The following is a 72,089-nucleotide window of genomic DNA, read 5'->3' on the forward strand; positions in this document are numbered from 1 at the left end:
CTGTGAGAGTTCTCTTTTTGGTCTTTCTGGGAACCCACAAGCTGTTTTCTATAATGGCTGTAGCAATTTGTATTATCACCAACAGTGTTAAGATTTACCCTTTCTTCACATCCTCATCAGCATTTGTGATTTCAGCCTTTTTGCATTTTCATAAAAGCCTTTCTAACTTGGTTTAAATGATGTCTCACTGTGGTTTTGGTTTGCCTTTCCCTGATGACTTAGTATATTGAGCATTTTCACAGGCTGACCATTCATGATTCATTGAGAAGTCTGTTCAGGTTTTCACTCATTTTATCAAGAGTGACATGATTCATATCCTGCCTCTCAGCAGTGGAAACCAAGGCTTAGCCTCCAATACAGACCCATTCACTGAAGCAATGAGCAGCTGCAGTGGAGGCAGGCTCACTGGGACTCTTCCATGCTGTGGAGGATGTCGGCTTGTTCTCCAACAGATGGGCACACGTGTTTGACAGCATATGGCCTTTGTGTTTGACAGCATATGCAACTGCCTTAGTGGACAGTATCACAGAGCGAGAATCTGCACTGCCATTCTTGGACATACATGCCCTTATCCATGGAATCCTCTAGTGTGTGATCTCTGGCCAGCAGGCAGATTTTGGTGAAACCAAGAGGGCAGTGGACCCATTCCTATAGAAGCTACTGTTCTTCTCACTTTCACCATCAGCCAGGCGTATCTATCTTAATATAAAATTAGAAAGACTTGGCAAAATTCTCATATGATATCAGCTGTGGAAAGCACAAAGTGTTCCTTGAAGCTGCAATGTAGGAGTTAAATCTATGATAATAGGTAGTAATGGTGTGGGTTTTTTCCTTCCTGGTCCCATTACCAGACAATAAACACAGAAGTGTTTTACAAAGTTGGCCACTTAATATATTTTTGTCCCTGTCCTGTGACGTTTCATATTATGGTTTGAATATAAGTTTTCTCCCCAAAGCTCCTAATGTAGAAGTGTTCAGATTGGACAGATTTCCATAGCTGTAACCTAGTGGATCCCGCTTAGTTTGAGTGGACCTACTGGGTGGTAACTGTAGACAGGTGGGGTGTGGTTAGAGAAGATGTGTCACTGTGGGCGTGCCCTGAAGGGTGTGACTTCCCTGAAGACTCCTATAAAGGAGGGGGAATCAGGTAAAGAAGTCTCTGCTACAACGAGGTGAGCAGCTTCCCCCCGCCTCACCCTTCTGCCATGATGCTCTGCTTCACCATGGGCTCAGAATGGTGGAGTCATCTGCCCATCTACGATGAGCTAAAATAATTTTTTCTCCTCTAAGTTATTATTTTCAAGTATTTTGGTCACAGCAAGAAAAATCTGAGTAACATACATTGGTACTGAGAAATGGGGACATTGCTGTGACTAACCTGAACATGTGTTTCAGAAGGCTTTGAAGCTGGTTTGTGGGAAGACTGCCGCAGTCCGGCTGCAGCAAAATAACGGGGGGGGGGGGGTGATGAACAACTTGTGTAGATTGATACAGTAGGAGTGGGAGCCATTTATTATAGGACAGGAGGGGTATATATACATTATACACAGCTTATCTTAATTAACATAAACTAGATACAGCAGTCAACCAATAAGGAATCTCCACACTTAATGGCTCGCTGGTGTTACTTCACAAACCACTCCCTCTGGCAAAATGCCAGGTGCCATCTTGACTTGTTTACAGACCCTAACAGAAGACTTTGGAACAGTTTGAAGATTCAGGCTGGAGATAATTTGAATGAGTTCAATGAGACGTTCCTGTGGAAGCTCAGAAGTCCAGAAGGCAGTCAATAAGACTGTTCATGAGGTTTCAGAGGAGAATGGGTCCGAACTGAAGTTGGATTAGAGAACATTCCCATTATGTTTTGTCCATGTCTTGAGACAGCATGTGAGACTTAACTTAATGAGGGTGGGCTAATTAATCTAGTGGTGAAAATGTCAAGACAGCATGGTTTTCAGGCAGTGTAATGGATTTTGCTCACAGCTTTGATAAAGTTTTACTGAGAATCAGAACAGAAGGCAGAGAAGGAGGATTATGAAAACTTGAAGTGTGGCCATAAAATTGCAGGTAAATTGGTGCCAGAGGAGGTGGTGTGGTTGGAGAAATTCCATCTAAGTGCTTTTCACAGAAACAGTGGGAAAGATGGTTGAAGGCATCTCAGGGATTTGCATGATCACCCTATCCCTGGCTCAAAGGTGTAAGCTTGAAAAAATGCCTTGGAGAGGAGACCACAGGCACCTGCCTTCAGGGGTCGCCTGAGTTCTGTCACTGTGCTCAGCTCCCCAGGCACATAGACCTGCAGCCATGATCTCATAGATCCCAGCCACTATTTGAGCTGACGGCAGACCTTGGCATCAACCACCTGGAGCTGATTAGACAGAAATATAAAATGCTAGAGTTAATGGGGTCTTGGAGGCTTCCACCAAGATTTTGGTTTTACCAGGCAAAATGTGGCAGGGTAAGAATCTCTTTGGCTTGCCCATGAGAGGGTGGTACATGAAGCTGAGGCAAGGAAACCAAAACTTATGGGGGGCACCCCAGATTTTTTTAAATTTAGCTTTGTTTTAATTAGTTATACATGACAGTAGGATGCATTCATGCACTTTGATAGATCGTACATACATGGATATAATTTCTCATTTTTCTGAGTGTTCATGTTGCAGAATCACATTGGTCCTGCAGTCACATAAACACATACAGTAATAATGTCTGTTTCACTCTACTATCTTTCCTATCCCCACATGCCCTCCCCTCCTTTCCCCTCCCTTTTCTTCCCTCTACCTAATCTAAGGTAACACTATTCTTCTTTAGTGCCCCCCACCTTATTGTGAATTAGCAATCCCATATTAGAGAAAACATTAGGCCTTAGGTTTTGGAGGATTGGCATATTTCACTTAGCATGATGTTATCCAACTCCATCCATTTACTGGCAAGTGCCATAATTTTATTCTTCTTTAATACTGAGTAATATTCCATTGAATATACATACCACACTTTCTTTATGCATTCAACTACTCATAGACACCTAGGTTGGTTCCATAGTCTAGCTATTGTGAATTGAGCTGCTATAACATTGATGTGGCTGCATCACTGTAGTATGCTGATTTTAAGTCCTTGGGTATAAATCAAGGAGTGGGATAGCTGGGTCAAATGGTGGTTCCATTCTGAGTTTTCCGAGGAATCTCCATGCTGCTTTCCAGAGTGGTTGTACCAATTTGCAGTCCCACCACCAATGTATGAGTGCATCTTTCCCCCCACATCCTCACCAACATTTATTGTTGCCTGTATTCTTGATAATTGCCATTTTGACAGGAGTGAGATGGAATCTTAGTGTAGTTTTAATTAGCATTTCTCTAATTGTTAGAAATGTTGAACACTTTTTAATATATTTGTTGAGTGATTGTATTTTTTCTCTTGTGAAGGGTCTATTCAGTTCCTTATCACATTTATTGATTGGATTATTTGGGGGTTTTGTTTGTTTGTTTTTTGTTTTTTGTTTAGTTTTTTTATTGTTAAGTTTTTTGAGTTCTTTATATATCTTAGAAATTAATGCTTTATTGGAAGTGCATGAGGTAAAGATTTTCTTCCAATCTATAGGTTCTCTGCTCACATTATTGTTTCCTTTGCTAAAAAGAAGCTTTTTAATTTGAATCCGTTCCATTTATTGATTCTTGATTTTACTTCTTGCACTTTAGGAGTCTGGTTAAGGAAGTCAGATGTTAGGCCAAAGTGATAAAGATTTGGGCCACTCTGGGTCACTTTTTCTTCTATTAGGCGCAGGTTCTCTGTTCTAGTGACTAAGTCTTTGATCTACTCTGAGTTGATTTTTGTGCAGGGTGAGGGATAGAAGTTTAATTTCATTTGGCTACTTATGGACTTTCAGTTCTGCCAGCACCATTTGTTGAATAGGCTATATTTTCTCCAGTGAATATTTGTGGCACTTTGTCTAATATGATATCACCATACTTATGTGGGTTTGTCTCTGTGTCCTCTATTCTATATCATTGGTCTATCAGTCTATTTTGGTACCAATATCATGTCATTTTGGTTGCTGTAGCTTTCTAGTATAGTTTAAGGTCTAGTATTGTGATGCCTCCAGCTTTACTTTTCTTGCTAAGGATTGCTTTAGCTATTCTGGGTCTCTTAGTTTTTCAAATAAATTTCATAATTTATTTTCTATTTCTATGAAGAATATTATTGGGATTTGAAGAGGAATTATATTAAATCTGTATAATACTTTTGATAGTGTATCCATTTTGACAATATTAATTTTGCCTATCCAGGAGCATGGGAGATCTTTCCATCTTCTGAGGTTTTCTTCAATTTCTTTATTTAGTGTTCTGAATTTTGCATTGTAGAGATATTTTGTTTGTCAGATTGAGTACCAGGTATTTTATTTTATTTGAGGCTATTGTGAATGGGGTAGTATCTCTAATTTCTCTTTCAGTGGATTCATCACTGATGTATAGGAATGCATTTGATCTGTGGGTGTTGATTTTATACCCTGCTAATTTGCTGAATGCATTTATTAATTCTAGAAGCTTTCTAGTGAAATTTTTGAACCTTAAAAATATAGAACTGTGTCATCAGCAAATAGTTTTAGTTTGAGCTCTTCTTTACCTATTTGTATCCCTTTAATTTCTTTCTTCTAATTGCTCTGGTTAGAGTTTCAAGGATGATGTTGAATGGAAGTGGTGAAAGAAGACAGCTTTGTCTTGTTGCAGGTTTTGGTGGGAATTCTTTCAGTTTTTCTCCATTTAGAATGTTGCTGGGCTTGGCTTCATCACATATAGCTTTCACAATGTTGACATATGTTCCTACATCCCTAGTTTTTGTAGTGTTTTGAACATGAAGGGGTGCTGTATTTTGTCAAATGCCTTTTCTGCATCTATTGAGATGATCATATGATTCTTATTTTTATGTCTATCAACATGATGAATTACATTTATTGATTTATCTATGTTGAACCAACCCCGCATACCTGGGATGAATTCCACTTGATTGTGGTGCACTATCTTTTAAAATGTTTTTATGTGATTTGTGATAATTTTATTGAGCATTTTTGCATTCATGTTCATCAGGGATATTAGTCTGAAGTTATCTTCTTTTGTTGTGTCTTTGTTTGGTATCAGGGTGATATTAGCCTCATAGAATGAGTTTGGATGATAATGATGATCCATATGATGATAATTTATTCCCCCGCTTTCACCTTCAGCCCATGGATGTCTTTGCCTAAGAGGTGGGTCTCTTGAAGACAGCATATTGTTGGGTCTTGCATTAATCCAATCTGCCACTCTATGTTTTCTTTTGCTTGATGAGTTTAGGCTGTTAACATTTTAGAGAAGGAGCCCTCCTTTTCTATGTCATAGAATACTTTGAGGAGTATTAGTGTTAATTCTTCTTTGAAAGTCTTATAGACCTCAGGTGAGAATATATCTGGTCCTGGGCTTATCTTGGATGGTAGGCTTTTGGCAACATTATGTATTTCATCACTTGAAATCAATCTGTTTAAATTGTGTATGACCTCCTCACTCAGTTTGGGTAGGTCATATGCCTCTACAAATTTGTAAATGTCTTTGATATTTTCTATTTTATTGGAGTATAAATTTTCAAAGTGGTTTCTAATTATCTTCTATGAAATTTTAGACGTGTCTGTTGTGATATTTCTAATCTACTTCTTCACATTGTATTTTATTAATTTGAGTTTTCGCTCTCCTTCTCTTTGTTAGCATGGCCAGGGATTTATCTATTTTATTTATTTTTTCAAAGAAGCAACTTTTCTTTTTGTCAACTTTTATTCAATTGTTTCTTTTGTCTCAGTTTCATTGATTTCAGCTCTGATTTTAATTATTTCCTATCTTCTACTGGTTTTGCTGTTGATTTGCTCTTTTTCTGGGACTTTGAGATGTAGTGTTAGATCATTTATTTGTTAACTTTTTATTCTTTTAATGGATGAGCTCAATGCAATACACTTTACTCTTAGTACTGCCTTCATAGTCTCCCCAAGATTTTGTTATTTTGTATCAGTGTTCTCATTTACCTCTAAGATTTTTTAAATTTCATCCTTGATTTTTTCTACTATTAATTCATCATTAAATAGTGTATAATTTAGTCTCCATTTGTTACAGTAACTTCTATTTTTTATTTTATCATTGATTTATAATTTCAGTCCATTGTGGTCTGATAGAATGCAGGGTATTATCTCTGTTTTTTATTTCTTTTTATATTTATTAAGAGTTCCTTTGTGGCATAAGACATGCTGTATTTTAGAGAAGGAGCCATGTGCTGCTGAGAATAAAATATATTCACTTTTTGATGAAAGAAATATTCTATATATGTCTGTTAAGTTTAAATTATTGCTTGTATTATTTAGTTCTATAATTTTCTTATTTATTTTGTTTGGAGATCTGTTCAGTAGTGACAGAGGTGTGTTAAAGTTACCCAGTGTTATTGTACTGTGGTCTAATTGACTCTTGAAATTGAGAAGGGTTTGTTTGATGTACATAGATGTTCCATTGTTTGGGGATAAATATTTATAATCGTTATGTCTTGCTGATATACACTTCCTTTAACAAATATGAAATATTCTTTTTTTTCTGTCTAACTTTGGTTTGAAGTCTACTTTATCTGGGATGAGAATGGAAACCCCTGCTTGTATACAAAATCCATATGATGATAAGTTTCTCCCACCCTTTCCCCTTCAGCCTGTGGATGTCTTTGCCTAAGAGGTGAGTCTCTTGAAGACAGCATATTGCTGGGTCTTACTTTAATCCAATCTGCCACTCTATGTTTTTTGCTTGATGAGTTTAGGCTGTTAACATTCAAGGTTATTATTGAGATATGATTTGTATTCCCTGTCATTTTGATTTATTTCTGGTTTTTAATTTGACTTAATTTCTCCTTAAGATGAATATTCCTTTAGTATAGACCCTCCATTTGCTGGTTTTCATTTTTCCCCCTTCATGCTCATGGAATATATTGTTCAGAATGTTCTGTAGTGTAGGCTTTCTAGTTGTGAATGCTTTTAATTTTTTTTGTCTTGGAAGATTTTAATTTCATCTTCAAATCTGAAACTTTATTTTGCTGGATATAAAGTTCTTGGTTGACATTTGTTTTCTTTCAGGGCTTGAAATATATTATTCCAGGAACCCTTAGTTTTGAGGGTCTGGGTTGAGAAATCAGTTGAGATCCAAATTGGTTTCCCCCCTATAGGTAATTTAATTTTTTTCTCTAGTGGCCTTTAAGAGTTTATCTTTATTCTGTGTGTAAGGCATTCTCATTATAGTGTGTCTTTGTGTGGGTATGCTGTAATTTTGTACATATGGGGTCCTGTAAGCCTCTTGTGTTTGATTTGCCATTCCATTCTTTAGGTTTGGGAAATTTTCTGCTACTATATCATTGAAAAGAGTGTGCATTCCTTTTGGTTTGTATCTGTGCTCCTTCTTCTATTCTGATAACTCTTAAATCTGGTCTTTCCATGTTATCCCATAATTCCTGGATGTCCTGTTCATGGTTTCTTACCATCTTCTCTGCATGTTTAACTCTACTTTCAAGATTATATATTTTGTCTTCATTGCCTTGGGTTCTGTCTTCCAAGTGGTCTAGTCTGTTGGTGATGCTTTCTATTGAATTTATAGTTTGACTTACTGATTCCTTCATTTTGAGGATTTCTCCTTATTTTTTTTTCACAATCTCTAACTCTTTATTGAAGTGGTCTTTTACTTCATGTATTTTTCCTTGTTTTCGCTCCTTATACTATACTTCACACATCAATTTAACTATAAACACTCTGAAATCATTTCGGACATTTCTTCTACTGTGTTACCCGTGGCTTCTTTTGTTAGAGCATCTTGGTTTGTTTGGGGTATTTTATTCCCTTGTTTTTCATGTTGTTTGGGTGTTTTCTCATCTAGCAGTATGGATCTAAAGCAGTATAAATTCTACTCTGTAGACCTATAGTGTCCCTGAAGGTTTCCTTGCCTCACCTTTAATGATGGGATCAATATCAGCAGCACCCAATGTAAACATATATAACCTTAAACCTATTGCTCCCACTAAGGTGTCTACTGCTTTCCCACATTAAACCAAAATGATGAGTTCAATAACTATCTATGGTATAAACAGAAAATTTGCTAAAACAGCTTACAACTTCAAATGGTGGATGAGAGAACTGAGGTAGCATAGTGCCCAATGTTCACGAGGGAGGAGGAGAAAAGCTAGAGGTAAAAATTCACAGGAAGAGTGGAAGAGGAGCTGACAGAGATTGGCTATTCATTGGAGAAAAGTTGGAAAGAAAATGGAAGAAAACAGACAAGTGAGAGGAAGAATACAAACAAAAAGAAAATATTAAAAATATAGGAATACAACTAAAATGCAAAACACCATTCATATACCATTGTCCTCCACACATTGATGCATAAAAAGCACCCTGTTCCAATATTAGCAAATAAAAAAATAAAATAAAATAAATCTCAATGGAAAGTCAAACTGTCTCCATCTTCATTCAACAGTTTCTCAGCCCTGTCTCTGACACCTCTCAGGATCACCAAACCAGATCAGCCCTCACAAACCCAGTCTCTGTCCCACCAACCTGGGCTTGCGACACCTCAGGCTCAGCCATGATGCAGTCCTTCCTGCAGCTCCTGGGTGGAGCTATGCTCACCTGTTTCTTTGTAATATTACCCCTTGCCCTGTTCACACTCATGGGAACTAGCAGCCCCAAGAAGCAGCAGCAAGACAAGGGACAAGGGCCACCAGCACTCCCAGCAGGAAGACCCCAGACACCTCCAAACCCTTAGGCACCCCCACATTGGACCTGCAGGTCCCGGCAGCAGTCCCCAGGCAGAGGCTCTTGTGGTGGTCAACCTGCTGGCACCCAGGCCCCAGGCTCTGGCTGGTGTCCCAAAGTGGGTGCAGCCATGTGCAACCCAACCTGGAGTCTCCCCCGCAGCAGTGCTCTAGGCCGTGGTGGCAGCAGTAGTGGCAGTGGTTGGTGGCAGCAGGCAGCAGGTCAGCAGGCGCAGTATTGAAACATCGACAACAGCGGCTGCAACTGCAGCTATGGGGGCAGCAGCAGTGTTGGGTCAGTTGCATCAGGGGCAGCGGTGTCTTTGGTGGCAGCAGCAGTTGGCTTCAGCTGCAAGAGCAGCAGCACCTAGAAATAAGACCTCCAGTTGACCTCAGAGTGGCAGCAGCGGTGTCAGATACCTTAGCCGTGTAGGCAGCAGCCAGTTGGAGAAGCTCTCCAGGCATGGCACCAGCATCTGCGGCAATGTCCCCTAGATTATTATTTTTTTAAGAGATGTCAATAATGTGTACTGTGTGCTAAGAAAAGCTGCTGGCTACAGAGACAGCCAAGCAGAAAGAGAAGCCGTGTGGGCTGAAACTGGCCAGGCCACAGGGGCAGGAACATCCAGGGTCTCTGCACAGCATTTCTCACCACCACGTGTCCTAGGTTCTGTAAGTGCAGTCCTTGGACCTGTTTGCGGCTGGTTTGGTGTTGTTTTAGTCCCATCCCATCTCTGTATGTCCCCATTCCTCCCTTTTGGAATGAGACTGTTCACTCTGTGCCACTGCATATTGAATATGTATAACTTCGTCCCTTCCTCCACTGCAGTTCTGCAGTGTCCCCTGTGCCTTGTGACGCTGTTGTTCAGGGCCCCTCTCGCTATCCCTGGCTTCACCCCTGACAATAGGGGGTCCTGGGAGCCTCTAACTTGCATCCAGGAGGCAGAAAGTGCGGAGCCCGGACCTGATCACAGTGGCTGGTTTCAGAAGTGAGACGTTGCTGAGGACCATGCGCCAGCACCAGGTGGTCAGCGTCGGGCTGAGTTGTGCTGCAGAATGGCCACTAGTGCTGGGCGTCCAGCGCGCTGCTGGAGGAGGAGCCACCCACTTGGCGGCAGGAGAACAAGCCTTCCCACTGCTGTTTGAGTTCCTCTTAGGGTAAGGTTAGCAGTATGCTGCCTGGCTTGGACAGAAATTATTTGCTTTTGTACTTGATGCAGATATGCGTGTCTGTTTGGTAGAAGTGTACATATGTAATGCAGATAAATATAGAGAGATTGTTTTTCTGCTTGACACAAATACACATACACCTTTTCCAAATACACATGCAACTTCAGAGGGCAGGGGCTCTAATTAATAGTAAATGGTAAAATCAAATACAGGTACTTTCACGCAACAGACTAAATAATATTTGACTGGAAGTGTTAATGCTCTGGCATAACATTGATGGAAAAAGCTCTATTAATATTACATTATTTTCTGATCACGTGTCAGATCAATTTTCACAATATTTAGTCCAGAATCAATAAAAAATTTGTATTAGATTTTTTTTTCATTTAAACAATCAGAATGAGAACAATGAACGTCAATGGCAAAGCTCATACATTCCTTTAAGGAATTTATAAGCATTTTACTTAGTTTACTTTCTATTAATGCTCTAACATAAGCAACTTCAATGTGTCTGCACATTTTACAGAAGAGGAACTTGAAGTCCATATATAATGGTTATCCAGGATTATAAAAATGGGTAAGAAATATAAATAGGATTAAATGCAAAGCAAAACAAAACAAAACAAAGAAACTATCAGGCAAAATTGGGATTAGTTTGTAGGCTGTCAAAGCATCAAAATCTAGTTTAGAATGGTACCAAAAATCACATTTAAACAGCAGAATAAAGCATAGCTTGTTTAAGTGCAATTATCAGGCCCATATAGTGACTCGGGTTCTTCCTCAGTTTTGAGAATCACAAATTTAAAGTTATTTAAGCACCAGAATTCTTCCACTCAGGTACGTCCATCATGTTGGTTAAATAAAAGCTTTTTAAAATCATTAATGTTGCTCACATTTCTGCAAAAAGTACAAACTACTTGATCAAAAGCTGTTTGCTAGGTTAAATAAAATGCATATAAAATACTGAGCATTTTGCTAGCATTTAGAGATGCCTAGTGAATAAGATACACCTGTATGGGCACCTACACCTGCAGAAGCTTAGTCTCTTTACTTCAGACAGGTAAGTCATACTTGTTGAGGTCGATGATCATCCCTGAGCAGATTCTAGCTATGCCCCTCACAGTTCATGGTATTTGCTGCTCTTTACAGAGTAAAGTACTACTTCTACCTTCCCATCCATGGGGTTTCAGGCTGCAGCCAATCCAGGGAGCTCATTAGGGCCTCGAATTCCTTCACCCCCTCCCAGACAGAGGTGTTGTGCTCCAGGGAAGGTGTTCCTAAGTGGAGACTTCCAATGATCACATGGGACTCCTAATGAATGTGGCACAAGGCCAGAAGTCCAGGTGAGAGCCCTCAAGGCTGACGAAGGCAGACGTTTGTTATCACCTGTCAGAGGAGACACCAGGACATATATGGGACCCATCAAGAATGATCCTCTGCTAAGAAGGTGAGTCTACTTTGGTTGAGATTCATATTTCTAGTATTTTAGAAAGTCATTCTAAATGTTTTATATAGGTATGTGTCTGGTGATAGTTTACATGTGAATTTGGAATTGCAAAGTCATCTTTTTAAAACTGCATCACAATTGATGCAGAATAAGTCTCCTAACTGTCCACATGATGTTTTGAAAATGTAAGATGCAGTTTGTGTTCATCCAGAGCCATCAAGTCCAAAACTCTTCTTGAAAGAGCCATCAATTTGGTTAAATGAGTAAGTTCCTGTTAGGGATTTTTTTTTCCACAGAATCATGTGGTTGCTTCTAGATGAAGAATTGTATTTATTTTTATTTTTTGCGGAGATTGTTGAATGTAATGCCAATATCTAGAACAATGATCTGTGTTCTCATGTGTAAATAGCGAGAAGGAGACTCATCAGTTTACCTACCAGCATGAGACAGAATGTGGTCTTGAGGTAAATAGACACAAAATCCCTCATATCACTTATAAATAAAGAGCTTAAAATGGAAAATTTTAAAATGAAGGCAAGGAATACTGTTAATTTTAAAACAATAGAAAAGAGTCTTTATTGGGGGGAGGGGAGTACTAGAGATTGAGCGGGAGCTCAAGCTTCCCACTGAGCTTCATGCCCAGTCTTCTGCATTTTTTATTTTGATTTTGAGACAGGGTCTTGCTAAGTTATTCAGGGCCTTGCTGAGTTGCTAAGGCTGGTCTCAAACTTATGATCCTCCTGCTTTAGCCTCCAGAATCTTTGTGATTACAGGTGTGTGCCACCACAGGTGACTCCCTTTCTTTCTGTAAAGGATGCATAATAATTAGGAGTATTTGTCCCTTATTCCTGGAGGTGAAAATTTTCCCCACTTTAAGCTATCTACATACAGCTTTAAATTAATTTAGTCCACAAATTGACTTAAAGAAGAACTACTCATAAGCACCCGTCAACATTCTCATAATTTTCAGTTACCCTTGCCTTTTAATTAGGGAACACAGACTTCAGTTATCAAGTAAATGCAGCCATTTATACATAATGCCAAAAATTCTTTTATTTAAAAATGATTTTAATAAAGCATAGTGAAGATTACCAAGCTGCAAAAATTTTATTTATTTTTATTCAGAATTGAATAGTAATTGAAAGAAGATTAATACATTCAAATTCATTTTCTATTAATTTATCTGACTGCTATACCATTCTGGAAATCTTAATTTATTGGATACGATTCATTATAATTTTTCACAGTTTAGGAGGAGAATGAAGATTTATTTACTTGTTACAATTTCTCCTAGACGTGGATTGGTGTGTCTATATTAAGCATGTTTCTCTTTTCCTCTTTTTTTTCCCCTCACATATAAATACATTTATCTCTACTTTTTCTCTACTTCTATCTCTAAGACTGTTTATTCTGAAAAGTATAACACTTTAGAATGATGTTTATTATTTCAAATCTTAGAATTTTGGCTTCAGGTTGCAATAGCATTTGGTCAAATGTCAAACTGACATTTTTGCATATGACTTTCAAGCTTCAAGCTTCTTGAACATGTAGGAAAAATGATAACATGATCTAGACTAAAAGCTAAAACTAAAACTAAAATATGTGTTTGAATGTACAAAATAACTTGGGGAACGAATTCTAAATCATCTTATTCATTAAACACTTAATTCATTGAGTGATAATGTTTAGATTTATGATTTAAAACTTAAGAAATAGAATTTAAGTAACTTGCCCTCATAAATATAAAATCATAGTTAAAACTGTTTTTTAAACTACAATTTCAGGTTCCTATTTAGCACATATTAAAATTCATATATACCTGCCCAGAGAGAAAATATGATTCCTAAAATCATATTACAACCCCCGGCAGCATCCCTGCGGATCCTGGAAAGCTGACCAGGCAGAGGTCCCAGAGTGCAGGACTGCGATTCCCAAGTCCGGGGTCCTCCAGCTGTTCGTCCTGCAGCCACAGGACCACTGGGCTGTAGCTTGCAGTTGCAGGGCAGGCTATGCAGCCCAGGAGCCAACAGACAGTGGCTCGGTAGGTGGCAGGCACAAAAAGGGGCCACGCACACTGAGCCACAAGCCAACCCTCTTGCAGAGACCTGGTCCACAAAGTCTTTTCCTGTTTTGCCCAATTTTCACATACAGTATTTATTTCCCTGACATCCAGTGCTTGTCAAGCCTTCTAGAGATGCAGGTTCTACCGTGTGTTGTGTCCACTCATCTGAATGCTTCTATGGTGGGTGTGGCACTGCCCTTTTGTGGGTCCCTGACACAAACCACCTGTGTGTGAGGTCACTGTTCTGCTTGCCCCCTTAGCATCAGAGTGCTGACAATATCAGACCCCCCAGATCAAAGAGCACCGTCACCCTTTCTGTGTGCGCAGTAACCAAGGACCAGGCAATTTCTACAGAATGGGCTCAGTCATTTTCATGAATTTAAAGCTTCAGATGAAATCAGTTTGAGCTGTGCTCACCAGAGAGAGGTCTCGGATCCTGGGTGGGTAAAAAGCAGTGCACTTGTGCATTTTTCTTCTAATAAAGAATGGATTGGCTCCTTAGAGCTATTTTTTCTTTTGGTCTTTATGAGTTTATAAGCTTTGTTTTTAGTAGAGAGTTTAAAAAAATTGTAAAAAGTCAACACATATTTCTTTTGCTCAATGTGTAACAACTTTCTACTGCAAAACCTTCCAAAGGAAGCTGTTCTCATTTTTGTGGACTTAGTAAGTTTGACTGTATCTATAAAGAAAGTGAATTTATCTATTCAATTTTAAAATCAGGTACTGTAATGCCTTTATTTTTATTTTTATTTTATTTTATTACTTTTTTCCTCATATTTTTGTGGTTCTTCGGGGTCCTTTGTGAATCCATACAGATTTTAGGGTAGTTTTTCTACGAGCCCATCCTTGGTATTTGGAAGGGGACTACATTGAACCTAAGGGCCACTTTGGGTAGTGTGGACATTTTGACCATATTATTTCTTTAGTCTAAAATCATGGGGGAATCTTTCTTTTTTGTTTGTTTGTTCATTTCTTCATCAATTTCTTTTATAGGTGTTTCATGGTTTCACTGTAGATGTCTTTCCCTTACTTGGCTGAGCTCATTTCCAGCTGTTTCTTTTCTCAAAGCTGTTCTGAACAGGCCTGCTTCCATTACCTTCCCATCACATCCACTCTCCATGGACTGGAAAGGTATGGATATTTGTATACTGACCCTGGATCCTGCTTGTTTACTGAAATCTTTTATCAGTTTTAATAAGTAGATTTGCAATATGAATTTAGGTATTTAAACCATGTGGGATTTTTCTTTTTGAATCTATTTGATTCTTTGTGACTAATAGTGATCCTCATCCCTATTACCTGCCCTCCTCAGTACAGTGGAACACTGATCAATGTCAGAGCTGCCCAGGTGGCTATCTCTCCAGGTCTGTGGCAGTGTCTGATGCAGCAGCATGCTCTGCAGGGCAGATCACAAACCCAAACCTACCTCGGGAAGAATATTTTATCTCATAGAAGGGGTGGTGTGCAAACACTGGAGGCTCTTGAGCAGGAAGAAATAAATGAGAATATCTGGGCCAAAGATGAGGGAAGTAAAAGATCACTTAACTTGAGGAAGGAAGCAACAATCAATTACTTGAGATACTACTAATGTTCAAAAGAAGAATTTCCTTTATAAAATGTATATTCCTGTCTGTGGCCCCTTGAAATGCTCAGTAAAATAAATATAACTTCATGTTTATTTTTAAGAGGAGCCTAATTTGAAATCAGATAGGTTTCCTAAAGTTTAATACAAACCATTTACAACACCAATAAATCTAAATGGCGGACGTCTAACTGTTTCTTTCCTCAACTGACTTATTTTGGTTTCTGTATACACAGAAAAAAAATAAAAACTAGTGGTCCAAGAAATATAGAAATAGTAATACTAACTCTTGACCACTACATAATACTTAACAACTTTGGATAATTTGATCTATTTTGACATTACTATCCTGGGTGAAGCACACATACGACCTCAGTGGAGAATAGGATATAAGCTATGAAGAAGTGGAGTGACCAGCCAAGGGAAGCCAGCTCAGTGGGAGGCAGGGCTTTGCACCAGGACCCTGGATTTCATGCCTGTCCAGGTGCAGGGCTCTGCACCTGAGATTGGGTGATATGCCCTTCCTTCTCTGTTTTTCCACAGTTTACCATGGTTGAGACTATGGAGAAGAGCAACACCACCTCTGACTTCATCCTCCTAGGACTCTTCAAGCACACAGGACTCCACCTCTTTCTCTTCACAGTGGTGCTGGCAATAGCCATCAGCTCTCTGGTGGGCAATGCCCTCATGATTCTCCTGATTCAACAGGACCTCCGGCTCCACACGCCCATGTACTTCCTCCTGAGCCAACTGTCCCTCATGGACATAATGCTGGTCTCCACCACAGTGCCCAAAATGGCTACTGACTACTTGACTGGAATGAAGTCCATCTCCACTGCTGGCTGTGGCTTGCAGATCTTCTTGCTTCCAACTCTGGGCGGTGGGGAGTGCTTCCTCTTAGCAGCCATGTCCTATGACCGCTATGTGGCTGTATGCCACCCTCTGCGCTATCCCATGCTCATGAGCTGGCCACTGTGTCTGAGGATGACCGTGGGGTCCTGGTTCCTGGGAGCAGCTGACGGGCTGATGCAGGCAGTTGTTGCCCTGAGCTTCCCGTTTTGCAGTAGACGAGAGATAGACCATTTCTTCTGTGAGGCCCCCACGCTGGTGCGTTTGGCTTGTGCTAACACATCTGTCTTTGAGAATGTCATGTACATCTGCTGTGTGTTGATGCTCCTGGTGCCCTTCTGCCTCATCCTGACCTCCTACAGTCTCATCCTGGCTGCTGTCCTCCACATGCGCTCCACAGAAGCCCGCAAGAAGGCCTTTGCCACCTGCTCCTCACATGTGGCTGTGGTGGGGCTCTTTTATGGAGCTGCCATTTTTATCTACATGAGACCCAAATCCTACAGGTCAGCTCACCACGATAAGGTGGTGTCAGCCTTTTATAGCATCTTCACCCCTATGCTGAACCCCCTCATCTATAGCCTGAGGAACAGCGAGGTCAAGGGAAGCTTGAAAATGTGGCTGGGAAAATGTGAAAATATTAAACACCACCAAACTTGGTCCTTCTGTTCAAGATGAGTCTGAGTTCCTGAATTTATTGACATTTTAAATATATTGTGATATTCACTACATTACTAATGAATAAGGAGAAAGTTAAGTCTATATGTCAGCATCTTTAGTAGTTAATAATTGAGTCACTTGCATTGAGATATATAATTTTTGAGAATATGTTGTTTGCTGTGCTCCATGTGAAGCAATGTCTGTACCTGCAACAGTCTCAAATTGTAAGTGCTGTTGACATCACCACTTGCTTTCTAGATGAAGAAATGAAGAAAAGGAAAAGTAAATATTGTTCCTAATGTCACACAGAATGTAAGTTTTAGCATATGCCTTCAGAGTTTGTTTCCTAACCTAGGATATTTTATTTCTGTCCATTAATTTATTTTTGATGCTCTTTACTATATGTATGATCTGTGAATTTGCACAAAGTACTTATAGGGGCTCCAAAAAAGGCAAATAAGAACATTACTATTTAGATATAAGTTAAAATATTGGCAATTAATATCTGTAAGATGGAGAAGAAAGGTCACCACTGCTATGCCCACACAACAAGAATTCTGTACCCCTGTGGCCAAAGTGCATCTAAGGGAGCCTCAGGAGTCATGCAGGAGGTATTGAAAGCCTAGTGGAGCCCAAGACAGAAGGGTTGTTTTGAGGGTCAGGCCCACATTCCAGCAGCAGGCCCACTGATTGTGCTTCTAGGTTCCCTGGGGTTTAGGAGGAGCTATGGCTATTAGTGTCTGAGCAGAAACGCTTTTCTTCCCTCTGACATCAGTAATGCCAGTGGACATTCCTTTTGGCTTTGATCCTGGCTGATACTTGATTCCCATGCTGGGAATCTTGCTTCGTACTCGTCTCATCTTCCTCGTGCAACTGGTAAGCTACCCGTGTCTGAGCATCCACAGAAGGCTCACATCTCCATCCCATGGTGAGCCCTCGGGCGGCTCTACCTTAGGCCCACTCCCTCTCACTGCCCTGAGAGCGTGCACATGTGCAGACAACTTCTGAGAGGTGTGTGTCTTATCAATGACACAGCTCAAAAGAACCATTCCATTGTGCATTCTGGGAGTGTTCGGTCTCGAGCCCAGCCCCCTTGCTGCAGTCAGAAGAATCTCTACTTCTGCAGAATTCTCCTGAGGGACACGATCTGTTCTGGATAGATGGGCTTGCCAGCCTTGATTCTACAATGGATCTGGGGACAAGGAGAGTCTCAGCTCCAGCACATCTTCCTGCAGTTGGGAAAACATCCCACCCATGTGGGGACCTGTTGAAATACTTGTGGTGTCTGACTCAATGAGATGGCTCACCAGCTCTGTCCAGCTGTGAATCCAGAGGTGGTACAGGCATCTCTAGCTGTTCCCACTATATCTGGGAAACTATTCAGTCCATGCAGATAACTTCTGGGTAACCAGATGGGACTCCAGGCTTGGGACCTGGCTGCCTTCCCACACAGCTTGGGTGCCATCTCTGTGTCTTCCTCAGGCCATCCAGACCACAGTTCCTGCCAACAACACAGGAGAAATCACAGGACTCGGGATGCACTGGGATTAGGGGCACCTGCTAGTGATGTCAGCAGTCAGAGCTTGGGGAGTAGAGTCAGTAGCTTACTTTAAATGTTCTGAAGGTCACTTGAAGAAAAACAAGCACAAATTCACCCTAAAGCTCCTTGATCCATTTTGAGTTAACTTTTGTGCACGGCGAGAGATAGGGATTCAGATTCATTTTGATGCAAATGGATTTCCAGTTTTCCCAGCACCATTTGTTGAAGATGCTATCCTTCCTCCATTGCATGCTTTTAGCCCCTTTATCAAAAATAAGATAGTTGTAGTTTTGTGGATTGGTTACTGTGTCCTCTATTCTGTACCATTGGTCCACCCGCCTGTTTTGGTACCAGTACCATGCTGTTTTTGTTACTATTGCTCTGTAGTATAGTTTGAAGTCTGGTATCGCTATACCGCCTGATTCACACTTCCTGCTTAGTATTGTTTTTGCTATTCTGGGTCTTTTATTATTCCATATGAATTTCATGATTCTTTTATCTATTTCTACAAGATATGCTGTTGGGATTTTGATTGGCATTGCATTGAACTTATAGAGAACTTTTGGTAATATCGCCATTTTGATGATGTTAGTTCTGCCTATCCATGAGCAGGGTATGTTTTTCCATCTTCTAAGGTCTTCTTCTATGTCTTTCTTTAGGGTTCTGTAATTTTCATTGTATAAATCTTTCACCTCTTTTGTTAGGTTGATTCCCAAGTATTTTATTTTTTGGGGGGATATTGTGAATGGAGTAGTTGTCCTCATTTCCGTTTCAGAGGATTTGTCGCTGATATACAGGAATGCCTTTGATTTATGCGTGTTGATCTTATATCCTGCCACTTTGCTGAATTCATTTATTAGCTCTAATAGCTTCTTTGTAGACCCTTTTGGGTCTGCTAGGTATAGAATCATATCATCTGCAAATAGTGATAATTTAAGTTCTTCTTTTCCTATTTTTATGCCTTTAATTTCTTTTGACTGTCTAATTGCTCTGGCCAGTGTTTCGAGGACTATGTTGAACAGAAGTGGTGAGAGAGGGCATCCCTGTCTTGTACCAGATCTTAGAGGGAATGCCTTCAATTTTTCTCCATTCAGAATGATGCTGGCCTGTGGCTTATCATAGATTGCTTTTACAATGTTGAGGTACGATCCTGTTATCCCTAATTTTTCTAGCGTTTTGAACATAAAGGGATGCTGTACTTTGTCGAATGCTTTTTCTGCATCTATTGAGATGATCATATGGATCAAGGAGCTTGATATTAAATCAGAGACATGGCATCTGATAGAAGAAAAAGTTGGTTATGATCTACACGCTGTGGGATCGGGCTCCAAATTCCTCAATAGGACACCCATAGCGCTAGAGTTAACAAATAGAATCAACAAATGGGACTTACTCAAACTAAAAAGTTTTTTCTCAGCAAAAGAAACAATAAGAGAGATAAATAGGGAGCCTACATCCTGGGAACAAATCTTTACTCCACACACTTCAGATAGAGCCCTAATAACCAGAATATACAAAGAACTCAAAAAATTAGACAATAAGATAACAAATAACCCAATCAATAAATGGGCCAAGGACCTGAACAGACACTTCTCAGAGGAGGACATACAATCAATCAACAAGTACATGAAAAAATGCTCACCATCGCTAGCAGTCAGAGAAATGCAAATCAAAACTACCCTAAGATACCATCTCACTCCAGTAAGACTGGCAGCCATTAGGAAGTCAAACAACAATAAGTGCTGGAGAGGATGCGGGGAAAAGGGCACTCTTGTTCATTGCTGGTGGGACTGCAAATTGGTGCAGCCAATTTGGAAAGCAGTATGGAGATTTCTCGGAAAGCTGGGAATGGAACCACCATTTGACCCAGCTATTCCCCTTCTCGGTCTATTCCCTAAAGCCCTAACAAGAGCATGCTACAGGGACACTGCTACATCGATGTTCATAGCAGCTCAATTCACGATAGCAAGACTGTGGAACCAGCCTAGATGCCCTTCAATAGATGAATGGATAAAAAAAAATGTGGCATTTATACACTATGGAGTATTACTCTGCATTAAAAAATGACAAAATTATAGAATTTGGAGGGAAATGGTTGGCATTAGAGCAGATTATGCTAAGTGAAGCTAGTCAATCTTTAAAAAACAAATACCAAATGACTCCTTTGATATAAGGGGTGTAAACAAGGACAGGGTAGGGACGAAGAGCTTGAGAAGAATATTTACAGTAAACAGGGATGAGAGGTGGGAGGGAAAGGGAGTGAGAGGGGAAATTGCATGGAAATGGAAGGCGATCCTCAGGGTTATACAAAATGTCATATAAGAGGTAAGGAGGGGTAAGTCAAGAGAATACAAATGGAAGACATGATTTACAGTAGAAGGGGTAGAGAGAGAAAAGGGGAGGGGAGGGGAGGGGAGGGGAGGGGGGATAGTAGACAATAGGACAGACAGCAGAATACATCAGACACTAGAAAGGCAATATGTCAATCAATGGAAGGGTAACTGATGTGATACAGCAATTTGTATACGGGGTAAAAGCGGGAGTTCATAATCCACTTGAATCAAACCGTGTAATATGATGTATTAAGAACTATGTAATGTTATGAACGACCAATAAAAAAAAATTCACCCTAAAGGCTAGAATCCATACCTAATTATTTAATGCATAAACCTACAAGTGTCAGGAACATTTGAGGAATTATGACTTTATCAAATGGGCAAAATAAGACATCAACGACTGATCCAAAGATGTGTGAACTCTCAGACAATAACTCAAATAGCTGTCTTTAAACGAGTTCAGTTAACTTCAAGAAATTTATCAAGTATATTGAAATAATAAAAAGAATCAGAACAAATTCTGGAACTGAAAAAATATAACGTAGAAAGTGAAAAATGCAATGAAGAACAACCAAAGCAGAATTAATTAAGCAGAAGATAGAAAGGGAGCTAAAGAGAGGCTAATTGAAAATACCCACTCAAAGTTGAAAAAGGTCAAAAGAAAGAAGAATTTCTAAATAAAATATTTGCTTTTCAACTGTAAAACAAGTTTAAGCCAGTGAGTCAATGGGGCTCCCCTTATTTGTATTTATGTAGTGGTCAGAGACTCTGGTTAACTTTAAGGGGAACCAAAAATGCTCAATGTATAAATTAATCATATTGTTATGTATGGCTAAACAACCAGTAAAAAAAGTAAAAAGGAATATGTAGCGATATACACAATGGAATAGTACTCAAATATATAAAAGAACCAAATCTTGTCATACACAACAACATGGATGACTTCAGAATCTAAAACAGTTGTTATCAGAAGTTCATAGTGTAAAAATGATTCACCATCAGATAAATAGGTTTTAGAACATATGGAGCAGAACAATAGTATGGAGAGGCCATATAAATTTTATGAGGATAAAATATTTTAAGTAGACACAGGCTTGGTCTATAGGAAGAAATTGAGCAAGAAAACAAATAATCACAGAATGAACATTGTCTTCAAGCAAATGTAAGACATTAATAACAATTTGCCAGCTACTTAGGAAATGAGGATGCATTCACAGCAATGATATTGTAGACCAATCATCTCATTACAATAAAATGAAGTATGAAATCCAAAGTAAAACTTCAAAATAGTATTTAAAATAACATGCCTGCCTTCCTTCCTTCCTTCCTTCCTTCCTTCCTTCCTTCCTTCCTTCCTTCCTTCCTCCCTTCCTTCCTCCCATGTTTATTTTGGGGGAGTCAGTGCCCTTAATTCCTTAATAAATATCTGCATAAAAGTCCATTCAGATGCATTAGTACAACTTGTTTTCTGTGGATCCCTGGTGTTGCAGGAGAAAACCTGGCAGAGGCAGAATGCAGAGAGCACTAACAGGAGAAGATAGGTCACTGTCATTTGTGTGTGTCGTCTTTAGCTATTTCTTGGACACGCAGGGTTATTCACAACTTCTTCCATCACTTCAACACTCAAACCAATTGTGAAAGGAAAAAGTGCCCTCATTTACACTTTCCTTTTCTGGGGCTGGGGCTGGGGCTCAGGGTGCACACTTACCGGGCATGGGTGAGGCCCTGGGTTTGATTCTCAGCACCATGTATAAATAAATAAAATAAAGGTCTACCAACAACTAAAAGATATTTTTAAGAATTTAAAAAGTAAAACAAACAAACAAAAAAACTTTCCTCTTCTGAGAACTTTCCTCAAAGCCAGCACCATCCCCTCACTGGCACCCTCTTGTGGCACGTGCCCAGAGCTGGGAGAAATGTGTTTCTTCAGTCTTGAAGACAGAGGGAAGAGTGTGTGTCAGGGTTTGGATGGGAGGTGTCCCCACAAGCTTGTGTGTGGGACAAGACAGGATTTGCAGAGGTGAAATGGTTGGGTTATGAGAGCATTGATCTCATCAGTGGGTTGAGAATCCATGGTGTGGATTAACTGGTTGCTAACTGCAGGCAGGTAAGGCCTGGCTGGCGGGGTCACTGGAGTGTGTCTTCCAGTGTTTCTGTTCTTGTCTCTGGGGAGTAGCACTCTGTATCTCTGCTTCCTGGTGCCAGGTTCTGAGCTGCTTCCGTCCACCACAGCCTCCCACCAGGATGTTCTGCCTCACCTTGGACACAGAGCTGTGGCGTTGACTGAGGACTAAACCTCTGAAACCATGAGCCACAATAACGTGTCTTCCTTTAAAGTTGTTCCTGTTGGGTCTTTTCCTGACAGCAACACAAAGGCTAACCAAACCACATCTCTACACATAATCCAAAGTTTATAAATACTGGCAAATCAAGTGTAACGTTGAGTCATTTTTACCAAAATTACATGTGATAAGGATAGCGATTGCCTAAATATTGTTAAAATTATCAAGTAAAAGTAAGACATCTTTCTCACTCCGGGCCTTGCTGAGATGTTATGCACTGATGACTTACTTCTTCCTTAAACACTTTGCCATGATCCTGGGTTACTTCTCTTCCTCTTCCTCTTACATCATTGCTTTTTCTTTTGCAATCTTCTTAATGAATCCTCTTCATATAATTGGTCTTTAAATTTGAGGCAGCCAGATCATCCCTCAACCCCTTGCCCACTGACACCCCCTTGGATGTCTCCAGTTCCAAGAATGAGCTGTCACCTGCCTCTGATGACTCTCCAGTCATATCTGTGTCCCTGATTCTTTCCCTGTCTTCAATGTTATACCTAATACCTCCCTTAATAATTTCAACTGCAGTTATTATCTCAGTATAATAATAAATTAATAAACAATAATAATTTATTATTTCATGATTTTCTTCTTTAAAATTTTTACTTTTTAAGTTTATGCCAATGGCTTTAATATCTTACATCAAAATATTAATACATGAGTATATGAGTAATACAGAAAAAATTGAGAAATATATAGTATAATAATAATTAATATACAGAAATTTGAGGAATAGTATAATAAACACCAACATATTCTCCTTATAAACCTTAAACTTAATCTTTATCATATTTTAGTTAGCTTTCTTCTATATCTAAGTCTTTGACAATAGCTTGCAGGAATAGCATCACTTGATTTCTGCATACCTCATCAGGTTTCTTAAGAAAAAATACATAGTATATAGTATATATACTATATATTGTATATATAATACACTAATAATTATGATATATATCATTGCAATGATATCACATTTATGTAACATTTCATAATCAGGACGTATTCAATTTTCTCTCAGGTTTTCCTAAAATGGAATGTGTATTCATCTTTTTTGTACCAAAGCTCATCAAGTTTTATGTACATGGAAATATTATTTGCTCTTTAACAAAGAGACACCACCATATCATTGCAACAGCACAGATTACATGGGGGGCATTATGTTAATTGAGGTAAGTCAGGCTGCAAAAGACAAATATCGCATGATCTCACTCCTGTTCACTCTAAGCAAGTTGCACTCATGTGAACTGAGAGCAGAATAGTGGCTACTAAAGTCTGGGGAGCCAAATAAGGCAGGGGATATAGCAAGGTGTTAGTCAATGGCCACAATGTTGCAGTTATATAAAAGAAATAATTCTGTTACTCTAAAGCACACTAAAGCAAACATAGCTAATAAGAATGCATTTTTTATTTAAAATAATTAGAAGAGAGGATTTTGAAGTTTCTCACAATAAAGAAATGATAAGTGTTTATGATTATTGCTATGACATTAACCTGATTTGATCTTTACATAATGTATAAATACATTGAAATGTCGAATTTTACCCCATAAATTTGAGGTTATTATGTGTCAATAATAAAACACATCAGATTTACAATGGATCCCTCCTTCTCCCGAAAACTTCAGGCCAAGATGGTTTCACAGGAAAGTTTACTATGCCTGTATCAAGGCCTGCTATGTATAGACATAGTGATCCTGACATTAATGGACAGATTGATACATGGTAAAGGAACAGAACAGAGAAACTGGAAAGAGATCACAAAAGGACAATGGCTTAGAATTTTTTAAAGTGTACAACTAAGTCCTGGGATATAACACAGTGGAAGGCATTTGCTTAATATGCATAGACCATGAGTTCACCTGGGTTCAATCCCAAGCTCTTCAAGAAAAGAAGTTTAAAAAAAAGACAAAAAAGATATATCATAGTTTCTTTATATATTCATCTATTGAAGGACATCTAGGTTGGTTTCATAGTCTAGCTATTGTGAATTGTGCTGCTATAAATATTGATGTGGCTGTGTCCCTGTAGTATGCTGTTTTTTTAGTCCTTTGGGTATGAACCTAGGAGTGGGATAGCTGGGTCAAATGGTGGTTCCATTCCCAGTTTTCAAACGAATATTCATACTGCTTTCTAGATTGGTTGCACCAATTTGCAGTCCCCAGAGTATAAAATCATGGCATTTGAGATAAATGGTTGGAGCTGGAGAATACTTGCTAAGTGAAGTAAGCCAATCCCAAACAACCAAAGGCTGAATGTTTTCCTTGATAGGTGGATGCTGATTCATAATGGGGATAGCGGGGAGCATGGGAGGAATGGATAGGGCAAAGGGGAAGGAGGGGAAGGTAGGGCACATGAGGGTAAGAAAGACAGTAGGATGAGACAGACATCATTACCCTTAAGTACCTGTATAAAGACACAAATGATGTGCCTCTACTTTGTGTACAACCAAATATATGAAAAATTATACTCTATATGTGTAGTATGAATTTAAATGCATTCTGCTGTCACGTATAAAAAATAGAAAAAATAAATAATATTTTTAAAAAGATAAAAGGAAAATAAAAATGTGTGTAAGCCATCCTGTGAAGAAAGAATAGCCTTATCCTCAAGAGGAACTGGAACACTTGGGTTTTCATAGAAAAAGAATTCTAAACTTCACCATCACACCTGAGACTGTAGAGTCCAATGTGATACTTAAAATTATAAAATTTTCAGAATGGATCACCAAGACAGAAAACCAAGAAGAAGACACTGGATTTGAACTACACCTTGAACTAAATAGACCTGATAGGCATACGTTCACACACCAAAACTTATGAGATTCAGCAAAAGCAGTTTATAAAAGAAAGTAAATAGCAATAAATGAGTACATCAAAAAGAAGAAGTGATTCAAATAACAAAAAAAATGTTATACATCAAGGAATGAGGGGGAAAATTAAGTCTAGAATTGACAGGATATAAGTAATAAAGACTAGAGCAGACATAGAAATAAATGCAATAGAGAATAGAAAAATAGTGGAAGAGATTTAAAAAAACTGAATTGCTTTTTGAAAAGAAAAAAATCAAAAAATACTTAGCTAACCCCTTCCAAAAAAAACAAACAAAAGACTTACACAAATAAAATCAGAAATGAAAGATATTACAACTGCACCACCAAGAGATTACTGCAGAAAATTATATGTCTACAAAGTGGGTAAACTTGATAAAATAAATAAATCACCAGAAATATTCAACCCATCAGGATTGAATTAAGAAGAAATAGAAAATTCAAATGGACCAAAAATGAACAAGAAAAGTAAAACAGTCTTACGGTTTAGATGCGAGGTATCCCCCAAAAGCTCATGTGTGAGACAAGGCAAGAAGGTTCACAGGTGAGATGATGGGGTTAGGAGACCCTTAACCTAATCAGTGCATGAATCACCTGACAGAAACTAAGTGGCTGGTGGAGGTGGGTCTGTGGGGCGAGACTTTGGGGTTTATATTTTGTCCCTGGTGAGCAGGGTACTCTGCTTCCCAATAGCCATGTCCCAAACTGCTTTCCCCCTCTACACCCTTGTGCCATGAATTCTGCCTCGACTCAGGACCCAAAGAATGGAGTGGCCATCTGTGGACCAAGACCTGTGAAACCGTGATTCCCAAATAAACTTTTTCTCCTCCAATGGTTCTGGTCACAGCAGCAAAAAAGCTGACTAATAAAAACAGCAGTGAAACTCTCCCATTAAAGAAACGAAACGTCCCACTCCATGGCTCCATGGCTAAGTCACTTTCAGAAACCACTAAGAAATGATCCTTCTCAAACAATCCTAAAATTTGAAGTGGAGGAAACACTTGCAAACTAGTTTTATAAGGCCATTGTTAAGTTAATACCAAAGCTGAAAAATGATAATACAAGAAAAGAAAATTACATGCCAATATTTCTGAAGACAACAAATGTAAAAATTCTTGATAAAAATTTGGCCAATTGGATTGCACCAGAATATGAAAAGATCATTCATCATAATCCAGTGGGATTTCCCCTATGGTATAAGCCTTATTCATTCCATTCAACTCTAGAAATGTGACACCACACATGAAGAAACTAAAGAAAAAAAACCCATGTAATCAACTCAGTAAGTACAGAAAACCATTTGGCAAAATTCAACGTTTTTGTTTTTAATAAAAACTATCAAAAACTTAGGTTAGGAAGAGACTCGACCCTACAGAGTGAAGGTCTCACAGGAGAGCTCACAGCTAAGATCACACAGATTGCATGGGATGCTCACCTGAGGCATTTCAGTCTAGCACAGGTTTGGAAATGCCAGCAAGTCTATCTCTGGATTGGGAATAAATTATTTCCAAGCCAAACACAGGACATATTTCTGAAATACATGAAGCACTGAAACAACTCAGTAGTAAGAAAGCAAAGTGGTGGTATTCCAACTGGCATGACTCTTAGAGTCCATCCTTTTCCCAGAATGTCCTGCACCTTTGTAAAAAATCAATTGAGTATCAATGCAGGGCTTCATTGCAGCGTCTCTATTCTGTTCCACTGGTCAACGTGTCTATGTTAATGACATACCATTTTAAAACTGTAGCTTTGCAAAATAGTTTGAAGTCAGATAGGATGATGCCCCTTGACTACATTTATTTCTAAGTACTTTTTGTAGCCATTTCAGATGGGACATAAATCCATTTCCCAATTGCTCTTACTTCTCCCATCACAGGAACAGACATCTAACGCCTGAGCAGCTGACACTGATATAGGAAGAAGAAAGCCAGTGGGGTCTGGGTCATCACTTTGAGTGTGTTCTGTTAAGAAGAATATTCAAATAGAATTAGTGAGAAAATCCACAGAATTCAGCACCTGTGGGTCAACTAATGTTGTTGACCTCATAGTGACTGCTTAATAGTGCAGTCAGGGAGATTGAAGGAGAGTTATGGGAGTCATCAGCAGCCTCGTTTTCATCCATTTCTACTTCTCTTTAACAGTCAGGGGCAACACATGATTGGGAGATAGACCTAAGTGTCAGGTATCTGAAGGTCCATTACACAACCACACGCTTGTCTGTGCATTTGGAATATTTCAGAATAAACTAATATTTATTTTTATTAAATTATTCCAAGTTTCATGTGTGTGTGTGTGTGTGTGTGTGTCTTTTGTCTAATTGATAAGATGTAAAATTGAGGATAATAGTCCAGCTGGATTCTTAGTCATCTTAAAGACTATCCCCAGGAGATCTCTCTGCATGAACACATAATGATCCTTCATGGAGTGAAATGATAAAATACCTTCTCTCAGCTTATTTAAAGGAAGCAGATTTTATCATACATGCCTCATACAGATACCAAATTCATGACAACAGATGATAAAGAAATAGCATTTTGAAGTAAAAATTTATTTTTTACTTCTATATTTCTGAATTTAAATTATCCCATCTTGACACAATGCCTTTAAATTAGGCTGGGAGGAGATGGTGTTTAACACTAAAAGCTTATCATCTCACTGGTAATTGCTGAACAGAAGGCAGTGGTTAGCAACTCTTGATTAGTGGGGTGAATAGTTCAGAGAAAGGTAACCTAGTGCCACGGGATTCAGGATTTGTCTCTCTGCCAAGTGCCATGGTGGCAACCACGCAGCTCTGTCTCCCTAGTGTGCTAACAAAGAGTCCTTACTGATCTCTGATAATTTCCTTCAATTCTCTGACTCTAATTAGCTTCAAATTCCAAGGAACTAATTAGTCTTAACTTTTGCTAATTGGGAAGCTGCGGTAACAAGGTTGGAGAGTGCTCAACTTTTCCACAGTCATTAAAAGTTTTCCACCACATCCAGAAGTCCGTCCTAACAAGTCCCTGAACACTGCTCTTTTAATTAGAGCCATTCTCTCCCAAGAAGGTGCAGGGAATGTATTTTCAGTGGAGTCTTGCCCTTGCTGTCCTCAGCAATGGACGCCCCCACGCCCCCTAGTGCAGAGACCAAAAAGTGCACCCAAGCCCCTGTTCCTCTGGGCTCCCAGGCAGGCAGACGTGTGCTTTGGCTCCTGCTTGCCAACCTATTCAGGATCTCTGGAGTGATAGACTGTACAGTCTTCTCCCAATGCTTTGGAATGCATGTGAATTAAAACCTGCATAAGGAAAGGATGCTGCAGGAAGAAGAGCAAACCCCACAGGGGCTGAGAGGAGCTGACCAGCAAACTCTCGAGATGCTGTCATTCCTATTATTAATATGTGCTGTGTGAGATGCTATTGTGGTTGGTCCTTCTTTCCAATCCATGATTTAATGTACAGGCATATATCAATAGTGACCTGGTGGATAGTCATTCTGCTCAGCTGCGTTGGATGTTTATAAAAAGAAAGGAGAGTAGAATCCACCTTAATGCTGAAGTGCTCTGTCCCTCCAGTTGCTGATGTCTGACTTTCAGTGATAGGCATCAGAGTGATAAGGCCTTGCAGATGAGTCCAGGTGACAACACTGAAGCCTGAACTCAGACCCCAGCCTATGGCTCTCCACAACTCCATGCCAGGCAAAATGATGTTTTTTTTTAAAAAAAAAAAAAAAAAAAAAAACTTTTTTTTTTTCCCTCCAGTCCTCACTTTAGAGAGAGCTTGGGGATGAGCAGTCTTCTTCCCTTTGGAATTCCTGCCTGATCCACTAGAGGGCTCAGCTCCTGGTAGGCACTTCTCTGAGAGGGTGGGATGGTGGCCCCAGATGGTTCACACACAGGTGTAAAAGTGAGTCGCTGTGAAAAATGACATGTGATTTGTTTATTTTCAAAAAGTGGTGGAAATTCAACCTATCCATCCTGTCAGGATTCCACTGTTGTAGGGACAGATGAGGCAAGGCACCAAAGATAGCAGGAAACAGTTTTATTTGGCTGCAGCCAGGTTCAGAGGGCACAGCTTTAGCAGTGATCAATTAATCCCCTGAACCTTGAGTTCAGGTAGTTTCAGAGTTTTATACTAAGCATGTAAGGAGAGGGGCTCAGAAGTTCACATAAAGCAGCTTTTCTTTTGCTGTTCTGGACAAGTTAACCCTTCAAGGACAACACCTGAGAAGGAGAGAGCTGTTTCTCCCCTTTCTTTCCTCCCCCTGCCAGCTGTTACCATGGAGCCCAGTTGGTAACTTATCTTAAAAATGTAGACATCTCTGTGAAGCCCAGCTCAAGGCCAGAGGCCTTGTTAAAGGTTCTGTCTTTTTTTAAATCATATTTTGCAACTGCAAACACACTTCTACAATCTAGTATACTGAATAAATGTTTGTGAAAAACTAGTAAAGGTGTGCTCAGCACCTGGAGTGCTGATCTCTTCCAGGCCAGTGGCCAAGTGAAATAGAGAAACAGGAAAATAAGAAGTTTACCTACATTTAATTCTTTTGTAGAGACTCTTCTGCTGAGAGTCCTAAAATCAGTTATGGTGAAGATTTCTGGAGAAGCTTAGTTAAGAGTCTCTGTGGAGGAGGGGATGCCACTACACTGTCTTCCCTCAGGATGGACCCACACTCTGAGAAGCGTCCTGTTTGGGGCCCTCTCCTCAGGGCTTTGCCTGTGGGGTAGGCTTCTGTGGGGATGAGGTGAGGTAAAATGCAGTTATTTCCTCCTGGGGTCTTGGTCACAGCTTCTCCTCACCCCACACATTTTCATGAAGGAAAATGCCACGGCCTGCCTCCCATGTTGACCACTCTCACCTCTGGACGCCAGAAGCCCAAGGATTTCACCACTGCCCACCCACATCTGAAGGTCCATCTTCTGGATTCCCAGTCCACCACACAGCCCACCCCGTGTCCCTGATGCAGACAGTCCACTGCTCTTGCGTAGGTTGATGTGGCCAGTGAGGGAGAACAGCATTCCAAGCCCCCCTGAGACCAATGCTGCCCTCAGTCTGCTGTATTTACTGTGAACTGTGGAGCATCAACTCTGGGGCTGTAAACAGCAATGGCTTGATACCCTTGGGGACATCTAAAGAAAACTGGCAGCACTGTTTCCTTCTTGGTGGTCCCATAAAGTAAGTCCTGTCTCCACAGCATCCCTGGGTCCCCACAGCAACCCATAGGATTATGCTGTAGCTTATTCAGGGTTGTCTCTTTCCTTAATTTCCTGATTGGGGTTTTTATGAACAATGACCCCAGGAAGACCCTTCTACATCTCCCAGGACCCATATGCACAGAAGTCATTATGGGTTATAAACTAGAATTTAGTCTGGGGGTCATTTTATTTGTGTACTCAATTTTACAACATAACGCCTACTTGTTTTTCTAAATAAATAGGTTGTACCAATTTAGACAACTACTGTCCATGATGAGATATTTTGGTTGATTCTTAGATAACTCAAGGCATTGCAGAGCTTTAAAAAAATTAAATTGGCTGTGTTTTGAAGTACCTCATGACTTTGATTTTTATTTCTCTGGTTACTGTAGTTAAGCAACTAAATTGACAGAGTCTCCTCTCATACTTACATGATGCTCTCCACAATTCTCTGTGCTTCCTCCTTTATACTAAGACAGCAAACGCTGGGCAAGGTTCATGATCAGTTATGCAAGTGGGAAATGTACCTTCAGGAGACAAGACCCACTGATAGCTTCCTCACTCCCTCCTGCCAGGAGGAGGCTCCTCCACAGAAGGGCCCATGAGACCATTAGTGACCCCTAGTGGGTTTTAGTTGGGAATGCCCTGAGCTGCCACCCACACCTCTTCCTCTCAACTCCTAAGGGTTCTCTTCAATGCAGTTGTGGGACTTAACCCTTAAAGTCAGGCTCAAGTTTCTGAGAATCCTGGACAAAGAAGTTTCTTAGAAAGAGTTAATCTGGAAGAAAGTCCTCAAGACAGGGTAAGGATGCCATTGTTGATGGTCATTGATGTCCAAGCCATGTGGGACACGTAGCCTGTGGTTATACCACAAGAGAATTAGCTAAAATATTAGAATTTGAAATAGTTGCGGTTGTAGCAATAAGATGGGATGAAAGCAAAAAACATATCTGAATTTTGTAGTCGTCTAGTTTAAAAAATTAAATTTCAGTGATTTTAAAAATCACTGAAAATCAACTGACCATATAAACATAAATGTCCACCTGTGGGCAAGAAACACAAAGTCTCCCACAGGGCCAAGGTTAGGGGTGACAAATGAGCCATTTTTTCTGGAACTACAAATCCTCCCTTCTCAGGACACTGGACCATAACAAAACCCTGGTTCAAAAGGCTCACTGTCTTAGATGATGGCTCCCATTTCAGGGAATTGCTCTCAACTATGCTTGTTTTGCTTTTGAAAGACTCTTCTAATAGGCTTTTAGGTGTCAGTTTCTGGGTGGTTCAGCATTTGATATAGGCATTAACTATGGCATATCCACTCCCATGCCTCCTTCCCCGTGAAGGGGTCTCCAGTCTGGTATACCCATGTGCCCGCCTCCCCATGAACAGAGCATGCCACACTGTACTTGGAGTCTTGGCTCTTTTGAGAAGGAATCTAGCTCAGCCACGGCTGATAAAGTCTGATGTGTTGAACTCATCTTCATGGTGGCCGGTCAGCCCCTCTAAAGGGTGGTACCATACCAGAAGCCATCGTGGTTCCCGACGCCGACAGGCCATCTTCCTGGGCATCCATGTATCAACATGGAAGGGCTGGAGTTGTGCTCTTGGCCACCCACAGCCTGCATCTTTGCCAGAATGGTTGCTCAGTTCATTTGCCCACACTGTGGACCTAGCCAGGCTGACAAAAGGGTAGAGGACATTGACCATAGAGTCATTTTGTGTGTTGTTATTTTTTGTGTCATTTATTGTGCTTTTAAAATATGTGTCAATGGGAAATAAATGTTTTCACACTCCCTCTCCACCACTTGCACATGTTTTGAAATAGAGCTCTGCTACCAGTGTTACCACCTTTCCCTTCCAGCTGGCCAAGCACTTCTGCTGGTGCACAAGTGGCAGTGACCTCAAACCCTGAGCTGTCATCTTTCCACCCAGCAAACAACCAAGTGCAGTTTGAAAGTGCACTTGTCTCACCTGTCACTCAGGACCACCCCTACATGAGTCACAGCCACATGCCACGGTGCTCACCTTGCTCTCACACTGTGCTTGCCTGCCAGGAAGGGCCCTCAGAGGTGTTCCTCCTCTTAAATGGTCATTCTATGTGGAGCCAGGTGTAAGATGAAGGTGAAGGGTGCTGTTGAAAGAGCAGTGGACAAATCAAGTCCTGAGCTCCCTGCTCAGTCTCCCTCAATCTTCTGGGTCCTGCTGGCTCAATCCTACGTACAGGCTCTTCAACTTACTATTTATCATTCTGGACTTGTTGAGTGTGATGGCTTGGTGACAAGAGCTAATCTAGGTCCCTGTGGCTGTGGCTGTATGGTCACTGGAGCCCTTGTGATGGGATCTCTGTGACTGCCAAGACCCTGAAGCATGGCAAGGCTAGTGTCTCAAAAAGCAGGTTTTTCCCAATGTGAATGGACTGGTTTGCCCTGGAAATCTAGTGATTTAACTTGTGGATATGCCATTGGGGTGTAAGATAAAAGCCACAATAGTAGTACCCGATAATAGTACCTTGTGATACCCTAGATGTTAGCAATTATATGGCCCAAGTTGCAGGGTGACACTGCATCCTGGATCAGTAGAGATCCCTTTCCTACTTATTTTCCTGTTTGATTTAATTTGAAGTCAGTGGTTTTTGTGTAGCCCACCATGTGGTTCAAAACAGTAATCAAGGTGTGGACAACACTATCTCCCAAACCCAAAAGGTATACCTAGTTTTTCCTTCCTTTTTTATGTTTTTATTTGATAGAAGTCAAGATGCAATGATCCATCCTGTACTTTGGATATCCCACCACCCCTTAGCATGAAGCTTCCTATAAACTTTTTTGTGATAACCCTCTGATGGTGATAATGTTCATCTCCTACCCTCTGGAGTACTTCTGTTTCTGAAGACATGTGCCAGACTTTTTCTTTTTTTTAGGATTTCAAATTTTTGCGTTTAAATAATAATAACCCAAAGATTGTATGTCTGTTTCACATGTTAACATATTCACATTTTAGTACCAGCAAAAAGAGTGTCATGAGTTATCTTCAAAAATAGGTCATATAGATACTGCTTTCATAAATACTTAATGTTTTATTAGAGCATTGTAGCTATACATAATAGTGGGGTTCATCTTAACATAAGCACATAATCGTACACCCCTGAATATAATTGGTTTCCTCTTGCCCTCCTGCTCCCTCCCCTCATTCCCTTTGCTTTCCTCTGCCACTCTTCCTTCCATTTATTGTCACTTTTTTAATTAGGGCTTTAGAGATGCCCATAAAGATGAGGTGCACTGTGCTCACTCGCTCACGCAGGCTGCATAATCTCGTCCATTTCATGGGCAGTTTCTCCCCATTTCTCACCCCTCTTCTCTCCCCTTTCCCTATTGCACTGATCTCCCTTCTGTTTTCATGGGACCCCATCCCTCTTTCTGCCTTTGTTTGGTCTAGCTTCCTCACAGGAGAGAAGACATTTGACCCTTGGCTTTCTGAGTCTGGTTTATCTCGCTCAGCCTGATGTCCTCTAGTTCCACGCATTTACTATAATCTCCCCAACCCAGCCTGCCCATTTTCATTGATCTCTGTGGTGTGTCAAAGTAGCTTGTATTTCTCTCAACTATATTCTAATACAAGACAGGGGAAAAAACATGATCCTAAAAAGAAACTGCAAATAGAAGGCTGCTTCATGTGAATGTGAATGGTTCTGCCACTCTTCTCTGTAGTGACAGAAGAGAGCTCGTTGAGGAAATCAATAGTATGTGCATAAGATCACATAAAGGTTCCCTGTAAATAAACCAAATCTAACACAAGGAGTTTCACTCACTTGGGTTTCAGATGTAAGGTAATAAACTAACAAGATGTGATGAGAAACACACATGACCATATTTAAACAAGCAAAGAAATACAACACAGGAGCAACTTAAAATATTCTAGTGGTGACCCTTTAAAAGTAAAAAAAAAAATCTTAAATTAATTGTGATAATATATTTATTGAAGTTAACATCTATATGTTTTAATAAATAATGAATGTTAAAAATTAATTATGGAACATTTTACATTTTGTGTGTGAAGCCTTTAAAACTGAACATATATTTTATATTTCTAACTTATATCAACTCAGGCACTTAAGTTTTGTTAAACATACTTCAACAGTATTTAAATTTAATAAAATTTACAGTTGAAAAATTAGATTCATGTTCCCACAATTTAAAACATACTAAAAGACTGCATCACTGAATTGAATAATCAGAAATCATTTTCCTGCAATATTTGCATTACACATTTACCATTTGAGCCATCATTTTAAAGATATTTTATTTTATTTTGAAGAAAAACCATATTCATTTTAAGACTAGATTACTCTAGGCTATTAACATCAGATTAAAAAATTCAGCATATAAACTTGAAAGGAATTTTTTTACCACAAAGAAATAGTACATTTGAAAAAACAGATGTGCTTAACCTGATTTAAACATTATGCAATGTATCAAACATCACACAAACCCTATGAATATGTATGATTTTGTGTTCTTATGTATTAGGTACAAATAAATTTAAGTTTTTAAAAATAGAGTAAATGCTGTATTTGTATATGAAACAAGCAAACAAGTAAAAAGAACTTTACCTATTAGGAAAATGTGGATGAAAAACCCTGAATTTTACATTCAATTAATAGGAACAAAAAGACTAAAAGAAAAAAAATTTTCATAGGCTTAGGTGCATATATGTGCATAACAACTAATGAAATAAATATGTATGTTTGTGTGGTACAGGTATGTACATACAGACAAAGCCAGAACCACAGTCCCTCTTAGGTTCTACAAATACACAGTGTTATGTTTGTACAATTTACTGTTCTGATTGCCTCACATACAAGAACTAATTTAATGCTCACAGTAATACCATATTATTTTTTTATTTTATTGGATGGACATAGAAATTGAAGCGCAAAGGTGTAATTAAATTTTCCCTTGTTAAGTAGATCTGTGACAAAACTGTTTGGTGCTTATACAGGTTGCCCCCTCCCCACATTCAAAGCCAGCAATAGCAGGTGATGCTCCTCTCGTGACTATTTCTCTCCTCCTGCTCTGTTGTGGTTCAGATGAGGTGTCCCCAAGGCTCATGTGTGAGACAATGCGAGAAAGTTTAGAGGTGAAATGATGGGGTTGTGAGAGTTTGACCTCATCACTGCCATAATCCATGGATAGGGATTAGCTGAGAGACAACTGTAGGCAGGTAGGGTATGGCTGGAGGAGGCCGGCCATGGTGGGGTATTCCTCTGGGGTTTAATCTTGTCATGATAAAGATCTCTCTCCCTCCTGGTGCCATGTCCAAAGTCCCTCCACACCTTTCCACCGTGATGTTCCTCCTCACCTCCGGCCCAGAGCAATGGGTAAGCCACCTATGGACTGAGACCTGAAACTGGGAGCCTCAGTAAACTTTTCCTCCACTATAGTTGTTTTTGCCCTACTCTCTAGCAGTCAAGAAGAGAAGCAAAACCTTTTGAAACAAACTAAGTCTGCCTTAAAGGTAGGGTTCCCAGGGTGATCTGAAACTTCAGTTGTGAGTAGCGGTAGCACAGCTGAAGAGTGCCCTCTTCCAACACGTAGGCGGGCCTCAGGCTGTCAGAGCAGTGAACTCTCTCAGGCAGAAGGGGCCAAAGCACAAACAAGTAAGACAAACCTCCAACCGCCATTGGTGAGGCGCTTGCCTCACACCTGCCCTCTTCCTTGCTACTAACAGAGCTGCACACACACTTCGATATAGCACACTGAACTGTCTTTGATCCTGAGTGATGTGACATCCATGTACATGTTTATGCTCCATTAAACTATTAAATTTAACTTGTCTAAGATATTTATTATTTGCAGTGGGAAGAGAAGCAGAACTTCCTGCATCAGGAACCATGTGACCAAGTGAGTCTCGTCCAGGGGCCGTTTAGCCCGCTGTGTCCTTGCAGCAATAGGAGGCCACAGATGAGGCTGAGCCTCACAAGCTTGTGTTCTGCACTCCAAGTAAGCTGAGCACTTTTTGCGTGTGGAAAGTTGCTGGGGATTGACCTGAGGGCTGGTCTACCACCAAGCTCTACCCCAGAGTCCCCTTTTTGAGACAAGATCTAGAGAATTTGCACAGACTAGTCTTAGACTTACAATCCTCCTGCTTCAGCCTCCTGAGTAGGAGGGCTCACAGGCCTGCACTACTGCACCAGGCAACTTGAATGATTTTTCTCCCCACCCCCCTACTTGCCGAACTTTGCTGTTCCCACACTTGAATGGGTTGAATCCAGTTAGGAGGCGTCCAGTAGGTGCTTTGGATAACAAGATTGTAATCCATGGAGTCTGGGACTCTACTTTCTGGGGCTCCAGTTAATTTAATATACAAGATTTATGCAACCAGAACCTGTCTACTTTTGGGGAAATGGGTTATTCTTATTAGAAACAGTTGAAAATTAAAATGACCACAAGGGAAAGTTGTAATTTAAAGAAAATTATTTATTTGAGATGCCCATTGGAAAATAAAGTCTTAACAACCTCATCAAAACAATGGAATGCAATGTTGATTGGTGTTCATATGCATATAAAAGATGGAGTGGAAACTGCCTTCCTTAAATAGAGTCACCAAGGGCAGATGCAAAGCTTCAGCAGTGAACTGCAGACTGGTGAGACAGGACATACCTTCTTCTCTCCCTATCTACACCAGCATCTCTAGTCCACAACTTCTGCATCCAAACACCCTCTCACCTTGAGGGAAATGGGAATGGAGAAGTGAGTGGTAGATCCATCCATGCTGATTTTAAGAAAAGTTCATATTTTAAAATATGTATTTAGTTAGTTATAGTTGGACACAAGACCTCCATTTGTTTTTATGTGGTGCAATTTTTAATAGATGTCATATACTGTGGAAAGTCTGTTAAATTCCACTGAAGCTGAACATTTTCCAGCAACCAAACATCTTATAGAATTCTTAGTAGACAGAATATGTCATTAAAAATAAAATGACTGCATAGAACAGGTGACCCTTGCTCAGAATGTCAGCCCAACCTGCAGAGCTTTTAGGTGCCCAAGCTTGTTCTACAGGGAAAGGAAGCCAGTGAGATTGGCACAGGCAGCAGATGTGCTTTCAGAGCAGCCCGCAGTACCAGCCTGTCACAGAAATGAAGCAATGAACTCTTTTCTTCCACCCTGCTGCCCTCATGGGTTGCCATTATTAGAAAGGAACTTGTACCTGTATGTCTGAGCGCCACGTCCAGCCTGGTGCTGAGGCAGCTAGCGCTGCAATGGTCAGGACGTGCAATCTGAATGGACTTCACATGACTTCCCTATAATTACCTATTAAATAAACAGTGCAATGCACCTGTTTGGAAAAGCAAAGTTGGTATCTGAAAGGATTCAAACTCTATGTGAATTGTAAACTTACAGGTGGTTGGGATGACTATCTGCTTCTCTCTGAGCCCTGAGGCTTCCATTGCTAAAAGCTTTAGACTCCACAGCTCATCATGGGACTGCCGAGATGATTTAAACTAAGAGAAATTAGTTGTGGGGGTGTTATCTCTCTATTATTATTTAACAAATACTTAAATAAACTTCAAGTGAGGAGAAGTTTATTGGGGTCACAGTTTGAAGCTCGGTCCACAGCTCATGGGACCCATGGCTTTGGGCCCATGGTGGCATGGTACATTGCGTGGGAGCACATGAGACTTCCCTGAAGACATCTCCAGCACCCGAGGGTGCAGTTTTACCAGGCAAGTTACAAAAACAGCTAAATGACATGTTAGAACATAGCAGTATTGCCATTGCACCTTTCAGTCTAAATTTGGGGAGCATTTTAAAAGTAAAATTGGCAAAGTTAACCGAATCAGTAGATTGCCTTGGCCATAAATACTCCCTTTCATGTTAATGGCAGTCTGATCCATTTCCCTTGGGAACATAAATTTGCCCCTTATCAAACACAGTGAAGCATCACAATCACAGGAACATGTGCAAGAACTGTGCCATTAGGTGATTCTGTTGTCATTGTACTGCAAGGAATAATAATAAGGGGAGACACAGAGATAAGGTACAGAGGCAGGAAAGTGTCCCCTTGCCCAAGTGGCCACAGTTATTTACACCAGTAGGTTACATTAGGTCATTAGTGCCATAACTACATTATTGTTTATTGTATCACTGAGATCCTTTATTCTGCAGTTACATTCCACAGTTACAATATGCAATGGTAGGAGCTTTGTGCAGCTCTCAAGAAAGTACATTGTCTGAAGTTACCCTTAAATGATCAGATCCAGGAGCAGCAGAGCTTGGTGAAACATTGTAGTTATCTAGCAAGCAAGTTCCTTTATTCCCAGGAGCTATGTGCCTGAGATCAAGGTTGAAACTGATAAAACTCTTAACAGAGCTTCTTGGTGAAGAACATAGCCACAGCAGCCAGGCGTTGGTGTCATTTACACAGAAGCTCCCCAGCAGCCAGGCATTCCATGCCTTTGCCCAGAAACTTCCTGTGGCCCATGCCACAGTCATGAAGTTTATCAGAGACCCCAATTCCAAACACAGAACCCCTACATTGTCCCAATGACAAGTTGCATACTTAAAACATCCCACATGTCCTGCCTGCTGTGCACCCGGGCTACACGGTACAAGCCGACACACATGCACATACATTTACACATGTAAATAGGCTCTCACTCCCAGGGCCATGATACGTAGACAACATCTGTTTAAATCAAGCGTAAGAGAAAATGGGGCAAGGAAGAGACGTGCTGTGCAAGATGCCTGAGGCTGAGGCTCCTGTCACAGGGCTGCCGGCTTATGAGGTTCTTCTTTGACTGGAAGCAGAGGGAGTTGGATCTAATGCAGCTGTAAACAGAGCACAGCGAGCACACAGGGCAGGAAGCAAGTGTTCGCCATCACCCTCGAGGGTCCTGCACTGTGTGCTGCTGCCTGTGCCAGTCCTTCACCCAGCAGGAAGCACAGATGGGACAACAGCAGCACTGAGTCTCATGAGTGCAGTGTGCAGTGAGGCAGCTGGGACCTCATCTCCTTTCAGCTCCACCACGCTCTTAGAGCCACATACACAGACCACTGCTGGTAGACAGGCCGCTGTGCAGGTGTGGGCAGTAATTACCTGAAAGCCTTGCCCTTAATTTCAGAAGCTCAGGCATTTCTCACTCACCCATATATTGGTGCAAGTGAGCAAGGCCTCCGTGGATTGTGTCCTAGTGTGTTCCACTATTATGGCCCACCAACTGAAGACAGCCATACCCTTCATGATCTGGAACCTGGACAATGGATCTTCCAGAAATGACCTCGCAGAAAGAGGGCTCTTGACCCCTGGAGCAGACCACATGTGGCTCCTCCCACCAGCTGCGCTGAAGATCAGCTTCGGGACCAAACTGGGCCCATGCCACAGTTGAGATGTGGTTTGTTCCCTCACTGTCATGGGCTAGCAGCTGTGTCCTTCAAGATAGCAGCATTAAAAAGCGGAGGACCTTTGGAGGTGGAGTGGCAGGATCATGACCACCCATGTATGAGAGTATGCCCGTCCTGGGGAGGGGCTGGGTCTCACAGGAGTGGACGACTTTCCCAAGTGCTCTTCACTGCTGTAATGGAGTGAGGGGGCCGCTCCTCCGCGTTTTGCGTTTTGCTCTCTTCACCACGTGACCTCTCCGGAGCATGCTCCTGCCCTGTGATTTCCCCTGACATGAAGCCCTCACCAGGATGCTGTGGAGCACAAGACTGGGAGCCCAAGCAGCCTCGTTTCCTCAGAAAGTGCCCAGTCCCAAGTCATAGCCTAGTCACACAACACCAAAAGGGCTGAGATAGTCCACATCTCAATCTCTCCAGACCCTGGAGCTGCTCACTCCTTATGAAGGTGACACTGGCTGTGGAAGTTTTCACCAGAAGCAAATAGCATCTTGGATGTGGACAGCTTTCCCACGAATATGGGGACAGACTTCTCTGCCACCATGAAAGTCGTACTTACCTCCCGTTTCCCTCATTTCCAGTTGTCTCTGTCCTTTCCCTGTTCTCACAGGACAATCCACAAGACCAAAATTTGGGAATGACTTAAGCAAAGGCTTATACTCTAGCAAGACATCAGAACTATTGCTTGATGTGTAGACTAATGCTGAAAAGACAGCCTGCCAACCGCTATATATCCCTAATGAGAGTCATCCTGAACCCTAGGGAATACAGGGGAAGTTTGTTATTGATATTTTGCATATCAGTTTGCTCCCCCACACTCACTGGAAGGGGTACCCTGATCTCTCCAATGAACACCCACGTGTGATCAGGTGTAGAAACCCTGCCTGACTGAGGCCTGCACAAGGTGCCTTGCCCTTCTCGCATCCTATACTCAAGGCCCAGGAAACACTTCTACAGGAAAGAGCAATTGGTATAATGACCCCAGACAAGCTCTAGTAGGGCTCTCTGCACCCAATGTGCTCATGGACACTTTTAGTATGTTGTAAGAGGACCATACAGGAGGGAGTCTCCCCCTGGGCCCAGTTCAGAACCATCCAGAACTAAGGGTGAGCAGATGTGACCCAGTTCACAGTCAAGAACTCCTATGGGGCTCCCTTTTCCAACTCCCAAGTTTCATACTGAGTTTATGGAGAACTTTTCTTACTCAGTTTAGTGCCCTCTCTGGTTCTGATCCTGCTATTTGGCCTGGTCCACTTTTGCTTTCTGAACAGCTTTCCCTAGAAATTCTCATGATATTTCCTTTAATCTAAGGTCAAAGGGGTCAATAACCAAAGTTAGTACCAACATTGTAACAGAATAAGGAAAGCTGGTTTCCACTGAAGAAAGGTTTCAGTGGGGCTCCTGGGGGGGGTCACTCTACACGTGTGTATGTGTGCATGTGGACTTATATAGTGGGGAGCTGATTGTATGGAATTTAAAGTCAACCTATAAGTTGGGAAAAAATTTTGGATATTGTAGCCAATCAGACCCCCACAGGTACAGTCAGACACAGGCCACCCTCCAACAGATGGATGAAAATGTTTATCAACAAAAAACTTAATAAGGCCTTATGAAGCTTTAGAAAGGTTTCATGTCTGACTAAGAATTCATTCATAGTGTTGAACATTCTGTATTTCTACTCTTACATTTCCCATGATTTTACTGTGACAGGGAGTTTTATTTAAAAGGTGACTGGCAAAGCTGTTTCTGTAGATATTGCCCCTATAGCCAGGACATTTCTCCTGGGAAGTGAACACTTGCTCTGCTTGTGGGAATACCCAGAAACTCTTTTACCAGCCAACTGAGTGGAGGTTGGCAAGATGGGCCACACCAAAGTTTTCTAACTTTTATGTCTCTTTTAGTGTGTCTCCAGATTATCGTCATCCGTGTTCCAACGCTAACTACAAAATGCATGCCTCTTTGAATCAGGCTTCCTCACTGGGAATGGTGGCTCTTAATTGCCATTGAGCCCAAAGCAAAGAAAAGACTACCAACAAAAACTCGACTGCCGTTGAACCAAGTTTGCTGCCTGGATTTTGGACCATTTGGCTTTGCTGAGTGTGGAATCTGCAGGATTTTGTTCTGAAGTCTGTTTCAGTTTCTTAGCGCTATCCTCCTGGTGACCGTCTCATGCCTTGACGTGTGGTGCTCATTGGAAAACCCAAAATCCTCATATGCAGTTATCCACTGTACATAAGACGATCTCATTACAACCAGGGACAAAGTCATGAGGAAAATGTGAGAATCCTCTGATTAATTTGACATATGAATTGTGCATTCTGTGCTAATATCAAACAAATCAGTTGTGCTGGTGGTAGGAGGTGGTGCCATTGCCCATGATTTTGGCCAATCTCTCAAGATTGAGAGGTGACAAAGGGGTTAATTGCTAAATTGTTTGCCTAATGTTTCATCCTTCCACGTTCTAAACTTGATCCAACGCTACCTCTGTCCACAGTGAACTGTAGCATCATCTACATATCAAAAAGCAGCATCCTAAAATCAGCAATGAATAACCAGAAAAATGTGATCAGAAAAATTAATGTATTTGTAAAAGAATAAAAGTGAATAAACTCTTATCAATTAATGCAAATAATAAAAAAAAAAATCGGAACACCCCTGGACTAGAAAATGTTACAAGGTAGGAAGGTTGAGAGAAAGTAATGTATCTATAAATTAGATTGAGTATTAAAGTAGAATGCACCAAAACCAATCTGCACTATAATAGCACCTCCAAAACCTTCAGCTGTTACATTTTTCAGAAATTTACATGAGGATTCCAACATTTACACAGGAATTCAAGAGACCTAGCATAGCTGAAACTGGCCAGAGTGACAGAATTGAGAAACTCACTTCCTAGCTTTGAGCCTACCATGACACTGTCATATTCCAGGTCACATAAGACAGAGAGGCAGATCCCTACTACAGAACTAAGGATCCATAAGTAAATAGTGAATCTATGATTAACCAGGTTTTAAGAGTGTATATAATCAATTCAAGAGGAAAATCACGAATTTTTTAAAAAAATAAATGGTACTATCACAATTTGATAGCCACCTGCAAAAGAATGGAACTGAACAGTACCTCCCACTACAGGATAGGTCTGTATTAATGCAAGAATGAAAGCCGCCATGCTCTTAAAGAAAAACTATGCCTACATCTTTCTGACTTAGTTTAAACAATATTTCTTAGAATAAACAGAAGTTGAACTCGATCAAAAGCATAAGTTTTGTAATCCAAAAACATTAAATAAAGTTAAAAGACAGCTCACCAAATAAGAGAAAATATTTGCAAATTATACATCTGACAAAGGTATAAGGTTTAGAAGATATAAGTGCTCTGACAAATTAAAACCAAAAAGACAATCAAGTTGAAATGAATCTTAATGGACATTCCTTCAAAGGTATATTGCAAATGATCACAAGCAAGTGAAAAATGCTCAATATCATTAGTCATAATATAAATCAAAATCACAATGAATGAAATACAACTTCATGCCCAATAGAATGGCTAAAACCCAAAAAGGAGAGAATAACACAGGATGGGTAGGATGTGAAGCTCTTGAAACCCACAGACATTGTTGGAGGAAACAGTTTGCAGCCACTATGAAAACCAGATGATCAGTGTCTGTAAATTAAAGAGAATTTCCACGTGCTGGAGCAAATCCACCTCCAGGTATGCACACAGGAGGTTTGAAAACATGTCTCATGAAAACCTGTGCATGAATGCTTGAGGTAGCATTATTCACAAGAGTCAAAATAAGAAAATATTCCAAAGACTTAATTATTATTGACTGAACAAATAAAATGTAGGACAATCTTTCCAAGGAATACTGCTAATTTGCATGTGAGAATGTAGCATTGATCATGCTTCCACATGACACATGAAAACATTATACTAAGTAGAAGCCAGTCCAAAGACCACATCCCATTCATGTGTGACGTCCCAACAGGCAAATCTATAGCCAAAGTAGTGCTGGCCAAGGACAGGGAAGGAGGGGATGAGGAATAACTGCTAGAGATTATGAGATTTCTTTTTGGAGTGATGTTTGCACAAATATATGAACATATTAACATCCACTGAAATGTACACCTATCCTTGTTAAATTTACCTAAAACAAAAGCATTAAGAATATTCTACTTGTCCAAAAATATTTTATAGTGCCCCAAGGAATGAAATAGATTATAACACATGGTCATAAAAGCATAAGCTGAAGGTTTAGTTAGAAAAAATTTTTTTAAATAATACACATGATGCAACAAAGATTGGATTTAAAATAAAAGCACAGAAATCCAGGCAATGATTGGCTTCAATTCTCAAAAATATTGCAGATTTACATACACAGATTACAATCTTGTGAAAACAGCTTGGGAACATAAATGTTTTATCAAAGTATGGGCAACTTATGGATATTAATTAATTAATTTGGACAGATTTAGAGGCCAGAAATATTTTTCAATAAAACTTTAGTGAGTTTTATGGGATTATGTATAATAAGTCACTTTTGAGCTGTGCAAAAAATTATGACCAGCAGTTCCTGAAACTGAGAGTTTGCTAACTTCTCCAAACAGATCCGTGGCTGATGTAAGAATGAGAGAGGAGTAAGACGATCACAATCATAAGGATGATTCTGCAGTCAAAAGGAATGAATTGCTTTTGGACTCATTAAAGTATCCACTTTTAATATAAAGATGAAAAAAGAATAAATTTCTAAGAGATTTTATTTATTTTAGAAATTCATTTCCTCCCTGTCATAAAATGCTAAATATTTTATATAGACATAAAAGTTATTTGGATAGATTCCCTGTTCCTAAATGCTTGGGAAGGAAGTAAAGAAGGATCAGGATTAAAATAGACAGGACAGGTCTGAGCATCAGTAAACCTGAAGTACAGGTGGGAATGAATCAGGAACACAGAGGTATCTCTCCAAACACAGAGGAAAACTGCAACCCCTGCTCTCCACTGAGGTCAGAATCTGCAGATGGACCCCTGGCCTGGAAGACCAGCATCCTGGACAGACCCTCAGCAGACGCTGGAGAAAGTCACAGTAACCTTCCTCTCCTCAGGAGCTTCCTGAGCCCCCTGGACACCTCCCTGTTGCGCAGGCTGTAGATGAGGGGGTTCAGCATGGGGGTGAGGATGGTGTAGAAGGCCGACACCATCTTGTCCTGCTCTGCTGTGTGGGTGGAGGCCGGTCTCATGTATATGAACATGGCAGCCCCATAGTAGAGTCCCACCACCATGAGGTGAGAGGAGCAGGTGGTGAAGGCTTTGTGGCGGCTTTCTCCAGAGCCCATGCGGAGGACAGCTCGGAGGACACGGGAATAGGACGTGACAATGACTGAAACTGGCAGGATGAGCATCACCACACAACAGACGAACATCAGCCTTTGAAACACAGACGTGTCTGTGCAGGAGAGAGGCAAGAGGCCAGCCACTTCACAGAAAAAGTGATGGATTTCCAGAGAGCCACAGTAGGAGAACGATAGGGCAGCTGCCAGCACAATGATGCCATCAAGAGACCCCAAGATCCAGGAAGCCACCGCCATGAGCACACAGAGTTTCTGACTCATGAGGATGGAGTACCGAAGGGGATGGCAAATGGCCACGTAGCGGTCGTAGGCCATGACAGCCAACAGGAAACACTCGGCTCCCAGCAGGGACACATAGAAGAATATCTGGGCCCCGCAGCCTGCCAGTGAGATAGAGTTCCTGCCAGACAGGTAGCTAAAGGCCATCCTGGGGACGGTGGTGCAGATGAGCATGAGGTCCATGAGGGAGAGCTGGCTGAGGAGGAAGTACATGGGGGTGTGAAGCTGGGTGTCCAGGTGGATGAGGAGCACCATGGTGGAGTTCCCCATGACGGCCACTGTGAAGATGCCCAGGACCAGAGTGAAGAGGAAGGTGTGGGTGGGGCTGTGGTTGAAGATGCCCAGCAGGACGAAGACGGGGCTGGACGTCTGGTTTCCTGACTTCATCCTCAATAATTTGCCTTATCTGAAAATCCCAGGGAAGGCAGAAGCTTACCTATTCATTCAGCTTTCCAGTGCATGGTGCAGCAAGAACCTCTGTTGCACGGGGCATCTGAGGCAGGCAAGACCTTCTCAACAGCCTCCACCTGCCTCCCTTAATAGCATTGAGCCATGAGGCTCCTCATTTAACCTTAGAGAATGATTTCAGTATGCATTTTCTTTATTTTACCTACAAGAGTCCTAAAGTTTCTAAAAGCTTACTCATGGGTACAGAGAGCATAGGAGGAACAATGATCACGCATCTCTGTTGCTGAAGGTCACCGTCATCCCTGATCCCAGGAAAGTTGGTACTGAATGTTTCCTTCACTGGTCTGCCTATGCCTGCAGTTATTGGTCTTCAGTGTAGAATCCTGGGTCTCATGTCTTCCTCTTACCACCCCACCTCCGCCACCCCCGCCCAGTGAAAGATTAGACCAGGTCAGTGATGCTCCCTGCTGGGGACCCCTGTGCACATTAACTCACAGAGCAGATGTGTTTTAACTCTCCTAGCTCAGATCAAGTCTTGGAGCCTGGTCTTATTCTATGAAGACGTCCATTAAAATATCACTGCATTGAAGAACATGACACTCACTTCTCCTTGGGGAATAGTTTTGCTTCTCCTAATTATGTGTATGTGGACCACAGCTGGAGATTTTGTTTTTTGCTTGTACCTTATAAATGCATTTCCTCCCTATCATAAAATGTTACAAATTGAGTGGGATGCACATCTAGAGACAGAAAAGGAGCCCCCTCTGGTTTTGACAGCTTCACCGTGACATGCCAACCTGAGGAGTACGGGAGCTTGTTTTACATGCAGGGAGGGAGGTGAGCAGTACTTTCCCCAACCCAGCTCCCCAGGGACAGCATCCAGGGTGTGCTTGTGAGGGACAGAGGACCCTAAGGCACAAAGGATCAGACCACATGCTACACACTTGAGCTGCTTCTCATCCACCAAGTATCAAGAGGTGTTTTAGGTTGTTGAGGGCAGATGTGGCATGATATTGAATGGTTTTGCATTGAGATGATTTCCCAGATGTTGAATTTCAGGACTGGATGATAAAAAAAAAAATCAGGAAATAAATAAACAATGGAAAGAAAGAGTGTTGAAAGGGAAACTAACAATCAGATTTTTGTAAAATGCTACATCAGTTATTTTCTTCTAACCTCCATATTCTTACCATGCCTGTAAAATATCATAGTCCATAGATATTTCTCAAATTAATTTTATCCCAAATGATGTTTTCCAAAGCAAGACCCACTTTTATTTCTGTCTGATATATATCGCTGTCACCAAAATTCTTCTGAATTCCTGGGACTTCAAACTTGAAATAGTGACATCTTTATCATTATCTTCTACTTATTTAATTTTTTAAATTTACTTTTCTAGTAAAGAAAAATTTTTGTGCTCCTTGATCATCATTGTTTTGTGGTGGTGGTGGTGGTGGTGGTGGTGGTGATGGGGTTGAACCCAGGGCCTTTTACATGCGAGGCAAGCACTCTACCAACTGAGCTATACCCCAGTCCCTTGATCATTGTTTGTGATATTGAGTTATTCTATCAACTGACAAGGATAGCTGGGGGTGTTATCCTTGGTAAAGGAAATATTAATCAGGTAATAGTTTTCAAATTTGTTCTATAGAATCCAACTAAACTATAAAGAAATATAGTTATCTATGTTTTTCCTCTTAGAAATCTCTTTAACCTATGACAAGATGGAGATATATAAAGTTTATTTCTATTTAATATCAAAAAGCTATATTACTATTTTGTTCATCAACAAATATTCTGTTCTCCTTCCAAGGACAGGGCAAACTCCAAGTTACATATCAAAGATATGCACACTTTGCTCATCACAGCACTTTACTGGTGATGTGAAAATTACTTTAAATTCCTTCTGATGTTGACATTTTCTCCAGAAAAGGTTCTAGTATATGTTAATATTCTAAATGAATTCTGTCAATTATAATCAATGGCAGAACTCATTTCAAAATATCAAACTAAATAATAAAGATCATTTTGCTAGTTTTAATAATACTTAAAAATACATGGCTTCCTTTTTTCACTGAACTGAAATGTAATGTCAATAGTCCAAGAAACAATTTCCATCCCCAGTTCTAACTTTTGGACATGGAAGCACAGCTTAAAAAAATGATGTATGCCAATAGTGAAACTGGAGAATAATTCCTCTGTGGGTCACACTGTGGGTCATATCTTTACCATCAAGCTTTAATAAACATTTTAGTAAATCAAAATAATTTCACCGTTAAGAAGAACTTGTCTCTTTCTCCCTTCTCCTTCACCTTCAGCATGAAAGGGACAGTCAGGATTTCAGAGGAAACAGTGACATTCCCAGGATGTCATGAAAAGCTATCTACAATGCAAAGAATTTGCAGAATATGCTCAATAATTTTGACCATCAGGCCGAGGCGTGTTCACACTGTGGAATCCTTTATAATGCTCTGAACACATTTTCGTACACATCATCTCACTGTGGTGCATTCCTATGTTCACACAGCACATTTGGCTTATGCAGCCCCCGGAGCCTTCCTTGCCCTGCCTCCTCTCTCCAAAGCTCTCCCTCCTGTTTTCCTGAGGTCCCCTTCTCTCCCTTTTCTCCCCATCTCCTACATGTGAGAGATGACCTGGTCCTGTCTTCATGCTGTCCTATTCACATGTAGTGGCCAAGGCACAAACTCACCGACTAGCCCAGCTCTTTGATCTGGGGGAGGTGATCTCACTCTCTGCCCGTTGCTCAGCCTTCCCTTCTGTCTCTTCTAGAGAAAATTCTAAAGCAGCCTGAACTCAGTCTGTAGGACTTCCAGAGACCCACCCATCTAGGGGCATCCTGGACCTTAAATTCTGTGCCTTCTGGGAGCATTCAGTTCCTGGACTTTAACCACAGCTGGGCACGCCCTTGGAACATCTCCCAGGAAGCAATTTCCCTGGCGTCCCCAGACTCTAGTTAATCCTGCTGGTATTTGTCAAGCTTTATTTGCCATGAGGTTCAAAGGATGACTGCCTACTTCTCCTTCAAAAGTGAGCAGTGTTAATAATGAAGTTACATCATCACAAATTTAAAAGAAAACAAGGCTGGGATTAAAAGAGGGAATATTCATTTCAAAGTGAATGAGGCTGTCAGCCTGCCTTCTCAGTGGTGCTTACATTTCTACCTCTTCCCCAGGACTCCTCCTCAGAGACGGGCTGAAATATGCCTAAATAAACTAACAATATGTGTGCACCCCTCCAACAGTTCAAGTGGGTCCAAAGTCCTCATAAGGACTTCTGAGTGGCCCACCTTTTTATGATGTATCCTGTGGGATTTTCACTGAATTTACTTTTCTAACATTGAAAGAACCCAATCTTTCTGTCTTACCTCTCTTCACTCCGAAAGCTTTTATGTGCCTAAAACAATATCCTTTCTAAAATGCAAAGCCCAAAACCATTTTTTAACTTGAAATTATTCAGTGCCCTTTCACAAATTTCAATCCCAAACAGTAAAACTCCCTTACAATCAGTCCCCTGAACAGCGAATACAAGTAATTTCAGAGTTTTTATACCCAGCATGTAAGGGGAGGGGCTCAGAAGTTCACAGTCTGCAGAAGTTCACACAAAAGCAGCTTTTTCCTTCATTGTTTTAGGCAAGTTAATACTTCAAGGACAACACCTGAGAAAGGGGAGAGCTCCTTCTCCCCTTTCTTTCTTCCCCTGCCAGCTGTTACCATGGAGCCCAATTGGTATCTTCTTCTTATCTTAAAAAATGTATACATCTCTGTAAAGCCCAGCTCAAGGCCAGAAGCCTTGTTAGCACATTTCTACAAACTACTATACTGGATACATTTGTGAAAAATTATTAAGGGGGTGCCCAGCCCCTGGAGTGCTGGTATCTTCCTGGCCAGTGGCCAAGCTAAACAGGACAACAGGAAAATAGGAAATTTATCCATATTGAACTTTTTCTCAGAGACTCTTTGGCTGACAGTCCCCAAATCAGCCATGGTGAGAATTCCTGGAGAAGCTCAGTAAAGACTTTTTCTGTGGAGAGAGGGGGTGCCACTTCAACACAACTTTTGTGACCTGACTTTCGACAACTTGGCCTCATGTTGAAACTCCTTGTCATACAATTGCTCTCTGAGGCCTGTTTCTCCCCAGCTTCTGGACATTCAGAAAGCTCCCAGCCATCTGCCTTTCCAAATGTCACATTGTCCTTCAAGGCCCTTCACACCCATATTCACATCAGCTCTATTCACAATAGCAAGAGTTGGAAGCACTCGGATGTCCTTCAGCAGGTGGTTTATACACACAACTGAATGTTAATCAGCCTTAAAAAGAAAGGAGACCATGCCACCTGCCACACCATATGTGATCTTTGAGGATACTACACTAAGTGAAATAAGCTAGCCACAAGAAGGCAAAATTAAGAAGATGGACTCAGCTTACATGAGAAGCTGATGCCATCAAATATGTAGAAACAGAGAGCAGAATGGTGGCCACAGAGCCTGGGAGGAGAGAGCCAGTGTCACTATATAACAGACATGTTTCATTTCTGGAAGAGGAGAATGTTCTGGAAATCTGTTTTACAAAAATATGAACATACTTAACACACTTACCCTAAGAACATTGCAGTTCCCTGTGTCCCTCTTAAAACTTTCATTAAAATATAGCCCCTAAAACAATAGGTAGTTTGTTTATTTTAAGGCCTGTTTCTACCCTCACATCCAGCTTGAATAGACACTAAAGCTTTATGACACCAGATTTTATTTTTCTGTTTTTTCCTTAGTTTATTTACATATTTTATAATAATCCATAGCAAATATTAGGTGCTCAATAAGTATTGTTTGTGCAATGGTATGCCTCCCAGTGGGTAATATGTAAAGGTCAAGAGTGAAAGACTTGGACACAGAGCCACCCTATGTCAGTCCTCCTGTAACAGCTGACTAGTGCAGCTTGGTCAGCTGTGAGTGAGCACCCAAGGACCAGGTTCTCTCCCCTCTAATGAAAGGTCCATTGCATGGGCTAGTTGGATAAGTATTCTTAACTGTAACTATGCACATGAGTGCTCACTGGTGCAAGTACAGGCCATACTGTACCATTTCTTCATGGCCAAAGCTCCTGCAGGAAAAGCATCAGTGATGAGGTGATCACCTAGTTTGCATCTGCAGTGTCGTTGGGTTTTACCACAGGGCTCTTTCTAGACCACAAAGTCTCAATTTCATTTAGTGTTTTCCCCTTATAAGCCTTAAGAATGATGGTTTCCACCATCCTTTTTGTTAGTATGTGTCAAGGGGTTTTTAGCCCTCCCCCCCTTCCCTCCTGACCTGTGGGAGATCACAACCTGATCAGGACGAACCAAGAAAGATAAAGGTCCACTGGCCGCCCACACCCAGCCCTCCCTTGCAGGAGGACAATCAGACGCTCCAGGGAGAACAGTCAAAGCAGGATCTCATTTATTGAGAAATCACACACAGCTAATATAATGTACAGGAGCCAATCAGGATAAAGATCAGCAAGGTGGGGAGAGTTCACGTGTACACCCATCCTATAGGCAGTAATGGGAGACATGAGCTGTCTGTGAGGGCAGAAGGGTTCTGAGCCTATCCTAGAGGTGGTCCGATTTCTGTCACAACCCATGGCAATGCCTTCTGGCTAATTGCCAGGCGCTATCTTAGCCACATGTGGCCCCAGGACTGGGAAGCAGGTAGCAGCCAGCAAGTTAGGTTTTCCTCTTTTCTGATGCAACATTCCCCACATTACATCATGCCCTACAAGTATGAAAAATTTTAAAAAAAGTGAATTTGGGAGATATTGATGAAGTTAATGTAAATTGGTTTTTCCAAACATACAGAATGTGATCTTTCCCTGTGCCAATCTCCTTTTCTGCCAGGAGACAGTGCTCTCTGACTTCCTCCTGGGACCTCTGACTTGGAGATGTTTAGAATTGAGTACTTAAAATACTTGCTTGGAATGAGGAAGGATGGTTGCCTGTGTACATAAACGTGAACTGGAGACTGTAACCAGACCCTATAATTCTCAGTGGAGTGTGTGGTGCTGGGTGGAACCCAGGGCCTGCATGCATCCCCAGGTCCTACTGGGGTCTTTAAATGGGGGGACACTTAGACTTTGCTGGTATTTGAAAACTTGGTCCATCTGCATTTGGGCACCTCGTGTGGTAGAAGCCAGCATAAAAGGGGTGAGTTTTCACATGCAGTGGGGACATGTTTGCTGGTGTGGCACTTACTGTCCTGACACTGCGATCCATCCCTGGCATCTCTCCGAGGCATCCTGCTCACTGCTGCGAACCAGCTCCCAGTCCCTCTGGGAAGACAGAAGGAGTTCCACTGAGATGCAGCTGTGTGGTCCTGACATAGCTCATCAGGTGTCCCAAGCCCATGAAAGCTCTCCCAAACTAATAGGGTCATAAAACTGAACACATCATTCAATTAAGCAAGCAGGTCCACTGGTGGCAGGGAATGGAACAGCCAAGGAGAGGGGGAGGGCTGCCACTGACCCACCAAGCTCAGGTGTGTCTCTGATTTGCCATCCAGTCCCTGGCAGCTGGCCACAGAGACGTCAGAGATACAGTCATGACTTCCTGAGTGACTGAACACGTATGTACATGTGCCATGGGGATTCCAGGAGTAACTTAAGTGAAACTTTAACCAATGAATTTTGTTTTAAATTCTACAAAATAGAAAAAGCACTTTTCATTTTTTTCAACAAAAGTCCATATATTATATGTTCATTTTCTATTAAGGAAAATACTGTCCTATTTGTGGTCATAAGAGAATATTTGTTTAATAATACTATTTGAATTTTTTAAGTTATCACTTCATCTTTTTAAAAAGACACTAAATTACTCCCTAGAGATACTGATCTTAGCTGGAATAATTGACCTGCAATTGATAGATGTAAGGAGTAATTTTTAAATAGAAAGTTTGATTATTTTGTTCATGTGAGTAAGTTTATAATCATATCATGTGGTAAATAAATAGAAGAGCTTCCTTTAAAATACCTATCATTTTGGAGGATGTTTGCATACAATAAACTTTTAAAACACAGGCCTTTGCCATGTTGTTCGGTTAAGAGGATAGTTCATGGAGCTGGAATTGGCTTAGACAAGAGAAAAAACAGGCTTTTTAACCCCAAAACTTCTGATTCTGGAATGTTATTTTGCCACACAGAATTTTAAGTTTTAACCAGAGTTTATTTCATAAATTTTAAAAAATAAAGAACGAAGTGTTGTTTCAAACTTCAATTTAAGGCAATCTGAAGCTTTTTATCAACTTTTTACAAAGATTGAAGGTAATAGAATGAAGACAGCATAAGGCCCTATCGAGATGCCCTCAGACTTCTAAACAGGCAGCATGTATCTTCACAGGGTTAGCGATCTATTTTGACAAAACTAATCATGTAATTTGTTCAAATAAATTATGAAGAAACAGGCTATTTATGGGTGGGGAATGACTATGTAGTCAGAAAACTGTGATGTATCTGTAGAAATACAAGCTCTTTTAATATCTAGATTTTGATTAATTATTAAGAAATTTTGCACTTTTAGAAAAACTAGTATATTGTTTAAATCTGGTGTATAGGAATTGCTCATATAGAGCAAAATTATAATTCATTCAGCATAGAGAAATACATGCTTATATATGCTATTTACAGCACATTAATAAACTAAGATGGAGTTCTGTATAACCCAGGCCTTCTCTCCTGACCCTGAGTTGCCCCAAAGCAAGGATGTGGTCAGCCCTGCTACTTTTTTCAATTGGGACTAATCAGGAAATTTTTGGCTGCTGGACTGTGCATTCACTACATACAGAGATCTATAAGCAAAATGCTATTGGTAGTGTCATTTCAATGAAATACATTCTATCCATATTAGAAGGTGTTGAAATTAAAACTTTAAAAATCACTTTCAGAATGCCAGATCTTTACGGCATACTAACTGATGTGGCAAAGGAGATTTAGCATTCTCTAAATATATATGTAGCTCATGTATATGCACCCAGCATACTCAAATCTTCAGACCAGTTCCCTCAGACTTTTTCTACAATAAGAAAAAAGCATTTTAAATAATGAAATTTTAGCTTACAGATCAGTTAAATCTTTCAAAAGTTTTTTTTCCCCCATGACCCTATTTCTTCTGGATAATATAATTATATTAAAACTCTTCTTAAGTCTTTTGTAGAATTAGTATTTAACTCTGTCTCTTGCTCAAACCAATGTATGAACATCTTGGGCAGTAATCTAATTTATCAAATCTGTTCAACAGACACATGGGAGGCTTCACCTTACTAAAAGGCAAAACCAAGCCATCGGGGCCAGGGAAGAGTCAAACTATGGTGCTTTATTTCCACAGTGGTTCGCTGACTTCCAAGAATTCCTGGTGAACTGGCCAAGCTCTGTTTCCTCCCCCCGTTACATATGCTGTCCTCACCTAGCTCAGAATCATCTAAAACCCTTAGAAATATTTGATTTTCCTCTCATGTTTAACTTTCCAGTGTCAGTCTCATCAAATAGATGAAACGTTATGAGACTGAGGGACTTTGGTTTCATTTATTACTCATAAAGCTCCTGTGATAGCAGCACTTAGTACATATTTGTGGTAATAATTAATTATGGAATAAGATGGATGAAGGAACCTCTATCACTTCAACTGATAACAGCAGCACAAATTATCATTCTGTTTTTACAGACGAACGGCATTTGTCTTGTGTGAAGAAGGTAGCCAACTTCACCTGCCAGGTGAATGGAAGTGATAGAGCCAAATCTCCTGGCTCCCTCTTCTACAGTGATGGTCCTGGTGATCTTTAGTTGGAAAATTTGCCTTGCTTAAAAATATTTTGGACACATGCTCTATGTGCCTAGCATAATAGTACATAAAAAATACATATAGTAAAATTATAATAAAATCATCAACAACAAAAAAGAGAGGAGGAAATTATAACTAGCCCATCATCATAAGAAACCATGAACTCAGTGGTGGATTATTCATCTGGTGTGCATCCATCCCTGAAACCATCAAAACAGGCAAATTTTAAAATGTGAGCACAGGGCTGGGTGCAGCTCAGTGGTGGAGTTTCCCTCACATGCATATAACCATGAACCTGGGTTCATCCCCAACACCTCTTCACCTTGCTCCAAAAAAATGACACTCCTTCAATACAGACAGAAACATTGGAAGGGGCAGGAACTCCAGGGTGTTAATTGTAGCCTCCTAGCAGAGCCACCAGAGGGGCAGCCTGTTATGCTGACCTAGCAGCTGCAAATAGGACAGGAATTCTTCCTGTAAAGAGGTGGCAGTACTAATGCCCCCCATACTGAGTGAGTCAGAATTGACAAGCAAACTCTTCCTACAAAGTCTCCACAGCAATATGTTCTCTTCAGGCAGTGAGACAATAGCAACGCTCTTGGCAGCAAAAGCAAGGGGCATCTCAGCAACATCACAGGGTCCTGGGTCATTCCCAAGGGTGCTGTACATGTCAGCTTATCTAATCCTGTCCAGGATTGTCAGAAGGAGGAGAGCATTCATCTGGTTCAATAAAGAAGCAGAGACTGGGCCTGTTGATAATGTGCTGCTCAGGGCCTGGCATGTAGCTCAGTGGTGGGCCACACACTTAGCATGCATAAATGCTAGGTTCAATCCCAGTGCGGGCACACACTCAAATAAACGCCCATTTTACATCAAGATGAAAACTGGGATTTTGAACTAGATAACTGGGAATCAAAGTTATGCTCATAATGTCTGAAAATTATTGTACCGGCACCACTGAAAACAAGTAAACAAGCAACAACAAGATCCTATCCAGAACACAGAATCTGTTCAATTGTTAAATGTATCAAGATAATATCATGGTAATAAGGATGAACAGTTTCCAACTTCTGTACCCAAAACTATATATATATATATATATATATATATATATATATATATATATATATAAAGAATTAATGACAAAAATATTTTAGTGATATTGCAGCTTATTCAGTATTAAAACTTGATATAATATCACAAAGTTTACCTGATCACAGACACAAGGTTGCATAAGACTCAATCTTTAAGAAACTTATGAAAAATAGCACCAATAACAAAAGAGAGGCTGGGGATGTGGCTCAAGCAGTAGCGCGCTCACCTGGCATGCCTGCGGCCTGGGTTCGATCCTCGGCACCACATACAAACGAAGATGTTGTGTCCGCTGAGAACTAAGAAAAAATAAATAAATGTTAAAAAATTCTCTCTGTCCCCCTCTCTCTCTCACTCTCTCTTTAAAAAAAAAAAGAGCATATTCTCAATTTGAATAAAAGGAATGTCACTACTCCAATGGAGAATCATTTTTAAAATGCTAGGTCCACAGGTACAGGTTAGAATATGGAGAGGTCAAGGGCTTGGGTGTAGCTCCTTGGTAGAGCATTTTCCCAGCTCACCCGAGGCCCTGGCTTTGGTCCCCAGACCACAGAACACAAACATAAGTAAGTAAGTGAGAAGAGGAGGTGCAGGCTGCACTTGCTCACCATGGCTGCCTGACTTCTCTCCCCTTCCCAGGCAGAGCTGCGGCGCACATGACCAACTCCGCAGTGGTGACGGACTTTCTCCTGGTGGGGACTTTCTCCTGGTGGGGACTTTCTCCTGGTGGCGTTCTCTGACGCGGGACCTGCAGGTCTTACCACTCCTCGATGTTTATCCTAAAGAATTGAAGTCATCACACTTCAGTGACATATGCATACCCATGTTTATAGCAGCATAATGGACAATAGCCAAACTATGGACCCAGCATGGGTGTCTATCACAGATGAAGGAAAACAGAATGTGGTGCATATTCATAATGGAGCTTTATTCAGCCACAAAGAGGAATACAATCATGTTACTAGCAGGAAAATGAATGGAACTTGAGAATGTTTTGTTAAGCAAACTAAGCCAAACTCAGTAAATACAGGGTTGTATGTTTTCTCTCATTAAGTGAAGACTGGGGTGAGGGGAGAAAAGGGGAGGTGCTCATCAAAGTTAAATGGAGCTCAGTATAAGGGAGGAAAAGGACCAGGGGTGGGGGAGGGAGGGAAAGGGAAAGGTTGGTAATGAAATTGGCCAAATTGGATTGTGGCATTGTGCGTGTGTACGACTATGTGGCAGTGAAAAATTCCCCCAGTGAGTACAATTATAATGCACTAACAAAAATACGAAAAAACTTCATAATTTCAGAAATGTATTATCTAATAAAGAATAAATTATTTATCAAAAGAACAAAAATTGCTATCATTTGGTGTGGAAAAAATTTGCTCAGTATGCAGAGTAAAACAAATTGTGTTCCTACCTAAAAATATATAGAAACTGAACTCCAGATTGTTTAAAGACATAAACATAGTTTATATTGATACATAATTATTTAAACATAATATATAATTATCTATTTCTTATAAAGTTGATGGGAAATATCTACTTAAACAACAAAAGATTAGTAAAATATTATTTAATTCATATAAATTCTTTACTTAATGTAACACATTATTATCAAACCTAGTACACTGATACAGATTGAAAGATGATTTTTTTTATTTCTAAGAAAAGTCAATAAAGTTGACAATATTAAATGTACATCTACACATCTTTGAAAACATGCTTTCCTTAATTATTTATCAGAGAAGAGACAATAAAACCAGGAGACAGAGAGGGCTAAATAGGGAATTCATGTCATCAGTCAAGAAGGCAGAGAAGGCTGTATTAGGTCTCTGATCTCAGGAGGATCCATGTTTTCAAGATATGGAACTAATTTGATGTGGGGCTTCAGGAGGAGAGCCGTGGTGATAATGCTACTGGCTGGGGCTCTTGTGCTCTGCAGCAGAGGAAGCCAGCTCAGGCTGGTTCAGGCCAAGCAGGACTCTCTCCTGACTTCTTGCTTCAGTAGGAGGGAGACTCGGCACTGACCAAGAGTGCCAAGCTTGTTTTACTCCTGTGAAAGATGGCAGGATGGCTGGGGTCTAGGAATTCTGACACTGGGGGCCTTTCAAAAGCTGTCTTTCCTGGTGACCACTTCAAAATTGAGTGTGGAGCAGCCAGCCAGTCAGCCTGGCCCCCATGGTAATGTCAGACCCTGAAGGAACACCTCTGCCCTGGAGTGAGGAAGAGTAACTGTTAGGAGAACACATAGATGGGAGTGAAGAAAACCCAAATCTTTCCAGCACAGGCTAAAAGGCCCCAGCCCGTGCTCTTCTGGAGACTTCTCAGCAGTTTATCTTTTATGTTGCTAGTCCTTGGGGACCATGGCAAGGGGGCCCTGGTTTCGGAGGCCGTTGAGACTGAGAGCTGGTGAGTGAGAGGCAGGAAAGGCACAAACCATGCTCTCAGTAGCTGACAGCTATGAGTTGAGGTCCCCGGGGGGCATTTGATCTTTTTCTTTGGGGTGGGGTGACTATCTCAATAATATGTCCCACTATAATTAAAGACAAGGGACTGAATCATCCAGAGGGATTGCAAATGTGAATCACCCAAGATTTAGCAAAATCATGTTCCATGGGTTTTCCCCAGAAAATGAAACCTTTATAACTACCCTGTAAGTAGTACTGTGTCTTCTTGGAAACAGAGAGAAGGTAAGTCTTGGAGACTCTGCATTCCAAAATACCTTATTCTTTCCTGAGTTCAACAAGACTTTATCAACAGCTAAATATTTGAAATTTTGTTACTTGGATCCCTGAAGAAGAAGGTAAATTTTTAGTGTTGATCTGTAACACATCCCTTTATATCCTTTGTAAAATTATAATTTTTTATATTTATCATAGTGAGGTTTTCAGACTAAATGAAACAATGCTGTTGAAGGTGCTAAGTGAATCTAAGGTTTTATTTAGAGCAAGCGAACATGTAACGGGAATCATCACAGGACTCTCAGCAGATCTGGTCATGCGCTGAGTCTTTATGGGGACCTGGTGGACTCCACCTGTGTATGAGCCTCTCTTGTAAGATCAGCAGCATCTAAGAAATAAGCACACGTGTTTAACAATCAGGAGCCGATCATCTAGTAAAGAAAACAGAATATTTTGAAAAACATTTTCTGCTAACAGTGGAGCTTATCCCAACACTACAAGAATGACAAAGCCTAAGTAATAATGTAGACTCATCTGAAGAATATGTTCTACGAGACACACTTTAGTGGGGATTTATAAGGACTAACACATTCTATATTTTTACAATCCATTGAAAAATGGGGGAGATTAAAAAAAAACTCAGAGAGATGAACTAATATGTCTAGTGGCAGAGGAGTAACAGGGAGGGCCAAAATGCACACTCTGACTGGCCTGATGTGAAGGCTCACGGCATTTGGCTTTCATGGCAGAGGCCAAGACCATGCATCTTCTGGGAGCCTGCACTTACAGACTGAAGGAGGGGACGTGAAGAGACAGGTATGGCTGTTTGAACTAGAAGAGAATGTGGTTAACAGAGGACTGAGGAAGGGGAAGGACTTCAGGAATAAAAGAACCACCCTGGGAAGAGGCCAAACTCTGGGCTGAGGGTGGTGGAGTCTGTAAATAGAAATGCACAGGGTTTGCCCTGTAAAACAGTTGTTGCATCTTCCAACAACTTTCTGTGACACCTTGCAAATGAGATCAGTAAAGTGGTAGAAGTCAGTTCTGCAGAACATTGGGATCCTGTGAGCCTTGAGCTTCTGAGAAGAGGAGTGCTCCACCTGTTTTTGAAGAGTGGAAAGAGGGGTATTGGAGTAACAGAAAAGTAGATTAGTTCTATCAGTGATGTCGGGGTGCACATGCATATAAGAAGGGTTTTCTAAAGTAATGAAGCTCCATGCCAAAACGGTTCAATGTAAGGAAATAGAGAAGGGACGCAGCTCAACAGTAACCCAATTTATTCTGGCCACACCTGGGGGGAGCCTGCAGTAGACTGACTCATCTTCCACTTACAGCCTGGGATACATGCTGGGGAGTCTGGGGGGCATTTTTGCAATTAGACCACTGACAGGTGTTGTCAGGAAGGGTCCTTTCCGTTGGCACCTCCAATTTTTTGAGGTGGTCACTGTTCCATGTTGACCAAGTGTTTCAAGATTCCAGTCCAGGTCACATTTCCTTCTTTTGCTTCATGATGGGGTGTTGTCCGGAGTTCAGGTCAGGCTGAGTCAGAATGACCATGAGGTGACCCTGCTCTAACATGAAGGATGGTTCAAAATGGCATTGCCTGTATCGAGTGCGACCTAACCTTTAGCACTAGTTTCTTTTCTCTTTTCATTTTATGAGGCAGTGGGGGAGGGCAGGGGGTTGCAGGGGTCGTACAATTTTCTATCTGGAAGAAAGTACAGTTTTCTTTTACGTTTTTGTCTTTGCCCCTTCTATTGGAGGGAGGTAAATGATTTACTGCCAGGATGCAGGCCAGGGAGGACATAAGTGCGTCTGGGATCCCAGTCTATTTTCACCCAACTCTCTATGGCCTTATTTTGTTTCCCTCCAACTTCATATTTTTTGTAGTTTTCAATATTCACTGTCTTGATAATTTGTTAATTCCCACCAACGACCAAGCAGGAAATCCCAGCTGTCTGCATAAGAAATAAGCCGGTGGTGGGAAACAGAAGCAAAGGCCATCACACTTCCGCCGACACTGGGAGGCAGACAGCCCACCTCAGTGGGTCCCACAGGAATGGTAATAATCTATAGAGACAAAAGCCAGGAAAAGTGTGCGTTTAGATTTACTAGGCGTGCTGGTCAGAAAGATGGCAGCTCCTGGCTCCCTGGCTGGAGCAGTTTCCATTCTCAGCATGAGAATATTCAGTTGCAGGAAAACAGTGGAGCTTTTTTAATTTCAAGGGGCTCTGTCACACCCTCCACACCAACCCAACATGACACCCTTCCTCTCCTAGTCCCACCCTACTTCCTTCACCTTTTAGCCTGAAAGTATAAAACCCACACCTTAACTCCTAGGTTCTGAGCTATGGAAGGGTGAAGGAAGGATGTACCCAGTTAGCCAGGGTTGTCTTCTTTTGCAAGGGAGGTCCTCCTTTCCTCTTGGAAGGAATCAGACCCCAAGCCCTTCTTCTGTGATAAGACCACTCCCCAGCAGAGAAGCAAGGGGCGGGGGATACTATAAGAAAATACTGTCTTTATTTGCTGTTTTTCAAAGTAGGTAGATATGAATATTTTGTCACAAAAGGATATCATTTCAGAGCCTTTCCCGTGTCTGCAGAGGTCTGCAGTTTCTGTGAATGACCAAACTGAAATATCTAAAACTTACACTGAGGGTGGAATGTGTTTCTGTCACTGTTGTCATTATGTAACTAAATGCCTTCTTCTTAGTCTCACATGACCAACTTACACTAAAGCTGTGCTTACATAGTACCCATGGAAGAGTCCCAGTTAACTGCATTCAGAAATGAACACCTTGACAGCTATGAAACACTGTGTGCTTTGCATTGGGCAACCCAGCCCGGAACTGCCTGGATCATGACTGGTCGGATTCTACCAACTTGCTGCTAAGGAACAGGAAAATGATGGGAAAAGGAAAAATGGGCTTTATGCATTTTGACCAAATTGGGAAGATGCAGCTTCTCCTCGGATCCTGCAGAAGTTGTAACAGCTTATAGACACAAAGTCCAGGTGATGTGTGTATGCAGAATTAGCTAGGCTGTGCTAGCCAGGGAACATGTCACAGTCTCAGGCTCTCTGGTCACTATTAGGGGTAGGGACCAGCCCTGAGCATCCATTCTCAATATGAGAAAGTTCAGAAGTTAATACAGTTTGGAACTTTTGATTACAAAGGAGATCTGTTTCAATCTTAGTCCTCATGACAGGGCACTAAAGAAAATGAGTTTGTTATGATCAATTACAGAATTTAAGTACAACTGAAAAGAGCCCATGAATCTGAAATCCTTTTTCTAATTCAAAGATGTAGCACAAATAGTTGTAAACTTGGTTTGAAATCAGGGAGTAAGAGAATGCCAAACAAATATAGCCATGTGAGAAGACTCATCAGAGAAAAGGCCCATTGCTTCTAGGGGTGCTGTCATTATACTGAGCCAGATTGTCAAAGTACACAGGCCTTCCATAAAAATGAGGCAGCACAGAGACCTCTGTTCACACCCTAACTCTCGCAATCATGCCAGAAAGACTTGAGACATGTCATTCAGAGTTGCAGGCATGAGTTTATTAGAAGGAATGGGGAAATGACAATGGGATGCTATCAAGGGAAACGGTGGGTTCTCCTAGAGAAGAGAGGGGTGGTGCACCCTTCTTGCCCTCCAGTTTTATTGGGATCCTAGGGAAATTTCCAGAGTGCCCCCCAAGTCCCCCTTCTGACTTTGACTGACAGCACAGGAACTGTCTGTTCCTCCTCCAGAGATGGGGTGGTGCTCACTGAGGATACTTAGTCCCTGATTTTGCCTCAATTTCCTGCCCCCTGACTCAGTTTATCACCCTCAGACAGTGTCCCTTTTCTTATCCCTTCAGTAATCTCATGTCCATCTGAGCGACATGTCTGAAATCTTTCTGACTTCATCACAAGAACAGAGGTTTGAAAGGGATGTTTTAATGCAGCCTCCATTTCTCAGAAGGCCCCAGTTCTGAAACATCACTACAAGAAACAGAATTAATTGAATAAACAGAAATATAAAGTAGAATAGTTTCTTCCATCCAATAACATTTATTTACTTAGAAATACTTATATGGCATAAATTCTATTCTAGATAAAGTGCTCAATGTTTTTTTAAATGACTTTAATCTTTATAACACTCTACAACACATTATTCACATTTTCTAATGTAATGCCTAAAAAATTATTAATTGTTTAAGACCACCCAGCTAAAATAATCTTTATCAGGGTTTGAACCATGCCCTAGCACACTGTCTTATACCCTCTTCTCCAGGTGAGTGGCAATCCCAGAATGTTCCAGGACACACCCCCTTTACAGGTGAAATAAGGGTAGGGGACTATCAACAAGGCTACATTTTTACCAAGTTCAATACGACCTCCTAATAGACCTCTTACTATTGATATATCAATTTCTTGGAATTTCTTTCCACTGGAAAATGCTTCTCTGTACATGTTGGTAGAAATAATTTTATAAGGAACATAGAGTGAAAGTGTGGTATTTCCGTGGAAGAAGGTGATGGAAAAATATCACCAACTTTCCAAAATGTGAAATTCTACTGGCTCTTAGTGAAGTGGTTAAAGGATAAACCAGTCTACTCATTTGACCGAACTTGTTGCTCAAAATGGATTTGAAGCCTCTTGAGAAGCTTCCTGTGTTCTTAATACAAAACCTACCAGGCTGTTGGTTTGCATTTAAAATTCACTTCACCCTAAAAGTGAGGCTCATCATCCATAGGCCACAAATTAAAAAAAATTTTCAATAAATAATTTTGTCATTCAGAAGCAACTTTGTAGGCTTTTGCTACAAAGTTGCAACTTTTTGAAACCTTGTAGCAAAAGCCTTTATATTCTATGACACATCCTGGATGTTCCTTACATGCTGTCCTCTCCACAGTGAGCAGCTCACCATGGCCTGGGGGAACCAGACCTCCAGCCCTGTCTTCATCCTGCTGGGCATCTTCAACCACAGCCCCATCCACACCTTCCTCTTCGCTCTGGTCCTGGGCATCTTCACAGTGGCCGTCATGGGGAACTCCATCATGGTGCTCCTCATCCACCTGGATGCCCAGTTGCACACCCCCATGTACTTCCTCCTCAGCCAGCTCTCCCTCATGGACCTGATGCTCATCTGCACCACCGTCCCCAAGATGGCCTTCAACTACCTGTCTGGCAGGAACTCCATCTCGCTGGGAGGCTGCGGGACCCAGATATTCTTCTATGTGTCCCTGATGGGAGCCGAGTGCTTCCTGTTGGCAGCAATGGCCTATGACCGCTATGTGGCCATTTGCCACCCATTAAGATACCCGGTTCTCATGAGCCAGAAAGTCTGTGGCCTCATGGCTGCTGCTTCCTGGCTTCTTGGCTCCCTTGATGGTATAATTGTCATTGTGGTAGCCTTGTCCTTCCCATACTGTGGTTCCGGGGAAATACCCCACTTTTTCTGTGATGTTCCTGCCCTGCTCACCCTCGCATGCACTGACACCTTGACATTTGAAAGGATGATGTTGATCTGCTGCATCATTATGCTTCTGTTCCCTGTAGGCATCATCATTGCTTCCTATGCTCATGTGATTCTGGCCGTCATTCACATGGGATCTGGGGAGGGTCGCCGCAAAGCTTTTGCCACCTGCTCTTCCCACCTCATGGTAGTGGGCATGTACTATGGAGCGGCCATGTTCATCTACATGCGGCCCACTTCTGACCGGTCCCCCACCCAGGACAAGATGGTGTCGGCCTTCTACACCATCCTCACCCCCATGCTGAACCCCCTCATCTACAGCCTGCGCAACAGGGAGGTGTCCAGAGCATTCATGAAAGTGCTAGGGAAGGGAAAGTCTGGAGAGTGAGCTGGCTCTCGTGTCCACACATTCTTTGCTTAATGTTTAAATTTATGGATTTAACCAATACAACTTGGTAGCAAAATTTTTTACAATGAAAAATTTATACTCAACCATATAAGATTTGAAATTGAAGGACATTGTACATACTTATTTGTTCAAATATTTCTCTTTTCTTCTTATTGTGGTAAAATGTTTTGTACAATTATAAGTGAATATTTGCAACAAGAGGAAGTACAGAACTACATGGTTTATTTTCATAATGAGAGCATGTGAGAAATATTTATCCACCATAAAACCCATTGTTTGCATTGATTAAACCTACTAGGTCTTTTGACAAATAGCATTTAAAAAATAGTATTTTTATATTTGTATCCTACTTATACCTTAGGCTGATCAATTTGTAAAAAAGTAATCAAATTATTTATAGAATTCTTATAAAAACCAATTAAATTTAACCAAATGGAGAGAAGAATGTTATCTTAAAGTTGACTGGGTATACTGAGATTATCTTGTAATGGACAATGTGTTCCTTTAGACTGTGTTAGATATGTTTACACTTATTTCCTTCTACTACAGATATCACATATATACTTGGGAGACTGAAATGTGAATATAATTTTTCAAATTGTAGACTTATTCTCCTTAGATATTCTGCTTCTTATTTGAGGCAAACACAGTAGTTGCAGGGAAACATGGTCAGTTTTTTAGAGAAAACTAGATTTTCTGAAATTCACAATTGAGTGTAAAATACATGTATAACAAAACTATATATGTATTTTCATGCTTTTTAATAAAATTTATGCAGTTCTGGAAATGTTTGTATTTCTTTAGGGAAAACCATGAATTAAAACTTCTCTCTTAAAACTCTGTTGGAACATCCCCACCAATAATGTTTTCTTTTATTGTATAAAAGTCACCACAACCTGGTCACTCTAAAGAACAACTATGCCTCTTATCACAGCTTACATTGGTCAGTGCCAATATCAACTAGAACTTCAGCTCAGGTATTACAACGTTGAAATCTAAATGTTGGCTGGGATTGCAGTTCATGAAAAGTTCAGGGTCGTATTGTCTTTTCAAATTACTGTTGCACATTCAAAGCACACTGCTCCCATTTATGTGCTTACATGTTCATTCATGCTGCCAAATGAATACTCACCTGAGGAGATATGCATTGCAAGGTGGATTGCATGGTCAAATACCCTGAAATACTATGTTAAATTATCTTGTAATGATTGGAGGATTGAGCAAGGCAACAATGCAAGGAGGTAGGTGGTACACAGAATCCAGAGATGATTTCCAAGAGAGAGAGGCTATAAAGAGATGCTATATTTTATGTACAGAAAAACTGACACACACCTGGGATCCCTGGCACTCGGGAGAATTAAAATTTTGAGGTGGGGCACTTGCCTAGCAATGGCAAAGCCCTGGGTTTGATCCCTCAGTACCATTAAACAAACAAACAAAAATAATAACAAAATAAAGACAAATTCTGTCATGTCTCATAATGGTAAAAGGGTTATTAAAATATGAATAAGAAAATAAATAGTAGAAGGAAAAGTGTTGAGAGCCACAGCCTAAGGGGCCTCAGCAAACTTCCAGCTGATTGGCTCACCGTGGCCCCAGCAAACTTCCAGCTGCCAGCTGATTGGCTCTCTGCAGTGATGCTCATTGGGCTGTTTCCCCGCCCTTTCAGACCATGGGGGACTCTTTTGGCTCTGCCCATGTGACCCAGCCAATCAACCTCAAGAGCAGGAGGAGTGGGGGTTGAGAGGCTTGTGGGAAGCCAGTGGTGGCAGTTGGGCTCTGAGGGAATTCCTGAAGAGCTGTGTGGTGCTGTGTTCTAAAAATAAAGTTTGTTTCTGCTTGACAAGTGGCTCATGAATTGTGTCCAGCCAGACTGCAGCAAAAAAGGAAGGTCAGGAAAAGGATCAAAAAAGAAAAGGATAGAGGTTACTGTGATTACAAAGTACAAGTAAAGAAGTTAACTGTTCAGTTTCAGGCCAGTTGTGATGGAAGCCCTAGGGGATCAAAAGAAGATGTTAAAAACATGTACTCAAAAATACAAGAATGAATTTTAGGGATAACCTGAGGTTACAAATTGAAATTTAAAAAGCATCCCCACTAAAAAAAATATAAACACATTATCAAAAGAGGTTACAATTAAGAAAGATGATTTTTTAATCCATCATAAGCCTAACAAAATATGTACAATATTTATATTAATTTTTAAAAAAACTTTGATGGAAGACATAAAAGAATAAACAAACAGAAGGCAAGTCCATGTTCAAGGATAAAAGATTCAATATTGTCAAGGTATGGGTTTTTCCCAAATAGATCAAAAATCTATAGATAGAATTGCAATAGAGATCTCTGAAGGTTACTTGTGTATGCTCTTATTAAAGTATACAAAAGGCAGAGGATATATAAGAGCCAACATAATGCACTATTTGTGAAAAATACACAAAGATTCAATAAAACATATTTAGTCATGTGACTTAGGGCCAGGCAAATGTACTCAATTGATTTTTTGACAAAGGAACAAACATAAAACAATTTAAAAAAAAGATATTATCTTCAGGAGACCAGCATAGTAAAGGAAGAGAATTGAGAGCAAGGAGAAGGAAAGGGCAAAGGAAGTACTGGGAAATGAAATGATACATGTCCATGTATAAATATATCACAAGAAATCCATCATTAATTTCTAGAATATACACATATATATATATATATATATGATTATAAAAAAGAATGATAATGTAAATTTTAAACCAGGATATTATATTAACAAAATGCCTATCCAGAATTACTGTTATATACAAAATATAAACAATAATTAAAATTTAAACAATGAGAAAATGAATAACCTATTGAAAAAATGAATACAATGTAAGACACCTCACCAAAGAAGACAAACAGATGGCAAATAAGCATGTGAAAGATGCTCAGCATCATATGAAATTAAGGGATTACTAATTGAAACAACAGTGAGATGTCTCTACCAACTAATTAAATATCAGAGCTTCAGTCTTCTAAAAATGTCTACACTAAATGCAGTGAAATTCATGGAGAAGCAGGAACTCTCATTTCTGATTGAATGCAAAATGGAACAGCCACTTTGGAAGAAAATTATGTGTTTTCTTAATAAACAAGACATACTCTTATCATAAACACGAATTTAAAAAGCGTTCTCAGACAATACAAACCCATGATGTGTCATTAAATAAACTGAGCATATTTCAACATGCTATAAAACCGTCCTGCTTGGTTGAGGCTTCCTTGATGTGAACTAGAACCAATTAGTCACATGCACAGTAACTACATTCCATGACATTTTCCCAAGTGAGCTGAAAATTTATGTCCCCATGAAAAGATTCACATGGGTCTTTATAATGGTTTTGCTCCCAATTACCAAACTGGAAAGCCAAGAGGATGTTCTTCTGTGGGCAGAGGCATAAATGAAAGGTGGAGCACTCATAAATGAAACATTACTTAGCACTAAAGAGAAATTCGCCATCAATCCATGTAAAGACATCATGGAAACTCGACAACCTATTAGTTAAGTGAAATTAATCAATTGTGAAAAGCAACCTGCATTCCATTTTATTCCAAATGTATGATATTCTGAAAAAGGCAAAATTTCAGAGGCATAGTTTTTTATGCCAATTTTTGTCTGATGGATCTTAGCAAAATTCCTAAAGCACAAGAAATAAAATCAAGAATGAATAAATGGAGTGGCATCAAACTAAAAGTAATTAATACTCCATTATAAATATTGTATGTCACTCTAATTAGCACCCCAGTAAATCTCCTGCCCCTCTCCTTTAGCACTTCTTTGCAGCAAACAATCTAGAGTCTGAAGAGAGTCTACAGAATGGGAGAAAAATCTTTGCCACCTGCAACCCAGGGCATTAGTTTCTAGAATATACAAAGAACTTAAAAAACTTAACAGTAAAAAAAAATAATAAATGGGTAAAAAACCAAACAGACACTTTTCAAGGAAGAAATACAAATGGTCAAAGAGATATGAATAGAAGTTCCGTGGAGTAGACAAAAGGGGAATGAAGGGAAGGGAGGGGGACAGGGAAAGGAAGGGCGGGGGCATGAATCTGACCTGACCTGCTATGTACACATATGAATACCCCACAGTGAACCTCACCATGTGTACATCCACAGAATAACCCTGAGTCAATGGCAGAAAGATCTCTAGAGGAAGGGAGCTGGGGGTGCTAATTAGAGTGACATACATTACATGCTAGTATAATTTATCAAAATGGGTTCTACTGTCAGGTGTAACTAAAAAAAATCATTAAAATATTAAAAAAAATAGAATACATTCCAAGTAACAGTTTAAATGTCTACTGGAATGGTATACTTAACACATTTTCTAAAAATCTAGTTGACCTTATTTAAACAAAAATGTTGCTTCTCTAAAGTTTAATGTCACGATTTTGTATTTGATTAAAATTAATATTCTGCTAACTAAACTCATTAAGCATTATTGACCATAAAAATATACATTTTCTTCATTTGAAACAGAGATATTTAGAATATAAACCAACATGAGCTACTCTGTGTACATTTGCATATTACTTAACATGTTCTAAGTAATTAATATTACTTTATAAATATTTATAGTATTTATATTATATCATAAATAAAATATTTTATATCATAAATGATTATAATACTTATGAATATTTGTCATAAAAATTTTAATTAAAAAGAATCCATTTTTTCTTAGCTATGTCTCATTAAAGATATGTAATAATTACTATATTTCAAAATCACTTAAAACAGTTGCTTAGCTACCCTTATGGTAAAAACATGACTTAACATGACTTAACCTCTACATTTCTTTTCTTTTGATTTTTTATTTCCTAAATTTTAAAAATGTATTTCCAACAGAAATGTTAATGGTAAAACATGAAATCAGTGGAGATAAACAAAAAGCTTTAGAGAAACTGAACAAACAAAACAGCATTCTCAAGTTCACCAGATGGTGAAAAGGGGGAATGAAGGGAAGGGAGAGGAAAGACAATAGAATGAGTCGGACATCACTTTCTACATTCTGATGTGAATATAGTGTCACTCCATAAAATGTACCACCACAAGACTGGGAAGTCACACTCCATGTATGTAGGACATGTCAAAATTCCTTCTACTTTCATGTATAACTAAAAAGAACATTTAAAAAGCATTCTCATACAATACAAACCCATGATATGTGTCATTAAATAAATTGAGGATATTTTAACATGCTATAAAAAGGGCCCGCTCTGTTGAGGCTTCCTTGGGGTGAACTAGAACCAATTAGCCACATGCATAGACTGTGGGAGGTAGGGGGAGACAAAGATCCTCAAGTGGTCCCCAAAGCTTCAGAACCCTCTGCTGAAAGATAAGCCACTATACCACCACATGAAGAGCCCTGTGCTAAAGCTCTCAGAAAACATGAAAGGTTAAAAAGATCATCATATTTATTAGATAAGTTTTAGAGTGGTGATATGCAAGTAGAACTGGAGTATTTAATTGGGGACTCCCAAGGGGACTCTCACAGGAAATTTTTATTTATTTGCTATCTGGTTAGATTTTACTTGCATATATTTTGATTATAAACCATTACTTGCAATGGTTTAAATGAATGATGTTATCCCATTGGAAGGTCATGTTGAAACTTGATCCCCAAAGCGACACATTAACAAATGTGGCCTCTTGTGTTGATTAACTCAGGACAGTGGAGCTCAGGTGAGTGAAATTAGCCCCTTTATAAAAGGGTCAAGGAGAAAGGAGACGTGGTTGTCTTTCTGTTTCTTCTCTACTCTGATAGATGCAATGTAGTGGCACCATTTTAAAAGTACACACCTAGTCCTTACTGGAGATAAATCTGTGCATACCTTGATCCTGGACTCCCAGCCACAAGAAATAAAATAATTTCTGATGTTAAAAATGACCCAAATCTCTGGAATTTTTCCATAGTTCACAAAGAATATTTATTTTTATTTATTAATTTTTTTACAATGGAGGAAAACTGAATATTTCTTTTTTTAATTTTTTTATTGGTTGTTCAAAACATTACAAAGCTCTTGACATATGTTTCATACATTAGATTCAAGTTGGTTATGAACTCCCATTTTTACCCCAAATACAGATTGCAGAATCTCATCTGTTACACAACCACATTTTTACATAATGCCCTATTAGTAACTGTGGTATTCTGCTATCTTTCCTATCCTCTACTATCCTCCCTCCCCTCCCTTCCCATCTTCTCTCTCTACCCCATCTACTGTATTTCATTTCTCTCCTTATTTATTTACCCGTTCCCCTGGCAACCTCTTATGTGTGATTTTATATAACAACGAGGGTCTCCCTCCATTACCATGCAATTTCCCTTTTCTCTCCCTTTCCCTCCCACCTAGTGTATCTGTTTAATGCTGATCTTATCTTCCTGCTCTTCCTCCCTGCTCTGTTCTTGGTTGTTCTCATTATATCAAAGAAGACATTTGGTATTTGGTTTTTAGGGATTGGCTAGCTTCACTAAGCAGAGCCCTAATATCCAGAGTATACAAAGAACTCAAAAAATTAAACAATAAGAAAACAAATAACCCAATCAACAAATGGGCCAAAGACCTGAACAGACACTTCTCAGAGGAGGACATACAATCAATCAACAAGTACATGAAAAAATGCTCACCATCTCTAGCAGTCAGAGAAATGCAAATCAAAACCACCCTAAGATACCATCTCACTCCAGTAAGATTGGCAGCCATTATGAAGTCAAACAACAACAAGTGCTGGCAAGGATGTGGGGAAAAGGGTACTCTTGTACATTGCTGGTGGGACTGCAAACTAGTGCGGCCAATTTGGAAAGCAGTTTGGAGATTCCTGGGAAAGCTGGGAATGGATCCACCATTTGACCCAGCCGTTGCCCTTCTCGGACTATTCCCTGAAGACCTTAAAAGAGCTTACTACAGGGATACTGCCACATCGATGTTCATAGCGGCACAATTCACAATTGCTAGACTGTGGAACCAACCCAGATGCCCTTCAATAGATGAATGGATAAAATAAATGTGGAATTTATACACCATGGAATATTACGCAGCACTAAAAAATGACAAAATCATGGATTTTGCAGGGAAAACTGAATATTTCTTGAGGACCGAGAATGTAGCTCAGTGGTAGAACACTTGCCTAGCATTTCTAAAGCCCTGGTTTAGATCCCCAGTACCACAAAACCTAAAAACAGGCAAACAAACAAGAATCCTTTCTAGATGCGAAAGGGTGTTTAACATAGTAAAATTCCTTGAAAACTATTGGCACCTTTCATCATTTTTATTTTTTTATGTCCCCTAATATTACTTTACACATAAATATAGAAACACCTTTGTCATTATTCCCCTGTTTAACATAGCTTTAATTTAATTTAAGAGATGTGTATAATCATCTATACATTTTCAAGCATATTTGA

At 40.4% G+C, this 72,089-nt stretch overlaps 3 protein-coding genes across 3 annotated transcripts; 2 read left to right on the forward strand and 1 right to left on the reverse strand.

The window, feature by feature from the left end:
• The first annotated feature begins 15,609 nt into the window (after nucleotides 1-15,609).
• Nucleotides 15,610-16,572, forward strand: LOC113176641 (olfactory receptor 2T33-like). The gene has a single exon (XM_026381138.2). The coding sequence runs from the start codon at nucleotides 15,610-15,612 to the stop codon at nucleotides 16,570-16,572; it is 963 nt and encodes a 320-aa protein (XP_026236923.2).
• Nucleotides 16,573-45,238: 28,666 nt separating this feature from the next.
• On the reverse strand, nucleotides 45,239-46,174 carry LOC113176647 (olfactory receptor 2M4). Its single transcript, XM_026381145.2, has one exon. It carries the CDS (start codon nucleotides 46,172-46,174, stop codon nucleotides 45,239-45,241), a length of 936 nt encoding a protein of 311 aa, XP_026236930.2.
• Nucleotides 46,175-63,688: 17,514 nt separating this feature from the next.
• LOC113176646 (olfactory receptor 2M3-like) lies at nucleotides 63,689-64,627 on the forward strand. The gene has a single exon (XM_026381144.2). It carries the CDS (start codon nucleotides 63,689-63,691, stop codon nucleotides 64,625-64,627), a length of 939 nt encoding a protein of 312 aa, XP_026236929.2.
• The last annotated feature ends 7,462 nt before the right edge of the window (nucleotides 64,628-72,089 follow it).

The sequence above is a fragment of the Urocitellus parryii genome, chromosome 1 (assembly GCF_045843805.1).
Source record: "Urocitellus parryii isolate mUroPar1 chromosome 1, mUroPar1.hap1, whole genome shotgun sequence".
In the NCBI taxonomy this organism is placed as follows: Eukaryota; Metazoa; Chordata; class Mammalia; order Rodentia; family Sciuridae; genus Urocitellus; species Urocitellus parryii.

Coding starts and splice junctions, on each gene's coding strand:
- LOC113176641 (XM_026381138.2), top strand. CDS start 15,610: ATGGAGAAGAGCAACACCACCTCTGACTTCATCCTCCTAGGACTCTTC.
- LOC113176647 (XM_026381145.2), bottom strand. CDS start 46,174: ATGAAGTCAGGAAACCAGACGTCCAGCCCCGTCTTCGTCCTGCTGGGC.
- LOC113176646 (XM_026381144.2), top strand. CDS start 63,689: ATGGCCTGGGGGAACCAGACCTCCAGCCCTGTCTTCATCCTGCTGGGC.